The sequence below is a fragment of the Falco biarmicus genome, chromosome 15 (genome assembly GCF_023638135.1).
Source record: "Falco biarmicus isolate bFalBia1 chromosome 15, bFalBia1.pri, whole genome shotgun sequence".
Classification (NCBI taxonomy): domain Eukaryota; kingdom Metazoa; phylum Chordata; class Aves; order Falconiformes; family Falconidae; genus Falco; species Falco biarmicus.
The window spans coordinates 7,142,327-7,214,415 of NC_079302.1; positions in this window are offsets into that span (position 1 = coordinate 7,142,327).

Here is a 72,089-nt window from a genome sequence, read left to right on the forward strand (position 1 = left end):
AGTCGTTACCTCAAAGGCACAGTAAGCAGGAGGACACAGTACAAGCTATGATATAAACTGGCATTGTGTGAGCTTATTCTTTATGTTTTCTTATGTGGTTTTATCAAAACAGATAAAAACGTAAGAATATTTTTTTTATGAAACAGGTATGCCTTTTGAAACTTCCAATAATGTAATCTCAGTTTTCCAGCTCCTGGAAAAGGAAAGCTGGAGTTTTACAGAGTCTTTGCAATCTCAACATAAACATTTTGGGAAAACGTGTTATGTTTGGGAAGTACTTTGATGATAGGTAAGGTTGAGTGGATTCTTCAATATATTGAAAGAAAGCTGCGTCTGCTTTGTAATCTGAGTCCTGGCCAGGCATCAAGCTTCCCATAAGGCATTCTGTCCTAGCAGCAGCCAAGAGACCTGATACCAATAATGCTCCAAGAATTCAAGGTGTTCGTTAATATTCAGCTATAATGAATGCAGCATGTGTTTTTGAATAAACTACATGCTTGAATGAGGACCTCTCATTCAAGAAGGTGAGGTGCATAGTATAGTGATTAGACTTGGCAAAAAGCAGTTGTTTTGTAAGGATGACACCTGCCAGCTAATTGTCATTGCGAACATCACAGCTCCTCCAGCGTCACTCGCAGAAGGAAGAGGCTGAGCTGCTTGGTTGTCCCAAACCGCACCACACTGGTAAATCCCAAGGGAGTGCCGTGACTGAGAAGTCCCTGCAGGTTGGCACAAATCTGCTTTGCTTTAAAGCACGGTTGTTTCAGGCTTGATATATGTTCGGCTGAATGCTCAGCCTTTTTCACTCTGGTTGATTTGTTAAAATTTTACTCGCTTCCAGTAAACTGAAAATGGCTCTGCTTTCTAGAAATCATTTGTTCGAGCTTTGAAGAAGAATGGGTTTCAGTTACATTAGATCAGCCCAGTATCCCACACTAGCAATGCAAAACTTTAAATGTATTATGGAAGGGTGTGTGTCTGTGTGGCAGAATAGAACCTAAGCATTTATCCTTGTGAGACGTAAAATTCCACCAACCTCAAAAGAAGTCTTCAGTCTTCAAAGCAAGCAGGATCCGTCCCCCCGTAATCGCTTGCATCCAGCCTGTGGTGCCTATTTCCAGCGGTGAACATATAAGGCAGGTGTTTTCATCCTGATATGTGCAGGTTTCGGGCCAAAAGATCTTCTCAGTTGCATAATGGGGTACCAGGGTGGAGGCCCTCATTTCCATACTGTTGAAGAGATGATCTTCATACAGGGAAGTGAGATGTTCTAATACCCTTATCTTACCTTACATAACTCCAGGTGTTAATCATCAAATAAAAAAGATCCAGCCCTTTTTAATATTAGGGAATAAAATGATAAGGCTTGGCTTAATTTTTCAGTTTTCTCTTGATAAACCTTAACTTTGAGATGCCGCGGGAGGTGGATTCAGTAGACTTCTCAGTAACCTTCAGATGTAATTACATCAGCCTCGGTGTATGTATTCATCTTTTCTCCTCATAAATCATATTTGCATTAAGCTCAGAGTGGAAATTCTTAAAGAATTAATTGGAAGAAAGTATTCAGTGCTCTTTTTTGGGGGGAAGAAGGTAATATTTTTAAGAAACAGCAATATGGAAGAATAATCAAAATACATCTATAGCATTTAGCAATAGTTTAATGGGTTTTCAGCGTTTCCATTTCAAGTCGACCCACTTCATCAGCCACCAGTTCCCCCAAAAAGTGATCTGAAGTGTGTTCGCTTTGGTACTATTTCTTATTAAGAGTAGAGCAAATGCTTCTGAAGCCAGTGTGGAGGGGGTTTGCAAAGTAAAACTTTTTTTTTTTTTTTTTTTTAAGTATGACTGCATATCTCTATAAAGTTGCTTATGGTTCCACTTTCCACACCCTATAAATAATAATAATGATTGAAAATAACAAAAGCTTCCCACTCAGACCAATTTACTGCAATTTTCATTTCACCATCTTATTTGGTTTATTTAATCTTTATGCTGTTTCTGAATTGCCTCTGGATTTCAGACACATGTATGCAGATAATTAGCATAGAGGCAGATATTGCACAAGATGGTCAGGCTTATCAGATACGAGCATTTCAAACCTGTCAGTCCCTTACAGTTCTTTTTTAGATTCCCACTTTCTAATAACAGTAGAAATTTTTCAGAGGACATACTCCTGGTCTCCTTTCTCCAACTGAAGCAAGAAAATCTCACAAGATGGGGCTTAAATGCAAAATGAGCACTTAAGGAAAGGCTCCAATCTGCGTGCCACACCTCTGCCCTCTCTTGTATACAATGGAAAAGCCCATCAATGTTATTGTAAATCATGATGGCTCAGTCCAGAAAAACCGTATTTTGCACCTCATCTGGTCTAAATATTGAATTTACGAGTGAATGTTGCTTTGCATTATGTGTTATAGATGCTTTATGTTTATTTAAGAACTCAGTTTGCAGGAATGTTTTCCAGACATGCGGTTTACCGCAATAGACAGTTGTTGATATTCTGATCCCAAGAGCATTAGAATATGTTTAGAAATTGCGACACTTTTAAAACCAGATGTTCTACATAAGCTACACAAAAAAAAGGGGGTGGGGGAACAAATAGAACTGTCATTTGGCATGAAAACAGCCTGTGTTAACGCAAAGGCAAACACATACCAAGTGAAATAAACGTGGTGAACTGCCCTCAACCCTTTCCTCCTTTTGTAAGTAACTATTTTAACAAAAGATGGAAAATCCCATTTTCCAGATGGTGTGGGAAGGGAGAAGGAAGGCTTTGGGGTCCAGATTCGCATCGGAAGGAAGCTGCTAGATCTTGTAACTGGGATGGATCAAACCAGAATACAGAACTAGGCAACCTCAGGCAAGGAAAGAATGTAATCTAGATTCAAAGCCCAGCACAGAAATTCATTTTCTGTGTGTTTCTAAAGGTGAATGATTGAAAAGGCGAACAACATTAGGCCCTGCATGGTGAACTGCCACAAAAATGTTCCTCCCACCAGCCAGAGGATGGTGGCACATGCTGCCTTGTCCTTCAGGGTGATTTGATGGAGATGCCTCTGTAAACAGATGGGGCATCACCATGCACTGAGCACAGTCTTGGAGACTGAAGTATCTGGAAATACCTGTGCTGTGGGTCTCTGGTATGGAAGCATGGTTGGCCAGAAGAGCAGTTGGGACTCACAGCCATCTCCAGCTGATGATAAACTGTTTCTTTCCATTCAGTCTGTTCCTGTTTTTTCTTCTGACTTTGAATTCTTTCCCTTGTTTATTATAAAGCAGAAGGCAAAAGAGTTTCACACACACCAACCTCAAACAAGTTGGCTTGAGTCATGCTACTCGCTGAATTACTTTTTCCCTCCTATCACAGTAACACACATTAGGGTAATCAATGATAACACTATAGGTCCCAACCTATAAAAATAAGACCAACTGGCAGCCAAAAGAAAACCAAGGCACCTCTGCTTTCATTTACAGTAGCATCCCACAGTGATGGAAACGTTACCAGCAAGTCTGGAGTAATTTGCACAAAACATGGCGGCTTAAGTAACTAAAACAATGCATGCGTTTGCCCAAAGGTTGAAAATGTTGTATTTGTGATATTAAAGTAATGGAGTGTCTGACAAACAGCCCTGTTCAAAAGCAGTTAAAGGAGCACCGTGAAGAAAAGTGCTGTGCAAACATGGTTTCACCAGCAGGTATCCTGAGCATTGAGAATCAGAGCTGCTTGGACGCTGCTGTATCTCGTCTGAGCTGTAGCAAAGCTACTCTGCATGTTGGTGCTGCATTTTTGCAGTTTGCCTGACAGCCCAGGAACAGGCTCCTTTATAAGTCCGTGGCTTCGTGGGAAGGCAATTTACCTATGTCAGTAAAAGCCCCAAACTGCCCTCCCAGCTTATTCACTCTGCCTTCATTGAGCAGGAGACTCCTGCTAACTTCAGTGGATGTTGGACCAGTTTGTTAGTCCAGCTTCAAAGAATGAATGCAGTAGTAGGATCTGCCCACTGACTCAGTCTGCTCCTCATGAGTACCTGAAAAGCCAGCTCTGAAACTCTTGCTAGGTCTGCCTCACCAGAGACAATTTATGGCGGAAGTTCATGTACATATTTATTTTGTTGCTAAAGAGTTTGCTGGCATACTTCAAAGTGTGGGCTATTACCTGTTCAGGTTTATTGCCTGCTCGAGTGAATTATTGCCTACCTGAACAGGCCTGCTGAGCAATAGTTCAAATTAAAACGTGTCATTTATCATGTTCACACCAATCCAAAATGACCGCAAAACCCAAAGTGTAATTATTGCCAGGCTCTGACTGCAGAGCTATCATAGCAAGCTCTCAACCAGTGGGGAACACCGGTTGCTCTCTCTGAAGGAAATCTGCTTCTTTCTCCATAATCAACAAATATGACCCTACCATTAACAGTAATACTGTTTCAAATGCTGGTATCCACCACAGAAACCAACTTTTAAAAATGGTGGAAGAATGTCACGTGGATCCCATCTGAGATTAGTTTTTCTGCAAACTGCAATTTTAGACCCAAAGTTTCCATTAATATTTCTTCTAAAAAAAAATGTTGCACTCACCAATGTTCAGAAAGTAGGTTGTCACACAGCCTGGAATGATGATGCTATTTCTATAATTATTCTTATTATTGCTACTACTATTAGTATTTTATGCCAATTTCAGAAAACAAATGAAAGTAGGCTCTCAGTACGGCAGGGGCTGTGCGCGCTTCGATGTGCCTACAGCTGTAGTAAACCAGCCCTGTAGATTAGTGTTCTGCTCCATCCTCAATGTCCCTGTTGCTTGCTCTGTCATCTTTTCATGTTCTTTGATATATCCCAGGGTTTGTGTACCATTTTAACCCAAAACTTGTAGGGCTGCAGCTGCCTGCAGTATGTATATGAAAGCAGTGAAGAGCAGCAATGTATGTAGCATACTGTTCCGTCACATCCCTCCCCAAGCCTTCCTGGCTCATCTAGGGCTTTTGAGCTTTTTCTGGATAGTGTAAAAATCTGAAGTAAGAGAGAAATAAGTCTTTTTGTCTGTGTCTTTACTGAAGCATAGTAAATGTGTATTGTAAGGTGCTTCCCTCCCCACCCCCACCCCCCCTTATTGTTGTAAGACCTGAAGGGAATAGTAAAACAAGACCAAAATAGAAAATAAAAATCAGAAGTACCTGCTTTAATGAAATAATGTATTTTGTCTGTGCAAGTAGGTGTAAGTACAGGGAAAGGCGGGAAAAAAAAACCCAAAATGTGGCTCTAGATGGATCAGAAAATTCCTCTGGGATGTGATTGCAATGGGATTGAAGATAGACCAAGACTGCAACTTGCGGTCAGGTTGGCCATAATTCATACGCAAACTTGGTTCCGAGCATCCCGACTCTTGTCTCACTTCTCCATAAACCATACGAGGCCTCTGCAACTAAACACTTCCCAAATTATGGAGTTTGCATCCTGATCTGAATTTTGCAACTCAAGCCTACCTGTGGTTATACAGTCAGACAGAAAAGCCAACAAGCCAAGAGCAACGCCTAGTCACTGACTTTGATCTAGAAATAGTTATTATCCAGCTATCTCCATTACAAAACATCCAGTTTGCTAAACCTGAGTTATCTACTGATTTGGCTGCATTTGATAGACAAGAGCAGGTCTAGCATGGGAGAGCTTCACATCCCGAAACGATGCATCTTTCAAAAAACTGATAAGTGATAAATCTTGCAAAACCTGTGAGTAGGAAATGACTTTTCTGTCCACCTCCCAACTCCGTCTGTACGGTTAATCTGAAATAGTACCACTGGCAGCCTTTGCAGATGAGATGGAAAAGTGAGTGAATTAATGCTTCGCCCTACAGAGCTGAGACTCACTAGTGGGCAGCAAGTGGAAGTACAAACTTCTGATGATCAGTACATCAGTGCAGCTGTGCAGAGGATTTCAGTTTCTCAAGCTGTAAGCTTATGCAGATTTTTCATGAGTGTAAATGACATATTTTCAAACATTTTCTTTGAATTTCTTCTTAGAAGGACAGTGGGAAGTTACTTAGAAAGGAAGTCACATTGAATTTTCTTCTTTTCGCTCCAGCTTAGAAGAAACTCTTCATTCTCCGAAGAGTGAATTTGGGTCACAGTGCAGTAGCGTTCAGTCCTCACGCTGAATTACTTGCTGAACATGTGGTAGTGTTTTGTGACATGGTCTATGAACTGGGAAGTAAGCTGAGCTCACCCAACCCATTTCATTTATGGCTTTACACAAGTAAATAAGTATGTTTTCAGCCACTCAACACAAGAATGGCTTGCAAATTGCAACCGCCATTGCCTGGCAGGTTAAAGGTTAAGCTTTTCAACAGGTCAGACTACAGTGCTAATTCACCTCAGTAGTGAGTCCCAGGCAGCCTGTAATGCATATTTGTGGTGGTTGTGTTTGTATAGCATGCACATAAAATGAAAACCGTATGACAGAGGTTAGTCCTCTTAAATGGTTGTCACATTGGCTTGGGTAACTTTTGTACAGTTATCCATATGCTAGCCAAGATTCTGGTGGTATTTTCATATAAAATTTATTGACATGGTGAACTAAATTGGGTAATTTCATAGCTATTATAATCAGCCATTGGCCAAAGCAATGCACTGCTTTGTTTATCATTAAAATGTTGCTAACTGGTCTGGCCAGGTTCAGCTTCCAGTGGTGGCCCTCTTCCAAATGTGGAAAACCCCTTTTTTCTGACACAGAGGGTTCAGACAGGCAATCCTTGTGTGCTCGATCCGCAAAAGCACCGATGCTGTGGGCTGAGGGCTCAGCCCCTGTCTCCAGATGCCTTTCTTGAATGTTGCACAAACAGGGAGCTCGCAAGAGCTTCTTGAGTTCGGTTCACGGCTGCCAAAGCTTGGAGTAAGGCCTGGTTTAAATGTAATGTCTAATTTAGGAGCCTCAATTAGTCACATAAGCTCCCTAATGTATTCAGTCAGGAGAGACAGGCACTTGCAGAGATACCTCAGGGAGGTGCATCTCTCCTCTGTGGGTGCCTGTCCACCCACTGGCTCTGCAAGGAGCCCAGGTAACAACTATCCCAACGCAGGCGTCGTAGTCGGGCACTTGTAGTGCTACAGACCTGGAGCTAGATAGCTACGTGCCGTGGCAGAAAGAGCGTCTTCAGAGGGCTTATATTCTTACATGACCTCATGTACTACTTGGTGGCCGGCCATTCCATGCAGGCATAATAATCCTGTGGACAGTGCTGCCGATGGTAGTTCAGCAAGCCAAAGATCCTTGTCTCTGAGTGACCGAAAGGAGTCATTTACTGTCTTTTGTTGGCAGAGAAGTATTAAAATTTCCTCCCCCGTCAGGCAGGAAGAGCAGATACAGCCCTGGACTTCCTCTCCCAGATCCTTCCTGACCAAGATGTCCTTCTCCAAGGGAGGAGCCGTGACCTTCAAAGGCCACCAGGATGTACTCGTGTGCACAGCACACAGTCATTGCTCTGCTGCAAAACAGGTGACTTAAAAAGCCTAGTGTAGAGGCCAGTTTTGAGAGATTTCTGCTGAAAGGTGCAATACAGAGCAAATAGAAGAGAAACCTGCGAGTGCACATAGCAGGGGACAACTGAGATGTTTTGGGAAGCTCCCACTTCCAGCTCCCAGAGTTCCCCTAGATCCACTACAGAAAAGATGATGACTGGTCCCCATCTTTGGTGAAATGCTTGATAGAGCTGGCAATATCACTCCGGTTTAACATTGACTGTAAATGATGCTTACATTTCAACAGCATTTTTAAATAATATTTTTCATAAGTATAAGCTAAAGGAGTTACTTTCCACCAGGGTCATGGAGAGTTCACTAAATGCTGATAGACTGTATTCTGTATTAATGGTGCTAAGCTAACTGCCTCACAGAACTGCCAGAGCCCTTTATTTAAAGAAATAGCACTGTATTTCACAAGAAAATATTTTTAAAGCTTTCCCTACCGATAATTTGTCTAGAGAGAGACAGGTCTAATTATTTATACTGAATCTGGAAGGCCTGGTATTGGATGTGTTCAATAAGATACATGCTTTATTTGAATATACATTTAGAACTGTGCAACACAGATCATTTTGTTTTCTTTTTATTTAACTGAATATCAGCAATTAGCTGCTTCAGCTAATTATTGAATTTTATAACTGACTCTTCGAAAACAGTTCTGAGGATTAGGTTGGGGCTTTATAGTGAGCTCTGGGTAATGGGTTCCACACAGCAAGAGGAGAATTGCCCTACGGGTCGCAATTCCTTCTCTTCAGCCAGGGGAAGGGATCTGCAGCTCATCTGTGTCAGTTCATCCATAGCAGCAAGCCGGGTGACAGGGCTGGGACTATCCCTGGACACGGGACGTTTATTCATCAGGCCAGGAGCTGGGGGCTTGTGTCTGGCTGTAGGTAAGATTCTGAGTCCCTCGCATGGGTAATGCAGGTCTGAAACTAGTCCTGGCCTGGTTCCTGTGCAAATCCCATAGCAGTGGTGGTTTGCAAACATGGGGCTAGCTGGAAACCATTTCTTGTTACAGTCACAAACGTGAAGTGACCCCAAAGCAAAATTACTAGGAAAGGGATGTAGATTAAGTAATGAAAGAAGCACTAGGAATAATTTCTCCTTATCAAGGCAGTGCAACCCACTGAAACCCACATGACTGCGCTGAGAGTTAATTCCTTGACTCCTCCTTGGATCTGTGAAGAACAGTCTGCTCACACTTCTCCCCTACCATGTTTCCTTTTAAATCTGTGCAGATGTGGCGCAGCTATTTCAAAGCAAAAGCCCAAAGACAGGACAGAAGAGCTCCTGCTTTCTACAAGTCTTCTGCCTACTTGTGATGGACCAATTTATGGAGCTGACAAAACTTACCATTAAAGTGTGAAGACAATGAAAGTGTAATGTGCAATACCCAGCTAGACAAAATGACTCTTTTAGCTCCGACTATTTGGTTTAACAACTGTAGCAAGAGTCTACACAAATTTTCATAGATACACTTACTTTATGTGCCTCTCTCCATTAAGGGCTGGTAATGCAGCCCATACCCTGGCAGCACTGAGGTGACATCCAGGAACTGTGACATCCTGAGAACTGCAGGTTCAGCTACTCAGGTGATAAACTGTCCATAAATGTGGTGATAGAAATTGAGGGGCATATTTAATGGGAAAACAATTCCTCACCTATTAGCTTCCCAGTCTGTGAAAACTGGTTCCAGTGTGTTGTTTTTGAGAAGCTGTGCTCTTGCATGTGTAGCTGTGTAAGGTGGCATCAAGCGACCCCAAACCTGAGTTAAAGTACACAGGGAAAGAATTGATTAGTCAGGCACTTAAGCATAAGCTTAGTGTTAAGTGTGAAACATAATTTTGTTAAAGTGAATTTAGTAGTATTATTTGTCAGTTTAAAATCAAGCACTGAACTTTTCTGTTCTACTACATCAAGGCCTAATAGCTTGTGCACTTACTTGCAGATTTACAGTTCTTAATGTGTTTGCTCTGGACTCTTGCTGTTGTGGCACAGCAGAAACTGTTGCCCACAACCGAGTGGGGTAACAACAAGTGTACAGCAGCAGTGCAGCCCAGCGCTTCCTAAGCCAGGGGCGGAGGAATGGTGAGGAGCTGAATGTGGACAAGGAACGTGCAGAAAGAAGTCCTTCAGCAGCTCTTGAGCAGCAGATCTGGTTTTCCAGAGCCCTCAGGCAAACATTACTAACTTTGGCATTAGCCCCAAGGGCAGCAGTTAGGCCACTGCTGAAGGCTTTTGGAAGTTTTTGCTCATTGAGTTGGGAATAGTAAGAGGAACATTGTGGTTTCCATGTGGCTGTTGGAGACAGACAAGCTGAGCTCTGGTCCTTGCTCACTCTGGGGTGTACTACTTTGTGCAAGTCCTCTCACCACATCACTAGTCTGGGTACAACTGTATTTTGCTCTCACACCTCATTTCCTCCGTGTGTGCAAAGGTGATGCACCGCAACACCTAGAGACATCAAATCTCTGAGAAAAAGTGGCATGTGAGCTGGGCCACCCCACCCGGCTCCATCGTGGTGCCTATGGAAGGGAGGTCTGGGGAGATCTAGGCAATAAATCAATATTCCCACCCACTAATGACCAAAAAAATAAATGTTCCTGAGTGAGGTACTCGGCACCTTCTATTCTCACTCGAGTAAATAGTTCTTTTGGGACTACTTTCATGTGTCTTTAGGGGATGCAACCAAATTATACCACATGAGAGCTGGTAATTTTAATGTTATGCTGTAAGGGAAAGACTATAAACATAACAGGAAAGACTGGATGTTTTCCATTCATATTTTTAGAAAGGTTGCTTCTCATCTGTACACATTACTTTTTCAACATCTCTGGCAAGATTTAAATGAATTATTTAACTGGAATTGAAAAGCAAGTCTCACTTTTAAATTAAGGTAATAAAAGCTGTTGTGTTTTGTTGGGTTTTTTTTTTGTTTGGTTTTTTTTTTTTTTAATTCTTAGAATATTACCATAGAAGATAAAGATCAAAACCAGATCCAAGAGACCATAAGGCTAACAAAATACCCAGCCTCTAACCTCATGGACAGGCGATAGATCATTTTAGAGATGGTTAGGTATGGTCAGCAGAGTCTGATGAATCCATGAGGTTGCAGTAAGACGTGTGTCAGTCCTTTGTGATGGGCGTGCGGAGCCAGGAGGGGTGCGAGGCCGCATGAACGAGCCCTGCGGCAAGAACTGTGCCAAGTTTTGTGTAAAACATGGGGGAAAGCTGAGAATGGGCCTGGTGTAGAAAGACTGGCTTGAAATTTCCGTTTCTTGCCCTCTGTCAGTGGGAAATCTGTAAAACGTGGTGAGTCTGAACCCAGCAGATTTTGGGTTCAGAAACCGAAAGTGCCTGGGAGCAGCACTGGGACAGTGGGGTGAGCTCTGCTCATGCAGTTGGGGTTTAGCCCGTTTGAAGCCAGGGATGTTTTCACAAGCAAAACTGACCCCTTGAAGGGTAGCGAACGTGTCCTGCTTTGTGTGAGAGGTGGGAGCACCCACCCCTCGCTCCACCCAGCTGAAAATTCCCGATTCCTTGGGTGAGGCATGGGTGGGATCTGTTTGCTGGAAGAGTCAATCATCTGAATTGCAGTGCAGGAGGGTTTCTATGCCCACCCCCACCTCCCCCAAGAAACTCTCTCCAGTATTTCCATGCTTCCCCTTTTGCCACTTAGACAAGATTTTCTCCTGCAGCTGAACAGTAAATGTTTAATAAACAGTTCCTCTGTCTGCAAGCAGACCTTGAAAATTGATTATTTTTTGTTTGTTTCTTTTAGTCTCCAAATGTTTCTGCCATTATAAGGCAGGCAGTTATTTTGCTAGGAAGGAATGTGAAGAATTAGAAAAGTTGAAAGCGATTAGGACTCTGTCTTTTAAGACAGAGTCATTCACAAAGCCTGGCATTCAGCCTGCTCCAGCGAGCATCATAAGACACCCTGAAGCCTTGAAATCCCTCAGTTTTAAACCCCATGGGGTGGCTTTTGCATTATCAGGGAAGAGATGATATTGCGGTGACTATTTTCTTCATATTTAAAATGTCTCTGAGTTAATATTTATTCTAAGTAGATGTTTATTTTTGGATGCTTTTATTGTTTCTAGGAAGGCCACAAAGAGTTCAATGTTATGGAGAAATGGTTACTTTGCATTTATGGTTAAAGAAAAAAGAAGAAAAAAGAAAGTGCCAAACAATCCTGCCCCAGTTCTTTATTTAAGGAGACAATGTACTTTCCACCCATGCGCAGGCAGTGCTTTACAGGCTGTATAATAAAACGCTGTTCCAGATATTGTCTAAATAGAAACAGATTTAACCCTGCTGTTGTGACTCGCATTGCTGGGTAATGAAAGTTTTCAATCTGGTTTTACTTTGTTTTATGCTTGCTGGAGAACTGCACATCCACAAAACCTTAACTTATGCACACAGACCTGTTGTTCCAATGCCATCTGTTTGTATATAAAAGGTGAACACCCACCCCCCCAAAAAAAAACAAACAAAAAAACCCCTAGGATTTGGCCTTTTCTGATAGGTAATGCACTATAACTCGGCCCTCAAAGTGATCTTTCCCGCAAAGACCGCAGGTTGGAACCCAGTGGCTTCAAATGAGACTTGTAGGTGCTCGAGACAATGGGGTGGTGGTGCCTATTGCTTCATTTCGTGACGAGAGGTCTGAAACCCAAGAATTTCTAAGCCTAAAACTCTTTGAGGCTGAGTCAAATCATTTACCTATGCAGTCATCCACTAATGGCATACTCAAAACTGCTGAAAAGACTCTTTCATTTAAGTCGACTTTGAAAATTACCCATTGCTGTCTTACCTAAAGCAACCTCCAAGTGTTTCTCCATAGGGGAAAAGACCTGTGATAAGAGATAGTCCCTGAAGATCTGAGAACAAAAGATGGGCTGCAGCATATGCATATCAGGAAACGGTCCATTACTCATTAATTGCTCCATTTCCGTACACCAACGGGGGTCACCCTGTCGCTGAGGACCAGAAAGATCATAACAATAATATAAATACTGCTTTATTTACAATTTTGCAAGAAAACAGCTTTCCATGGTTATTATGTAGAGACTGTTTTTTTAAAGTTTCCACAAATAAAACATTCTCGGAGGACAGTAGGAAGTTTGTAATTTGAAGCATTTTGCAGTGGGACTAAAGGCATATTTCCATATGTCACAGAGCCGTGTCCAGCTGTTGGGGCATGAACTAAGGACGAGGAGGAACTATATTCTCCTCTTTGCCCCCCTACAGATTTGCTGTGTGACCTTGAACAAGTTTCTGAGCTGCAGTGCCTGTGTGTACAGGCAGTACTCTGTTGTACTTTCTTCTATACTCCATGATACTCCCTTTTATACTTTCAGTATTTTATATCCAGAAAAATCACCCTTATTCTGGTTCCCTTAGCTCCCGTGCCAGCTACCTACTGACTGCAGCATATGCAGTTCTCTGCCCCACAGCAGTCCGGTCCCCGGGCTGGTGCTGGGGGAGGATGGAGGGAGGGTACCAGTGCGAGCTGCTGGCAGCGTGCGCCCTGCCTGGCTGGGGCTGCCTGGGGCTTGCTGGGACTGGGGTCACTGTGGTTTTCCCATCTGCACATCAGAGGTAACAGGATTCACCTACTGCATGAGAAACTGTGTGTGGGTAAATAGAAGTGACACTAAGGGCAGGCATTATTATCATAATGTGTGTCTTACAAGTGCTTGAGGTAGTCACTGTAACAACATCCCCTAAAATTTATGTCCACTTGAACTGCTCTGTCTCTGTAATCGCAGAGCAAGAATGGGCAGGTATGACTCTGATTCTTATCATCTAGGATTAAAACACAGCAATCACCCCAGCCCACCTCTTAGTATTCATTTTACTTATTAAAGCTTCCCAACAAGTCTCTGCAGTGATGTTATCTGCTAAATTGTGTGAGGTTTCTGATCATTAAGTGGATTGGTCTTCAAAGAGCTAAATGAAAATGAGCAATAAATATCAGTGTTACTTAGGTCATATAGTGCAAAATGACAAGGAGACCGAAAGACCTTCTGGCAACTGTAGAACAAACAAATGTGAAACAGATTCACTAAAGCTTCTTGTGGGTTTTTATAAAGTTTCTCAATACTTTTAATTATTTTAAAAAGCAAGTTAAAATGAAGAAGCCGGCTCAATCTTAAGGGGCAGGAACTCCTGAAAATCCCGGGTTTTTTGTTCCATTGCTGTGACCTGAAGTTATGTCCTTTTACTCCTGCATTGCCTTTCTTCTCTGCAGAAGGGACACTCTAATATTTATGTATGCACCGGAGAAAGTGTCATTATTGCGGCAATTTCTACAGTGCTTTGCACATAGACAGATGCATTTAGGAAGGTGAGCCTCCCGCTGGTGGGTGTAAACATCAGCTTGAAGTTTTGCACCTGCAATTGTATTTCCTGTATAAAACTGAGCGCCTGTACCAGTAGCAGCCTGACTGCAGAGGTAAATGAGGCAGCAGCGGTTGCAGTAGCTTCTGCTCATGTCGTTGTTTTCATTCACTTGGAAGAATAACCAGCCACAACAGTTGCCAGGGCAGATTGTATCCTCAACCAGATACGATGAAAATCTTCCACTGCGAGTAATGTTAAACAATTTTATGATTTCTTAGACAGTATTTGAAGGACTTATTTTTACCCAGTGAAAAAAGTAATGAAAAAAAAAAAGTCAAAATACTGCGACTTCTTATGCCTTGATTCCTTTTTTTAGTCCCTTTTCCGTAGTGTAAAATCATGACAGCAGCCAGTGTGAATGGTAACTTTCTCCTTGTGTAAGCAGCCTAACCCTGTGAATATTGCTCTGGTGAAGCCACACAGTCCTCCCTTATAACGTGGCAAGGGAGCGTCTTTCGTAGCAAGAGCTCTGCGAGCCTGAGATGTCCGTGCACACTCCAGCAAACCAGGGACAAACTCCTCACCCCACTACAAACCCACTCACCCTGTTCTCAAAGGCCAGAGTTTTGCTCTAGCCAGGAGAAAGATTTTCCTTGTCCCTTTCACCAGCTTTTCTCCTTCTGGAGAAGCAGTGTTGGAAAGGGGTATGACAGAGAATTTCTCCTGTAATAAAAATATCCAAACTTGACTGTACTCAATCCTTTGGCTCTTTTAAGGTCTTAGCTGTTGGCATCTCTTCCATGGAGACTGAGGCATTCGAGTTAGAAGAGGGAAGAAAAAGAAAGAGAGATTCAATTGAAATAGGGTTGAAAGATGGAGGCAAGCAGAAAGAAATGGAAGGAAGAGTCAGCTTTTTAAACCGGAGAGAAAGAAGGCTGTAACCTAAAAACCCGCAAGCCTGGTAACAGTCATCTCTTATTTCTCTGAAGACTGTTGGGGTTTCTCTAAAGGAAGCTGGGGGATGGGGAGAGGACGGTTCCTGGTATTTTCCTCAGCTTCGAAAGCAGAAAAAAGTCATCAGGCTTTCTACGTGAGTAAAAAGAAGTGTTAGGAAAGTGTGAACTCTACTGTAGCACCATCACGTGCTGTATGGTAAGGGCTAAGGTACCATGATGATGGCTGTCAAGCAGACAAGAAATATTCACTCATATTTGACCCCGCAGTGAAGTTGCCAGTGTATAAGGGAGAAATTCTGGCTGGATGCTAAAATGATTCAGAGGAGGGTTAGGAGTGCCTGGACTCCATTCTTCCTGCTGCTCAGTACTAGCTGAGCCCCTGACACCCCAGGAGTAGGCAGTCCTCGGCAGCAGGACGCTTCCAAACACAGCCAGGCAGGGGGCTACATCTGCCTTGTGTGACTTAGACCTAATACATCCGAAAGCTTTCTCCGCCTCGGTGAAACATCTGTTCACAAAAGGTGCCAGCAACAAAAGGGTCAATATGAGATCACCATGAACTGGTTTCAGCAGCCCTTCAAACAGGACTCAGAAACAAATCAAAGCGGTGTAAGGTAACTGTAAAATTTATGGTTCAAAATTAAATTATGCAGTACTTGTTAAACATAATATTTTAAACTTCTGTGGAAAGCATCATCAGGCTTTTAAATTATAACTGTGATCAAGCATGGTGTGAAATACCATGGCTCCCACTCTGCAGACAGGTAAATCAGGCACGGCGCAGAGTGCAGGCATGAGGGCGCGCATCACCTGGGTTCTCACTCCCACCTGCCTTCCCCTGGTGCGTATAGACATTATCCATCCACACAGCAAAGGTGGTGGTGGGGGGGGGGGGCGGGGGGGCAGCTACAGGGGGGTTTCTTGCTCTTATATAGGATCAGATCTCTAGTGACTTGGGCAAGGACGCAGAACTGAGTAGCGGCATTAGGATGAATGCAGATGGGTTCTGCTCCCGTTTTAATAGGGATTCAGCTGTAGAGGGAAAAATTCATTATATAAATATGCACTGAGGTGAAGCAACCCAGAATGAAGATTAGAAGGAAGGAAATTCTGGTCTCAGGTCTCGGCTCCTAAAGTATGAAATTCTAAAGCCAAAATGGTGTGACTTGTGCTGGAGCCTGGTGCGCAGGGCCCGTGTTTTTAAAGACGTCATTTTGCATTTGTTGCATCGGTTAGGATTTACATAGCCTTCTATGAAATCAGGGCCATAAATGTTGATTTTAAACAAAGACATTTCCATAGGATCTTTATTGTCTGTGTAGTGGTAAAGTGCTATGAATAATTTTTCCCAGGTGCTTAAACAGGTGGTGTCTTCAAGGGAAGCAGGGCTTCTTTCATGTTCCCTATAATTTGTGCTGTCTTAAGCCTTCATTGTCAATGTCTTGGGTGAACGTTTATGGCTGTTTGAAATGTGCCTTCCCCACAAAGATGCTGGATACCCAGCTCCACAATTGGAATATAAGTGTTACAGTTATTTATTTACAGGGAAGGAAATAACACAGTGGCTCTATTTGCTACTCCTAAATTTATTTTCTCTTCTTTTGTGCAGTGTAAAAATGTTAGTCATCTCCAATGGCCCTTGGAAATAAGCTTTCCAAATATATTCTCATACTCTATATAGATGCACTGATGACACTCCAGCAGTTCAGCAAGAGGAAATCTGAAATAGTGGCACTAAATGACAAGGGAAAAAAATCACTGGGGAGAAAACTCCCCATAAAAGTCGGAGAATGATTATGGAGCGTTGGGAAACGTTGCCAGTGCTGGACTGCATACTCGTTGAGCCCTCATTACTCAGACATCATTGATTAAAGGTGGATGGAAAAGTGCCATACAAAAGAGCAGACTCACGAGCTTCAGCTTCTGTTTCCATCTGCTTTTGGGCTGCAAGTTCAAATCCGTGTGACGAAATTGGGATTTTTAATATTTACTTAGGACCCAAGCAAAAATGGCCGGACCGGGAAGGGCTGAATCACCACCATTAACACGTGGTGCCTGTGATGCTGTGCCACCTTCATTAGGAGCTTGCGTTCAGAAATGGGAAGCAAGCTGTGGCAGCCAGGTTTGAAAATGGGGATTGATATGACTGCAAGTTTCTGTTTCCTCATTCAATTTTTTAAAAGGCCTTAATACTTACTTTCCTAAGAAACATGTGTCATGGACTTGGATTTATCAGCATTTTTAAAAGCAATGGATGTGTAGGCTTGCTGCAGTCCATCAATTATGAGGGCATATATAAGCTGTATAAACATTTCCATGTGGTTTTGGGGTCTCCCTCAGTGATGTCCTATGTCCATCCTGTCCACGCTCATTTATTCTGACACACAGAGAATCCTCCATGACTAATGACGGTGTGAAAGTGAGTGATTGACCCTTCCCTGGTGTGTATGTGCAGAGATTATCCATCTGCACCGGCAAAGGGGTGGGAGGTGGCGGGGGAGTGGGGATGACTGCACATAGGTTTCAGGGGGATGCTTGAAGGAGCTAGCATTGTGATAGTTCAAGACATTGATCGTCCAGCCAAAGAGCTCAAAGAAATAAGAAGCAGAAATATGGTAGTATATTAAAATACCACCTCTGCTTCTCTAGCCACATGTAGATCATCCCCAGGATAATACCGTTTTACTTATTTATTTATTTATTTATTTATTCATGTGTGTATATATATGTATATGAATCTTTTTTCCATTAAAGAAAAAAACTGGGATTAGGACACGTAAGCTGAAGCAAACTACTGAGTATCTATTTTGTTCAAAAACTCTGAAATAATCTTTTCTTCTTCCTCATCATCATTTTTCCAGCCATATGGATTTGCCAGTTCACTGCATCATTGCATGTTTATAACACAGCATTTCTTCAGCAGCTGTCACTATCTCATAATGCCATAGTACATCTTGTATGCTGAGTTGCAGGCCACAGTATGCTAGAAAACAGCTTATACTTAAAGCAAAAAAGACCCTCTCTTGACATCGATGTGGGCACTGGTTGTAGCCTTAGGGAAGGCAGAGGGAGCGCTAGCAGCTATCTCAAAGATGTCCACTTTGTATCTGGGCTGCAAATTCAAAACCGGGGCTTGCTATTTAGCCATTTAGCACAATACAGTTTAGGATACATTTACCAGAGACATGGTCCTTTCTTCCCTTTGCTAACCTGTGACGTGCAAGTTGGCTACTGGGATGGAGCTGGGGAGCCTGGCTTGCTGACAGGTGTTTTCAGACTGGAGAAAAGGTAGGCGAAAATAAAATCGGTGTGTGCCCACACAGAATTTGTGTGCAAATTCTGAAGATTTCAGTGAACTGGATCAAAAATTGCCCTCAGGCTGGTCGTAACGATTTATTCACTGCAGGGTTACAGCTGAGATGCCAAGGCACTAATTAATGTGTGATCTTCTTTCCTCTCCAAAAGATAATGAATCTGTAAGAACTGCCCTAAAATGATGTTCTCTGGAAGGGGTAGGTAGAGAAGGATTGAGGCTGCCTTCTGCCGTTGCTGTTACCTTCCTTGCCCGGCAGCCCTAAGAGCTGGGGAGATGGCTCGGTGAGCGCTCTGGTCACACCATCGCTCGCTGCATGCCCACCTAGGGCCAGGAGGCAGGATCTGCTGAGCACGGGGCATGTGTTCGTCTGGTCCTGTGAGAGCGTGTGTGGGCGTCAGGTCACAGGGAAGGGAGTCTCTTGCCCTATTTCTCAGAGTACTTGAGTTTGGTTGTGCTGGGGCTACCCCAGCTGAAAACCTGACCACACAGGCTGTATGTGAGGCAGATGTTCAGGCTGTGGTACTTTTTCAGAAGTTTGGCGGTTGTGACTTTCAGCCCATTGTTATCATTTGACCATCATCAGAACAGGAAGAGAAGTTTGGTTGGGTTTTTTTTCTTCTTCTTCTTCTTTTTATATGAATATTATGATATGATAGCTTGATCTATCAAAATATCTTATAACATGTTGCAGGTGGTGGTTTAATGATGTAACACCCCTTCACAGAAAATAAACCCCATACCTGGTAGTTAGATTGAATGTGATCAGATAGCACTAAATCACAAATTGGCGTTGCTTGCTCCCCTCTTGTGAGCCTGTGTGATGAGATTTTACAGAAACGAAACACAACCAGGAAATATTTCTTCTTGCAACCAGTCATTAGCAGAGAAAGAGCAATTGCTCAGTACTAAGATTATCCAACAGAAGAAAGAACATCCTAATCCCAGACGTGAGAGACAGGATGTCCATTAGGAATGGTAGCCACTGATCAATAGTCTAATTTAGCATAGAGAGGTTTTATTGCTCTGGGAGCTGGAAGGAGGAGAGGGAGGTATTGCAGTGTCTTCAGTTCTAGTCCTGTCCCTGCCGCTGATGCACCCCAAAGAAACACTGGCTGACTCCACTGCTTTTCCACAGCTATAGGATCGAGCAATAATTTTAAACCATCAGACCATTATGTATTTTGAACGTGCATTTGGTTATGTATGGGGCAGCACAAACGAAGAAAATCCATTTCTGACAATGTCAGGAGTAAGCTGACATTTGTCTGCAATTCATTTTGGAACAAATCCAGCAAAGTTCTAGGCTATCAGTAAAGAAAATAATTATGAAAGCCTTTTCTCAGACATTTGGTGTCTTTTTCCTTTTCTTTTTTCTCTTGTAATTAAAAAAATAGAGATAAAATTCCAAAGCAGAACTTCTAAAAAAATTATTTTCTACAAATATGCAAATATTTTCTACAGGGTGTTTTTACTGTTTTCAGAACACCTCTGTCCCCTGTTCCCCTCCCATGCTTCTCAGAAATGAGATTTCAAACTGCGAGCTGGTGAAGTGCATCACCTTCAATAGTGAACTTGGCTGCCAAAGGTTGTTCTAACCAGGTGAAGGGGTAAAAGTTGCTATTATTACATGAACTAGCTAATTAAGAGTAAGCATTACCAGTAAAAACTTTATGTGATGGAATTTATATAAGGGTCAGGTAATCACATGAGTAGGAGGTGGCAGGCGGCATGCTGGCACGCTGCAGCCCTCGCTCCTGCTCTGCCTGCTCTGAGGAATCGCTCCTGGTCTAAAGCCTGGGGAGGGCATGTCTAACTTAATGCAGGAAAAGTGATAAAATGGTGGTAGCGGAGCCTAATAGATTTTCAAGGAGATTGAGCAGGAGCCATGGAAGGTAGCAGTGAGGCATAGAAAGCAAAAGTACACCAGGCCTCATTTAATTATCTTCTTCACACTGCATTAATCATCACAAAAACAGGATTATGCCTATTTTTACATCAGTGTTGGAAGGTAATACAAATGTCATTTTGTGCACTGTCTGTCATTAGCAACAGTTAAATGAAAGGTTTGGAAAGCAAAATAATGAAGGCAGGCTGCTCTCTTGACCTATTTTTCACCAACAACTTCTTTCCCTTTGACCTCTGAATCTGTATTTCCCTTATCAAATCATCGTCTGATTTCCTATGACTGTTCTCGCTTTCCCCAGCCCCCACAGCCACCCTGGTACTTGCTGTTCCCATGACCTCTCTCTTCAGCTGTCTTATTTTATGTCCTGGTTTGACAGTCAGTCTTTTCTTTTTTTTTTTTTTTTTCTCTTCCTACAGCATCCATAACTCCTTGCTCTCCAGTAATCCTCTTCCTTCTCCAGTTGCTCTTCCAGCAGCTCCCCTGGTGCCTCCTAGGACCTCGGGCTCCTTGGCTGTCTGCTCTGGGGCTCAGCTCAAACCCTTGCCCACCAGCTCCCAGTTCCCATGGCCCATGCCTCCATCCCTGCCTCGTGCCTTCTCCCTGTTAAGGTCTCTACAGCTTGTAGGTGTAACAGGTACCTAACGTACCCCTTCCCACCTGTCTCTCCACTACCGTTTGCTTCTCTGTTCCTAGTTTTGTCTCTGCCCTCCTCACTCTCCTCCGCTGTCCCTGTTTCCTCCTTTATGCTTCCACCCTTGCAATAATTTAAACAACTCCAATCTTTTGCTGTGGTCTCCATCCACATGTGGCCATGATCTGATGTTTCAAAAAGAGGCACCCAGTTTGGCTGGCTGTGTGCTTAGAGTATGGTTTAACGATGTGCGATCCTTTCTCACCCCCACAAGGGCAAAAAATGAGTTATGAAGTTAAATATACCTGTTACTGTGCTTCCATAATTATTCTTCCTACACATGGGGAGGTAGAAGTTCTGTATTAAATTTAACCATAGCAATTGTCTCAGCAATGTCTCAGGCTGACTATTGCAGCAAAACATGCAATTTTTAGTGTTCTAAAGTTCTGACCTTGCACTTCACCAGGAAGTCCCTTAGTCAGAATTCATGGGAGGGAGCTGAAAAAAAGAAGCAACGTCTACTTGGGTGGAATTTATCCTAATCTCTTCAACTCCTTATACTCATGTATCAGTATAAATGCTGACATATAGCTCACCTTTTTCCTGCACACACTTGTGATTGCTCTGTATTATCTCTGGCTTGGAGGTGCAGAGGTGTGAGTATTGCAAAGTTAGGCAAAATTCCAGGCTGGTGTATAAGATGCTGTGTTTTTTATGGGGGTGAAATAGTAGGACAGAAGTCTGAAATCCAGACTATGACAATTTCCAGTGATTTAAGGATACAAGATGAATCGGATCAGTCACAGCTCCGATTTCGGAGGAATGTGCAGGAATATATCTTCTCACATTAACATCCCCTGACTGTGATCAGTCTTTATCACCCATACCTCGACCCGAACAATGGACAATCGACTGCATCTGTTTCTACTTTACTAATTTGATCTACCTAAGGAAACTACTCTTGCAGTAACTTTAAAGATGAAAAATAGCACCAATTATATTCTCTAATACAATTGATTTCTAAGTACCCACGTGTACATTTCTGATTCTGTACAATTCTGCTGCCAACCCCATAAGAAGGGATTTTATGATGATCTGAAAACATTCTTTCCTAAGACTGTGCGTAAACATGCTGCAAAGCCATATATATAAGCAGATACTCCAGAACTGTTGGTAAGAATACATAAGATTAACTATAAGCAGTTCCAAAATTTTACCCATTTGTACAACAATGTATCAAATAAATGTAGCAAAACCTCTTTTGGGTTCTTGTCTCTTCCATTCTTGTGTGCCACCGTGTACAACCTTGGTTGCAATTGGCATGGAAGACAAATCTGCTTTTTGGCTGCTGCACCCACGGCAAAGGCGTTGGGAGGTAGCTGAGATATTTTATGGGGGGAAAAAAAGCTGTGTTAGTATGATATCTAATAATACAGTTTAAAAGACAGCACATTTTATAATTAACCAAAGCAGATACCTTTTTGTGCCATTCAAAAGTCACCTCTGGAACTCAGTGACATATTAGCATAGCCTTTGCTGGGTATAGTTATGTGGGTTTGTATTATAAGAATAAAGTTTAGAACTCAAAATTTTAAAAAGGACATAAACCTTGCCGTTTCATTCAGTATCTGGTTAGGCTCTGGAGAAATGCTTGTACAAGTAGGTTATTCCATCAGCTCAGTGCAGCAGGTATTTTTCGCCTTGCTTCATAGAAGGGTGGGAGGATCTAGTAACTGATGAAGACAGGATACCAGACAAGATGGAGCATTGGCTTGATTCCATATGATAATTTCAGCATAATTGTTTTGCCTTTAGGCTGCTGTATCTGATTAGACCAGTCTCTAGCTGATCCAAGGTTAGGAGAATGCAAAACCACTGTAGTGTGGTGCTAGACACAATGCAGTCAGACCAAATAATGTGGGTCAGTTATCCATGCAGATCTGCAGATACAGGCACACAGGCGGTTTTGCATGAGGAACATAAGATGCAGTAGCCCCAAATTTGGGAGGAGAGTTAGTCATTGGCTGAGATGAAAGTTGTGGCCTCTACAGTAGGCTGGGTAATCACATAAATAAATATAAAAATCCATTTTAGAGCAGTGTTCTTTTAATACTAATTGGATGCAAAAATCTTATCACATTAGTAACCTTCATACCTTTATAATAAGTCTTTTATTGTATTAGCCAGCTTGGTTTTCACTAATATGATACGAAAGACTTGCTAATATATTAGGAAAGTCACTAACACTATTAATTTACTAGATAAATTACTTCTCTATCTTGGAACTTTAAATGAAATGGAATTCACTAATCCTAATTGGTTTGCCTTCTACCAGAATTATTTCCCATTAGTTCAGCATGTTTTCTTTTCCATACTTGAACGGAAGAGATTTCTTAAACTCAAAGCCTTGGGGTACAGTATATGGGTTTATTAATTATCAGGTATTCATTCAAGGGGGTTAATTAAGCAATAACTTTCCATTGAGTGGAATATACAAAGGAATAAAAGGCTTGACTTGTCCTGCTGATTAAAGCACTGAGGCCATTGTGTCATCATTTTGCTCCATCTGGTTGTGGGGGAATAAAGATTTTTCCACTATTTAACATAATTGGCCGAGAGCTCAGAGACCCCATTCCTTATGTACAGGAACTTTGTTGTTAGGTTTTGTCCTTTGTTTTCCCTCCCCCGTCTCTGCCTAGCAGCGAGTGCTGTGACCTTTCCTTGTGGCTGTGGACCTTGGTGTTGTTATCCGTGTTTTTATCACCTGAAGACTGCAATGCAGTAAAGGGAGCTAAATCCCCTGGGAAATGAGGAGCCGGTGCTGAAGGCAGGCATCCTGCTGAGTCAGCAGGGTATCTCGCTGTAAGCACATGACACCGATGCTGAGGAATTGGTACTTGGCTGCGTATTGGCTTCCAGGCAGAGTTTATGGTGTTGGCTTTGACGTTTGGGCCTAATTCAAACCTCTTTGGAATCAGTGGAAAGACTTGCCATGTACTTGAATTGATTCTGGATCAGGCCCAGCAGCCTGGGAATAGCTGGTCTGTGCGAGAGACACCCTCTCTGCTCAGGGGACATTGCCTCGTCGTTCGAGAGGAGCAGCGTGTCAGCTAGAACATCTTCCTTCGGGAAGGAGAGTGAGCTGCTCTCAAGTGAGGACTTGAGACTCTCACAAGGGCTACTTTGGTCTAGGGCTCATCCTGCAGCGACTTGAATCTCTTGGCTTTTAGGGTGCACCTTCGAGAAGTGGATCCTTTGAGGGCATGAATTAATATATTAGAATAGGTGGAAGAGAAAGGGGGTTTTCCTAGAGCTTCCCTAGGTCCAACGGAACTCCATTTCATGTAACAGCCTCCCCGAGGCCGCGGCAATCTGTTTTAATTAGAGCAGCCTCTGAGCATCTCTCGATTATGCTGAGGAATGGGGCTTCGCTGAGAATTTAGCTGACCCAAGCTGTGGGAGTGCAAAGGCCATCATTGCGCAGGCCTCCCACGTACCCTCATTTGCACTGTGTGAGTCTTCAGCCCAAGCCAGCTCTCTGCCATCCGGGCTCTGGAATCCATTTATAAAAGAAGCTTGTGGTTGTGTCTGTTTGTTGGTAAATGCATATTCTACGCTAGCCGGAGCTGGCTGGCTGGCTGAAACTGCCGCTCGCAATCAGCCGTGCATCACTGAGTCAGCGCATCCCAAAGCCTGAGCACATCTCTACCCAGGGGAAGCAGGGCTGGGTCCCCACCACGCCTGGCGAGGTGGGGCCTCCGGGTACCAGCGCAGGAGCCCACTCGTCCCAGGCAGAGAAGGAGAAGGAGGTGGAGCTGCAAGCTGGAAAAGTGTGTGATGTTAGAATGACTGCTGAGTTTATTCTCCAACAAGCGTTAGCATGCTTTTCTTGCTTGATTGTTTTGGTGATTGTGGTAAAGTGCAGATGTTATGCAACGGTAGGACTGGTAACACTGGCCACTGCCAACTGTAGTGTCAGGAATCATTTATAAGCTTCTCAGCAATGAGCTTTGTCAGCACATGCTTCACCTTCTGTTACCATCGCGGGCACCACCGTTGAGCCAAGCCGTGCCGGGACTGAGACGCCCCTTCCATCAGTGAGGACTGGACCAGTCCGCTGGGAGAAGGGCTTCTTGCCCCCACGTGCTGTGCCCATGCCATCCCCTGTTAACTTTCGCAAACCAGCTCTGCAGCTCAGCCAGAGAAGCTGAGATTCCAGCATTGCCTTACCAAGAGGGACATTTTGGTAAAATGAAAAGATTTCGAAATCTCGACAAGAAAGGCTGTAAGATTGCCTTAAGTGTTTGAAATAATGTATGTATGCATATATCTAGGTATACCTGTATAACTACATGAGCCAAATGACTTGCTTTGGCTTGCTTATCATTCTAAAACATAAAACAGGTAATCTAGCTTTATTTGACACCTGTGATAATCATCCAAGAAAATGAGAGGCTCTGTAATGGAGGTCTATAAACAGGTCTTGCAGGTCATTCGCACACGCTGGCTCTGCACGCCAGGGCTCTATGGAAACGTGGCTATAAACACTCTGTTGGATCGAGAGCTTCTCTACTGACAGAAAAGACGAACACTAAAGCTGTACAAAACTGAGTAAGTCTCAGAAAATGATTCACGCTCTTAATTAATTTTCCATGTTGCTTGGTGGAATGCCCTTAGGTGGCTGCAGTGGGCTCGAATTTCTTCTTTCTGGGCAGAGTTCACCTTTGCACAAGGACTGGGAAACTCTCCTCTCCCACCCTCCACGCACTGAGAAGCCCAGGCAGGATTCTTTAAGGGAATATTTTCCTCTACCCAAATCATTCTGAATCACACTAATTTCTTAAGGCACAGTCACATGTGGCTCAGAGGCTTATTTAATTGCCAGTGCAGTGGTATGCTGGGAAGCCTGTAGCCTTGCTTTGTTAAGCAATGCCCCATTCCCATCTCATAGAAAGTATCCCCAAGTGCATCACTGCAGTTTTCCATCACGACAGCCCCCAGTAAAAGCAACAGTACGTGTGAGCAGTCCTTCTTGCAAGGGTTGCAACGTTCTCTGGGTTCATTTCCCGGTTGTCTTCATGCTAGGACTCTTCATTCACCGGGTGAATCAAGCACTAATAAAATAAGGCAGAGCCGAGCACGTGTTCCTTAACCGTGCAGGATCCAAATGCCCATGCTTTGCCATCTTCTACCAGCTCAGCTGCAGCAAACCCAGGCTGCAGTGCTGCTTTTATGTCAGGTTTGTGTGGTTGAAGTTCAGTAGAGTTTGCTCGCTTTCTTTTGAGCAATAAGAAATGGCAAGCTCTGCTCCAGCTGCTTCTCCCATGATTTACAACTACATCCTTAGGCACAGTTTTCCCACTGAAATCCTTTACTCTGACCAGGAGACAGGACGAAAGGAGTGGAAAGAGCCCCCATGTCATGCCCCAGGCCATCCTAGGGAGGGTATAGGCAATCCTGTGCCTTATCTCTCCCAGCTCTCCCCCTACAATATGCTTGGAGAAATGACTAAGTGGGGAGAGGAGCTGGAGCAACACCAGGTAGGTGCGTAGGAGGTTGCCAGTGGGTCTGTTCCAGCTTACGCTGGGAGTCACCTTGACCCAACACTACAAAGGAAATGCAAAACTAAATCTCTCTTTTCCATTCCTGCCCCACAAACTGCACAGCGTAAAACGTATCACTTTCTTATTTTCAGATAGAATTTCTATATGCATTATTAATGTAACTAAAACCCAGACCTTCAATTTATCACTCCCTGGACACTCGCACTTAGAAATGTGTGTTATATCATTATCTGTTTAGAGATGGTGTTAAGTTCTAGCTGGAAAAGAAAGGTGTGGTGTTGGGAACTGTGTCTTTCCCAAAAGGAACACCAATGGGGTTTTTTTGGGGTTTTTTTGGGTTTTTTTGGGTTTTTTTTTGCAGGACAGCAGTGTGTAAGGGTCTTCCCTGATCTGGGTGTTGGGGGGCAGCAGGGTGATGAAAGGGCATGGTCCATTTTACTGTACCCACCAGGCAGGAGCTAGTTTGGCTGCTTCTGCCATTGTGCCTGCATTAATCACTGATTTGGCTGCTTTCCCCCTTCCAGTATTTTCCTAGTAAACATCAGTTTAAAACCCAAAATGTAGCCCGCTAATAAATCATGGTTATTTTGTTCTATCAAGCTTTCATCTGGTTAAGCCTTAAATTTCCACTGCCCTGAGGAAGACTTAGATTAGGGTGCTCCATGTGGTGCCAGAGATGGAAGAAGGTTTATATAGCTGGGGGTTTTCAGCAAACCATCACAAGCCTTAGGGTTTCACTTTCCTCCTGACAAAAGTTGCTGGTGAAAGAATAGGTTCTCATAGTCAGATTACCAGAAAAATTACTGACGCCTCTGAGAAGCCAGATGTGGGGTGCAGTTTTGACCCCGTGAGATTTTTAAAATCAAGATTACCATGAAAGCCGAGTGAAGGCAATGGAGGTATTTCCATTGGTTTCAAAAGGCTCTGAGGTATATCCCATAGGGTAAAAATCTCACAGGCTTTTCAAAACCTGAGTTAGGTGGATTTGAGCAGCAGACCTGTGTTAATGGGGAAGGGGAGGTCCGCTCCCTTTCCCTTTGAGGGGAGAAGGTGCAAAATGTGCACCTCCTGGCTCACCCACCAAGTGATACGGCCCCAGCGCAGCCACTGCCCATTGCAGGGAGCTACAAGTAATGTGCTGCCCATCCAGCCGTGGTCCCTTGTCAGGTCTCACCGACATTTTCGCTGGGCAAGCTGTGCTGCAATGGAGCAATCGGGAGTCACTAACGGCCTGGAGTCCATCGTGATCCATGCGATGCAGGGGTGGGAGGCCATGGCTTCTTGGGTCTCCACCTCCCGTCGGCCAGATGGGAAAATAGCTCTGTTGTGGAAGGGTGAAGGACAGGAGCCGAGCAGTGTTAGCATGCACACCTTGTGGAGACCTATGCCTTCAGGCAGGAGTTAGATGAGATAGTTGACTTGAAACTGGAAGAAATCGCTTCTGAAGCAAACTATGGTGGGGTGTAAGGCTTCATTTCCAATGTCTAGAACCTGCGCTCGGCTGCGCTTGGGAGAAGCTGGCTGTTCAGCTCTGGGTACTGTCAGCAGGGCCAGGATTTCGACTTCTGTAATTAGCAGCTAACGTCAGGACTTCATTGTGCCAAGCAGCAAAGGGGTCCCTTCCCCAGCTACCTGCCCCCAGCATCCTGCAAGTAGGAGAAAAATATGAGCACGGGGAATTAAAGTGACAGCCCCCGCAATCTGGCATATGTCACTGCCTCTGAGGCTGATTTAACTGGGCAGCAGGTAGAAAAGACAAATATTCACTAGAGGAGCTGCAGAAAATGGAGGCAAGGCAGAATGAGATAAAACCTATTAGAGAAAGTGTTTTACAGTGCAATTCCTTGGGGGCTGGGAAGGAAGGAAGAAGCTCACCATAAATGGAAAAAGGCTTGAAGTATAATTAATTTACCTTTGTCTGAGCTTTTTACCACATTTCTACCGTATTTCCATGCATGAAAAAAAAAAAAAATGCACCAAAACTCATGTACTGTATTTTTTAAGTACACAACAGATAACTGTCTCACGACAGATTAGCGTGGTAGTGTATTTGCTCAGGGTATGTAAGGGCTTGTGGTGGTCTTGGACTTCAGCTTCAGATGAAATCATCAACCCAGACTGAAAGGATGTTTATCGGAAAGGCAGTATGAGAAAAGATGCTGCTGCTGTCTGAACTGCCTGGCTCCTGCAAATTGACAACCTAAAGGAGAGGTTTTCTTGGAAATCTGTAGGCAAGAGGCTAAGCTCCACTGCTTGCACTTAGCCAAACGGGTATCAGGAGCAGCGAAGGCAGTTCCCCTCCCAAAGCTGCTGGTCACTCAAAGTCAATCTGGGATGTGGCAATCAACCCAGATGCTCTCTGGCTCATACCTTGCCAAAAAGAGGCTGGGAAATCAGGCTGTATTTAATGTTTCTAGCACCAGCTGTGCTAGATTCCAGCTCAGTTACCTGTGTGGGTTCTTCAGGTAAATGTGCACCTCTACCAAAATTATTTTGTGCCTCTCTCAGCGGTGTCAGCAGCAGAAGGGACACTGAAAAGTTTGATCAGCCTGAAGCCAGAACACACATAATCACTTTTGCTGTGTAGAAGTGGATAAAAATGACAAGATTCCAATGAAGGTCTGGACTGTCCCCAGGTTCAAGGATGCTCGGATCAGGGGCTGGAGTCTGCTAGGAAATTGATGCTACGTTTTACACTTTCCCCTTTGTAGTGTTGACTACGCAGAAAAAATAGAAATATATGGAAGGGAGCAAAATGTATATATATACATCTGCAGCCTAAGAGCTGCTTTCAGTACTGCATACTTTTATGTAGAACTCAATAAAATGCATTTGCAAACGTAATTACAGATGCGGCAATGTTCTCTAATAATGGATTATATAAAGCATGTTATGAAATGCATTCATATCAAGCTCTTGGCAAATTATACTACCTACTGTAACCAGGTGTTATAAAACCAGTTATGGGTATATAGGAATTACCAACACAATGTATGTACCCCTTAAATAAAATACAATTGCAGCTGGTTGTAAAACATGCGGTAGAGGGTGGTGGAGTTATTTCAAACCTGCTGGAGCCAGCAGTGGTGGCGGGGAAGCCGTTCTTGGGCAAAGCACGGTGATAGATGGTGCTTCAGCCCCTATCGGCTGACTCTTGGCTCGATGCCTACAGGTTGATCCAGCTGTCCTTATGTGCCACAATGTTTTGTCCTGGTTTGTAGTCCTGTAAATTGCCATCAAAATATGTAGCACCTTGTTCGCCTAAGTAATGAATGAAAAATAATTAAGACCCTAGCCCTGAATTAATACCAAGCATTTATGACATTGCTTCAGTTTTCTGGATTCCCACATGAAGGCTTTATCCGAAGCCTTTTCAGTGGAGTGGAAATTTACTACTGAATTGGGCAATCTCTGGATAAATTCTTGGTTTAATTTTGTCAGATTATTTCTTTAGGGCAGAAGGGATGTTATTCTGAGTTACTAGGTTGTGTATTTTGCTGTGTCATGAGAAAAACAAAAGGATTTCTTATTCTACTTCCTCATCACTAAAAACAACCTCTAATAAAAGATAAGCAGAACCAGTACAGATAAAAAGGAAGCCCCTTGCTTTTTCTCCCTGCACTGAACCTTTACCCAAACTCTCTTTTTTTGTAAGGTTCCTGTTGTTGTTCATATATTTCCTAGTTCTGCCTGGAACAGGGCACAGAGTCACAGCCACATGAGTTCCCATCAGCATCTTGCTTTGCTATCCAGAAAAATCTTCTCCAGCCCCATTTTTGTAACAATGGATTTTTGAGGAGTTTGAGAAGGCAAATAGTGCATGGACCACAGCTACCGCATCAGCAAACTACAGTATCAGCTTAAGCATGCGGCTGTGGAAACATATCCCTGAATATACAGATAAAACTCTTTTGAAAATGAAGCACACCATACAGCGTGCCCAGAGCCCGGCTCTCTGGATCAAGGGACCTGGCTGCAACGGAGTGAGATGCCCTTTCAAGCTGTTTTCCTGCATATCTTTCCTATGAAACCCAAGCAGCTTATGGTGTGTGACCACTCTTGTGCAAAGGATAGGGGTGCAGCTGGGACATATGCTTAAACACAGAAACTTTGATTTGTTGTTATAATAGCAGCTACACTGATCATTTGCAAGTGCATCTTTCCTCCGAGGACCTCGGAGCACTTCACGAATATCACTGGAGGCTCAGAATGTTCTTGCACTGGGATAAACTTGGTCTTTGAGAGGTTAAGTGATTTACTCGAGGTTTCCCAGTAAATCAGAGGTAGAGGTAGGAAGTGAAACAGGATCATGACTGCAAATGACATCCTTTAACCTTTGGAGGTGCTACTCTGTGCAAATAGAGGCCTGACCCTGCTAGCCTCGCTCATGTGAGCAGCGTCTCTGAAATTAACGGCATGACTGGCGTGAAAGAGGGGCTGAGATACTGGCCTGTTTCGGCCTTTCTCTGTGAAGTGTTTAATATTTCCCAAGAGGTACTGCTTGGCTTCACCTGGTACCAAAGTGGCGTATAGCAACAACACCAGCACCAACAGGGATATCAATTTCATTTTTTCTTCCCTCTAGTGCTCTAGTCAAGCCCCAAGGCGAGTGCTCTCTCTGGGTAGGTGCTAGGCCACGGGGGCCCGAGGACACTTGGTGTTTCTTGGAAATGGGCTCTGACTTCTCTGCTTTTCTCCTTCGCAGGGAAAGAAGAGATTTGGGGTCACCATGTGGACCTACACGTTTCTCAGCTAGTAAAAAACGTAGTCCGTATTTCTTCTTACCAAAAGTTTGGCTCTGCCACAGCTTCAGCAATCACAAAGACTCATACAGAAGGAAGACTGTGTAAAAAAATGTAAAAACGTGTCTTTAATAAAAGGAAACGAGAATCCCAAAATTCTTTCTTCTTTCTCTACAGGAAAAGTTTTCTAGCTACAAGCCACTTTTGCCTATTTAGGTCTCAGTGCTTCTTATTTCGCTTCTTTAGCTAGGTTGAAATGAGCAGAGAGGAAGAAGATGAGAGAGTGACATAGGTAGTAAATTATGTAAGTTATATAAATGCATGGGAATAGCAAGCAGATTTCAATGCTAAATGCAGACGGCAGAGATTTCTACCGTTAAGGAAGAAAGGAGGGAACCTGCAGCATCTGAAGAGAAATTGGCTGACTGAACTCCAGCGCCTGCTCCAGCCTGCAGAGATGGGAGACTGCCACAGACAGGGAAAGTGGAAGCGACTCCTGAAACCTGCAGAAGTGACAATTCCCCAAAGCTTGAACTTCAGTGATAAAGAGAAAGAGATCATTAACCACTAGCAAGCAGAGTTTGTGGAGGAGAGAAGAAAAAAAGAAGAAGAAAAAGAAGAAGAAAAAAAAAACCACCTCTTTAACTCTGGAGTTTTTAAAAGTGCCCTTGTTTGTTTTCTTGGCAGAGGAGCAGAGCATTTGGCACCCATCCTTGGAAGGTGGCCCAGCTGTGGAAATGCTGGGGCTGGCCCTTTCCATGCTGTTGCTAAGCGGATGGCCCAATAGCCGCCGGGGCTCTCTGATCCCCACCCCACGCCGGCCGCCCCGGCTCCAGCCCGCCTGTAGGAAAAGCCTCTCTTCTCCCACTTGCTAATAATAATCATTTAAAAAATAAAAGGGCCAAAGAAGTGCCGAGTTTATGCAAGCAAACCCGACCCAGCTGATGCCAGGAGCGCAGCGCAGAGAGCTGGGGAGCACCAGCCCGTGCCCGGCTCCCGCTGCGCAGCCCGTGGGGCTGGATGGGGCTCAGCGCTGGGCTCCTGTCTGACTCGTTCTGCTCCCACAGCCTCAAGGTATAGGGCAGAAACAGAGCTTCCTCCCCCCCCCTTTTTATTTTTTTCTTTTTTAATAACTTTATCAACTCCGGACCCCAGGATGATTTGTGCATTTCATACACTCTCAGTGCTTTTACTCTCGGTTAGAATTTGGATCCTTTCCATTTCTCAGTTAAAACTTCTTTTTTTTTTTTTTTTCTCTCTCTCTCTGGCTCTTTTTCTTTTTTTTTTTTTTTCTTTCCCCCCAGTTGTTTGTGGTTTTGCATGAAAGGGCATTGTTAACTCCTTCGCCGCCCGTTTGGAATGGGCTGTCTTGGCTCAGCTCTTACAGGCGTTTCTGGAAGAGCAGAATAAAGTGCTGCGTTTCAAAAGTGCAGGCTGAAAAAAAGAAGAGTAGTGATGGAAAAGATTTACATTGAAACTGCTACTGTAGGATAACCCGAGGTAGAAAAGCAGAGCGCCTATTATTTATTTACAAGAGCCCTGACCACTTCTGCCAGGCGCTAAAGGAGGCCTTTCCCAGCTGGAAAGCCTCGGTACGGGGGCGAAACAGGGATGGGTTCAGTAAGAGCCAGGCCACCCCGTGGCCCCACTGGCATCCCGCCCCACGCCAGGGTCTGCACAGCACCTGGCCTTCGTGTGCAGCACGGGGAAATCGGGGCTTTGTTACTACCTGACTATAAACCAAGGAAAAGGTGCGCTTTTCCACGGAGGCTGTGTCAAAGGCGGTGTCACGCTTGCCCATGGGTAAACAGGAGGTCCACGACGTCCCAGGGACACACATAAAGCGTGGGAATTGCCGGGCTGGAAGTTGTGAAAAGCGGGGGATTAATTTTCCCTGTTGTCCGTAAAGATGAGAGGCTGGGAAATTGGCATCTGTCATTTAAAAACCTTTTTGCTCTTCATCTCTTCATCACCGGTTGCAGCTGCGGGAAGAGGGTATCGTCTCGCTCCCGTGGGGGGCTGACCCGGGGGCGCGTGCCCACGCGTGCGCTGCTCCAAGAGCTTTCCCAGCTGAAGTCCTTGAGCTTTGAGTGAATGCTAGAAACAGAGATGACTTAAATATTTGGCAGCAGCTAGGCTAAGTTATCTTTTTCCTTTAAAAAAATAACAAGTCATGCAAGTGGGTTTTATTTTATTTATGGGTATTTATTATTTCTTTCTGTAGACGATAAAATAATCTTTTTGGAACCAATAGGAATGTAAATTGAACATTTCATGCTTTAAGTGAATTAAATGACACATTTCTCATTTAAATTCTAAAAGCACATGAAGAAACCCCTTCCTATATTTGCACATCCTGTGGTAATTAGCACATGAATATTTTCCATTTTTAGTCTTTGAAAAAATAGACTTTTATAGTGGTTAAAACAAGTGCATATTTTTCCAGCATCCTGCCCAATATGATTGCTGCTCTTAAATATTTGTATGCACGTTTGTATGTATGTTTGTCGTGCCTGTTAGTTCAGTTTTGTAGAACAAATGGAGAAAATGAAAATATAGATTTTTAACCACAACAAGATTCCCTGCAGACAGGATTTTTTTGTACTGCTGTAGAAATGCAGCAGCTCGGAGGAAGAGCACAGCATGTAATTCTACATACATCACAGCTCTTTTTTATTACTCTTACCACACCAGCTGAATGGAGAATTACAAAAACTATGTCCCTGATTCTGTGAAGATTTTAAAAAGAGGCTTAACTTTCGGCATACAGGTAACTTCAAAGGGAATTAAGTGAAAATAGAAGATGTGAGTGGTTCGTGACAGACGGATGCATTAGAGAGAATGTTCTACACAGAACTCGATCCAGAAGTTCTGGAATTACATTAATTGACCTTGGTGAGCTAAACAAAATCTTACTGGAAATTATGTTCAGAAGTTAAACCCAAGACTTTTACAAAATAAAACCCAGTGTAATGGATATTCCTATCATTGCGTATCCACTGACTTTTCTATAAGCAAAGGGTGAAATGCCGGCACTGTAGAAGGGAGTGGGAGTATTGCCATCAGTTTTACTGATGCCAGAATTTTGCCCATAACACTTACACTTCCTCTGGCTCTGAGGCTTTTTTATTAACTCTGACATCGTTTTCTGCATCTATGCTGTCACATTGCATGGGGTGCAAAAGCATTTTAAAACTGACAATGGACTTGAGCTGTAGAGCACGGCTCGTTGATCAAACCTCAGAATCCATCTCGACAAAGTTTGATGAGATGTTTGATTCGAGGCTACCGTATAGACACATCTCTCTGTGTGTTCAGGATTTTGTTGGCACACCTGTTGTGGCCCGGTTGGGAAATTCTGTGCATGTAGCAAATCCTGGTCTAGTGGGGCAAACTAGGGATTGATTTTGTTTCACCACGTAGGAGCAAGCTGTGTCAACTACTGCACATCACTTTGTGATCATACGAAAGCCACTCTGACAAAAAGCCACCTCAGCAAGCTGTCATTTTAATGTTTTATCCATTTTCTTTTTGTGTACGTTTGCTCCACATTTCAGTGAAGCCTCACCGCCCGCCCCCCCCCCCCCCCCCGCCCACCGCCATAGGCTACGAGTCTGCAGCAAAACTCAGTCTCAAACATGTCACATGTAATGAAGCAGGAAAATTCCACCCAAAACATTCTGATCTCTGGCTTTCATACTGAAATCCCCTCCTAGTCAGGAAGAGAAGGGGACAGGCGAGACAGCGGTAGGTGACACCTGCACAGGGGCAACGCAGCCGAGAGCCTTGTCCCAGTGGCTTGCTGCGGGACGTGGGACACCATCCCCATGTGGTGGCTGCCGCAGGAACTCCTCGGTGCCTCGCTACCGCAGCCACGTGTGGGATGTCCATGTCCATTTATCACTCCAAACTCAACTAAACAGCTATATTGTAATACTGCAAATTAGAGACCTTCTAGATCATAATTTTAAAGCACTTAAGCTTGTGTTATCTTTTAGCTCTTTATTCATCTACCTAGTTAAGATTTTGAAGACCTAATCTAGTTCCCATTAAGACAAAGAGGTGCATTCCTTTCTCTGTCGAGTGTTACGCCTCGGTAAGCCAAAACTTTCTGTGTCTGCCTTAGACATTAATATCTTACAGGCATTAACAGCTCAACCTATAGGTTTTTCTCCATCAGTGGGGAAGTTTTATTCTTATCCCCATTTTACAGGATGAAATCTCTTATTCAGTGAAGTATGTGAGCATGTGCCAGTTTCAACAGAGCTGGTGGAATCTTTCCAGGATAGACAGTTTGCCAAAAGTGCAATTTGAAGTGGAAAACTATTCGCAAATTCAGGTTGAATGTAATGAAGAGTTTTGTCAGAAAGAAAATTGGGGGAATTTCTTTTCTCAGAAAGTTTAAATGTTTCATTTCGGTATTTTCAAAATAAGTTATGTCATCTTGTCCTTTCTTAAATCACTTTTCAAAGTTCACCTTTTTGGTTCATTATTATTTTGGAAGTGATATGATAAATAGAATATTAGACTTCTTAGTAACAGGGTGAATTGTCATTGCTTTGAGTTTCATTTTGATGTTTTGAAATGGAGGGGTTTTTTTTCAGCTAGAACTGTTTGTTTAAATTTTGGGTTAAAAAAAATATGAAAACTTCCATCCTAGATCAATCAAAGCAATCCAAGTTGATCCAAAAGGAAAGTCTTGGGGGGGGTGGCTTTCATGTCTGCTCCACCAACACATTGTGTGTTTCGGGTTCAGACTCACCTGAATCACTTTCCAGTTCGCCGTTCAGCCACCAGACCAAAAGCAACACGTCCGTACAGCTCCGACTCCTCCGACAGCTTAACAGCCCCATTGTTTTCGGTTGACTCCTGTGAAACTACCTGTGCTGGGAGTCAGCCACGTGCCTTTGCGTCTCCCTGAACCCATGCCTAAATAAACCATAGGGAGTCAAACGGGGTGACGGGCAGAGCCCCGGCGTCCTGCCTGGCCCATTTGGTGCTTTTGGAGTTCAAGACCCTTTTCCTCCTCCAGGTTTGCCAAGCTCTCTACAACACATCTGGCTTAAGAAGGAAGGATGGGGGCTGAAAGGGGAATTGTTTTCTTTGCGGCTTTCAATGCTGATGACCCAAATTGGGGAAGTGTGATAGGTGGGCGCCAGAGGAAGGAAACGCCTGGGTGAATTTGAAACTGAAATCTGCTCTAGAGTTATCAGTGGTTCTTATATTAGCCTAAAATGTTCTTCTCCCTCGTGTGAACATAACTTCCTTTAAATAACTATCCATTAGCTTCCACTAGCTACCAAGAGCTTTCCCATTTTCTGTTAATAGCTCCTTCTAATAATGCAACGTGATAAAATAAAAATTAGTTGGAATAATTTTGCAAAGACAACTTTAACCAATTAGTCTGTTAGGGGAACAGTGGGAGCAACAAAGACATAAATTTAAACATACACCTCTAAACAGCATAATTACCTTTTAATTTTCAAACTGTACAAATGAAAAAAAACCCAACAATTCCAACCAGCCAAGGGAGATGGAAACATGATCCAAAGGATGCTTACTACACACCAAAATATTTTCCACCAAACTAAGTTTTATTAACTTCCCAATGCCATGCGATATGTATCTGCAGCTCACTCATACTGCCTTAATTTGATGCTGTGTGTGACAAGTTGTAGTCTGATCTAGCCTGACACGCCATGGTGTGCACAGTATACATATATCATGATAAGACAGTTGAAAACCAAAGACAAACAGCCCTAAAGAGAGAGTTAAATAGCATGATCCAGCAGGGGCCTGCATCCATCAGAGGGAGAGTATTTGAAGTGGCACACCTTCTACTTGCAAGTAAATAAATACTGATTACATGCTATAGCTGGGAGTGAACAAGGTCATTCAATCCCACGGATGACTTTGTTTCTTTTCCACCCTGTTTATTAGTTACCATTCTTCATAGTGACGTCTTTTTTATCAATGTATAGTGAAAAACAGGGTGTCTTGGGTGTGTAAACCCCACTGAAATGGGAAGGGTGGAATTACTTGCTGCCTGCTGGACAAAGAGATGAACACAGCTGCTGGAACATGATGCTCCATGAGTGAAGGTCTTCTGTTCTTTATTATGTTGTTAAAAGCAGAAATAATTCAACTAGCTTCATTTCTGGCTAACTTCAGGTTCCCCATCTAAGCACACAAAATATTTCTGGGCTATAACTAAAGGAGTTTCATTGTCCAGGATTCCTCTGGTGAAGGGGGTGAGCTCTTCAGTGTTTGCACATTCAGGGAGAAGCTATTGCCAGGCTGAAGCAATGTAAGTTACATTCACATTACTAAAAGCTTTGGTATGAAACAGGTGACTTTTGGTCATTTACTAAATGAAGGCATTGGTAATTACGACAATGAGCTCCTGTTGAAGGGATCATTCTACAACACCACAACAAAAATACATCTGTTCTGCTCCTTAGGTTTCAGGTGGCACATCTGAGGTGTTCTGGGGTCCAGGGTTTCAGGGCACTACAGGTGATTTCCACACCTAGAAAACTGACACACACTAAGGTAATGGTTTTTATCACCTATATTTGGGCCACAAAAGAACATAAAAATCCAGGTAAACATGGCAGTAATTTGTAATGAGTTCTTCAGCACCTTGTTTTAGAAAGACTCCGGTGGTTTGACCAAGTGAAAGGGCCCTTTGGGCTCAGCATTATGAGGGTCTAGCTAGTCAGCTGAGAATTTTAGCTGTTTATCTTACATTGTTCTTAAAGCTGTGTCTGTAGTGTTGTACTGCCTTGCTCTGAGTAACTGGGATGATGAACTGGGCATGTGCTGCATCTGGTTAGTGTTTCTACAGGCTGTGCAGGATGATCGTTCATCCGGAAAGGAACACTTTCCACCCTACGTGAGCATCAGTGGAAATGCGCAGAGTGTTCAGCGCTGTTCTCTTTTTATCATAGAAAAGTGACATTCTCTATGGGCCTGCTCCAAAGGCTGATCGTGTCAATGAAAGGACTCCTATTGACTTCAGTGTGACTTGGAGTGGTTCCTAAAAACAGGAACAAAGCAGCAGACTTCATAAATCTTCTGATGTGGTCCTTAAAGCAAGAATTCAGGCCCCATGGGGCAAAGGTTTGTGATTAGAAAGATGATTTGGCCTCTCTTTCTTCCTGAACTGAACCATTCAGGTCTTACTGAAGATTCATTCTTTGACAAAGATCATATGCCAGTCAGCACGGGGGATAGTCAGTCTGCTAAACGCTACATTATGCCTTTTACTTTTCATTATGGTATGAGATTTGATTAAGGCAGTCAATGACCCTGTGCTTAGGAACAGAGGAAAAAAGGCAAGAAAAGCCACTGGAGCCATAGGGCTAAAATATGTTGCTGGGAAGTGAAAAAGTTGAAGGTGCAGAGGAGACAGGAGTTATCGCAGCACTGTTGGCACTGAAGTGGTACTGGGGGGCTTGAAATGGCCGTAAAGTGTAGGCTGGCGTTATTTCCTACACTGTTTCCTGCACCTTTACCATAATGCAGGTGCTGTTTGAGTGGGAGAGCTTCCCGGCATGTGAAACGAGGTGCACACCGATGCCCACATGCCAAAATCACAGACGATGCTCACCAGCAGCTGCTGCTTTCTGAGTCCATTGCCTGGTTACGGCTACTTTCCTAGACCTTTCCTAGGGTGGTTTTTAAAGGTACTTTAAAAATTAACAGGAGCTGAACCTCTATGCCCCTTTGTGCCATTGAGAGAAAACCACTTTTATTCCCTTTCCTAGTGGATATGACCTTTCCTTCTCTCCCTTTAGACCTGCTGCGTGCCCTCTGTAACATAGTGCTGTGCCTGGCTGTGTTAAAGCACGTTGGGAAGGGAAAGCCTGCTCGCTGTACAACTTTCTGTCACGACTCTTTCAGCATTTGACTCACAAGTGTAATTTGGCTTTATCACTCCCTAAGTGCACTGTAGATGCCTGATTTGCAAGGCACATAATGCAAACCATCATGTTACCGTGTGGAACTCCTTTTCCACACTGCTCTATATATGTCATTCAACCTTTTAATTTGATTAGGAGGTTAATTTGCATGGCACTGTGTGTATTCTTTTACTGGAATATATATTCTATGAAATGTATGATGTAAGTTAAATCCAAAGCTAAAGAGGCCAATAAAAGCCAGTTCCTTAAGGAGGAAGAAAAAAAGAGCACAGCTCAATGGAAGAAAAGCTTGGTAGGAGTCCAGAGTCCTGACTCATTGTTAGCCTCAAGAGCGTCCTGACTAGCATCAACGTGTTGTGGAAGCAATGTGATTTTCCTACCGTATTAACGAAAAAATAATAAAATGTAATGCTAAAACAATAGGGCATACCAGAAAATTTCCACTGAGGAATGGGGCTCTGTAATAAGCTCATGTCAGAATGATTTCCCTCCTGTTCTCACAATCTGAGCACACGGCAAAGTGGCACGGCTTTGTGCCCACCGTGGAAAAGTGGGGAGCTCTTTTAGGTGCGTGGACTGTTTCCTCTGTACCAAGTGCTTCAGAAAGCTGGGAAACAGAATATGAATATATTTCTATTTATGGGAGCCACCCAGTCAAGAGGGAGCACGAGGAATGCACTGTGTAGCTGCAAAGAAGCATTAAGCCCTCATGGAAATCTGAAAAATGCCTCAATGGCTTTCTACCCATGTCTCTCCATAACTACAATCTCAAAAAAATATATAATTTGGAAGTGACGGCGTCCTGGAAGCTTGGCTAGTGTGAGCTCACAGTTATCTTTTACTTGATCCTGTGAAATAAATTATATGCAGCAAATCCCAACTGCAGATAAACTCTTCTCCATCTGTTTTCCTGTAAGAGAAAAAAATGTAGAATTACTTTCATGCAACAATTGCACAAGCAAGTCATAAGCTTAAAGACGAAGGAGAAGAAAGTTAGAATGTTTTCTGGTTTAATGCCAAAGATTTTTAAGATAAAAATTCTCTGAAAGTAACTGCCATAAACCAATGACTGTTGAGCTTAAACAAGCCTCAAGTTAAGTTAAATTCAATTTCACTTAAATATTTCTTGGGAGAAAAAGAAAAAAATGCAGGAAAACAGAATCTTTATGTCTTAATTGTCATCTTTTTCCCACAATGTCTCCTAAGCTGAAATGAGGTCATTCGGATTTTAGTAACCAGTCCAAGTACCGTGCAAAATATATTTCAAGGCAGAACTAGAGTTCACATCTCAAAAGCAAAGGAGTTAGCAAAAATATAAAACTGTGTGAGAGAGAAAGGACTCAACGCCTAGGGAAGTATAGTTTTACCTGCCGGGAACAAAAAAGTTGGTCTGCATCCATTGCAACAGACATAAGCTAACCTCAGCAAGGGCTGCACACTAGCAAACAGCTAAAGACTGATCAAACACAATCGAAACTTAGAAAAATTCCCAAATCAGAGTTGGTCTTTCTTTTTAAAGAAAACTTTGCTACATTTAAAAATAAAACAGGTACAATCTTGTAACTGTGTGCATCAATGATGTTTGTAGTAAAAGTGACAGAATGTGCTTATACAGTTATAATTACAGTTTGCAGGTCACTTAAATGCCTTGCGTGGACAGTCCGTAAAGAGAGTATGACCAGGCGCTATGAATAATAGGCTGAATAAATAGGGAAGTTGTAGAAGTCAGGCTAATGAAAAATAAACATTCTCGTTGGGAAATGGAGAGTGACAGTAAGAACTGAAGTAATCCAGTGTTTCGGGTACACAAGTGAGTGAACACGTACTGCAAACATTGCATATGAGTGTCTGAGAAACCTGGAAGAGGTCTAAAAAAAAAAAATGTGTTTGATGGTTACATCTGCCCCTCTTTAATCACAAAACATTTATTTAGGACTTTGTAAGCAGTGAAGATTTCTTCCACTTTCATATTTGTTGTGGGTCTCAGTCTCTGTTAGATGTCCATCAGAAGTGCCTTAACCCCACTCAAAATTCAAAACCCAAAAGTGCATAAAGGGAAATAATCCAAATGTCAAATGTAACCGTGAGCAGTTAGTCAATCCAGCCGAACAAAAGCAATCAAGCCACAACCTTCTCTTTCCTCTTCAGAGACTCATGTACATCCAATAATAACCCACCATCAGCACTTTAAAGAAAGGGAAGAGAGGAGGAGCTGTGAGTTTTTACCCCATTCTAGAAAACAAATTGTCTCCAGGCATTTTGGTGTGAGTGCAGCAGCCAGTGACACCCCAATGTTCACAAGGTTCACGTGAAGAATCTGAATTACACCCTGAGATCAGCTGGAGCATATAGCACTGCTTGCCATGTGTGTGAGGAGCTCTGAGGGCTCCAGCAGCCCCACACTGCAGCCTCTGAAGTTCTCCTGTTGTCCTGCAAGCATATCTTCTGAATGGTTTCACACTCGAATCAGTATTGGAAAAGCCATGTGTCCTGGTTTAAGCTGGGGCAGAGTTAATTTCCATCTTAGCAGCTGGTACAGTGCCGTGTTTGGGATTTGGTGTGAGAACAACGCTGACAGCAGCTGATGGCTTTGGTTGTTGCTGGGTGATGTTTATAGTAAGTGAAGGACTTTTCAGTTTCTTGGGCACGGGACGTTGGGAGGGGACACGGCCAGGAGAGCTGAACTGGCCAAAGGGCTGTTCCATACCATATGACGTCAAGCTGAGTATATACAAGCTGGGGGAAGGAGGAGGCAGGGGGGACGTTCGGCATTGGGGTGTCTGTCTTCCCAAGTCACCGTGACACGTGATGGAGCCCGGCTTTCCTGGGGGTGGCTGAGCACCTGCCTGCCCATGGGAAGCGGTGAATGAATTCCTTGTTTGGCTTCGCTTGCGTGCGTGGCTTTTGCTTTCCCTGTTAAGCTGTCTTCATCTCAACCCACGAGTTTTCTCACTTCTGTTCTCCCCCATCCCACTGTGCGGGGAGTCAGCGAGCGGCTGCCTGGGGCTTGGCTGTCGGCTGGGGTTCAACCACGGCACCGTGAATAAAGCAGATGAGGTTTCCTTCTGAGAAGAGACACAAGACAGCTCCTGCTGTGCCCTGCACTGCCATGCCCATGCCATCCCCCCAGCAGCCAGGGACGGTAGCAGCACCGCTTTCATTTACCTGCCACCCCAATTAGAGTGCGAAATTGTAACTGTGGTTTTGCCAGAAGTATTCACGTGACCGTTTTGGGGAAAGCACTTGGTTTTCTGTTGACAGTCTTGCACCAAAGCCACTGGCAAAAATTTCTCAGAGTTAATGGGTGTGCTGGGCACAGAGTGAGGAGCTGTGCGCAGGCAGGGGACATCATCTGGCAGACTTTGTGGGGGTGAATATTCCCCACGAGCTGACCAGGGCTACTCTTACGTGTGAAGTTAAATAGATGCCTGCTTGCAGGATGAGGGGCTTTATGTGTTTATACATCCTTGAAAATCTAACTTTCATGCATAAGTACTTTATTAACGTGGTTTATTTCGGTGTATGCCTTCCCGTGTGCGAATGTATCACAAATACACCTGAAACTGTCTTTTGCACAAACGTGTTGATTTTGGTCTGTAAGAAAGTTGTTCCTGTATGTTCTGCTGGGCATTTCTTTTGTTCATTTCCTTTTGTCACAGGCTGACAGTACACTAGCTGCAGTTTTCGTGTCATCATTCTTGAAATTGCTTCATGCTTGGAGAAATGTGTAGGTGTTCTCTCTATGTAATTTATTTAAATAGTAAGTGAAAAGAGTACTACAAGGATAAAAAAAAATACACCGCAAGATTCTGTTCTTTTTCTGCCATTTTCATCTTTCATTCATCTAATGAGCTTATTTTTACTCCCTGTCTGTCATCCCCCACTCTATATTAACAACTTCTACCTTGATTTCATTGATTCTCCTTGCCCACGATGGCCTTTTTTAATAATTTATTCAATATGTTTATTCTTCTGAAAGTACAGGCTGCCAAGAGAGGTTGTGGAATTGTCATCATTGGCTCGCCTAGACACCCATCTATTAGGGATTATTTAAGGATAAGGAAATCAATCCTTCTGTGATTCAAGGGGAGGAGGGGATGGATTAAATGACCTGATAGAATAGTCCCTTCTAATTCAAATTATTCTGGTTTAGGTTTGTGGGTGGGTTTTGGGGGGTTCTTTTTTTTTTTTTTTTTTTTGTTCTAAATTCTTTTTGATCTCAATTTCCTAATTTTTTTAGATAATGTTCTCTTGTGTTCGTGTTCTTTGAAAGTATAGAGAATTTGCATGAACCAATTTTTATTAGTTCCCTTGAGAATGTTAAAAACTTCAATTAGGTCACAGTGAAGTCTCTTTTCCAGAGTGAAATTCCTTAATCTTCCTTAATAACTTAAATCTTTGAGAAGTGATGTTGTTCCACAATGTATTTTCCTCAAAAGTAATTATATACTGACTAAGTTGCTACATAATAGCCAGTGCTGTGTTGTGCTGGAAGTTAATCAGTCCTTGGGTTTTCTCGAGCCTATTAGCCCTGATGGGCTGGGAACACATGACTGTCAGTACCGAGTCGCAGGCTGGGAGATAGGAATTTCCAGCTTCCAAGAAGCCGGCATTTTCTATTTGCACAGGAACCTCTCGCAGTGTCAACTGATATTCTGGCTGTAATTTTTAGTAGATCTGCTCAATTGTGATTTTAGGATTATTTTAACAACAGCAGGCAAGGAAACCCATGAAGCAGGTATGAGTTAACAGGCTGAGGAATGATGCAAGCTCTGCCTTTTCCTTTGTGCGTGTATTATCATCTCTGCCCGGTGTCTGCTGTATTTTCCAGTAGAATGCATCAAGCTGTTTAATACTGTAAGTAATCAAAAGCTCAAATCCTAGTATTGATCCTGGTGTAGTAGGAAGCCAGCCTCTCTCAGGCCTGGCGGAGATTCCCCTTTGTGGCTGCCCTTCTGCTGTTTCTTCCTTCACTGATGTCAGCTTTGGGGTCATTACACAACCACTCCGCAACACTTCTGCTTTCTGGAATTAAGGGAAAAGAGCTATCCAAATCCTTTTAAGAAGCTTTGGAAGTGCTGCTTGTTTTGCTGCGTGCAGCAGCGAACGCACCACTAGCGCATCGCTGGGAGCAGGGGCTGCTCCGCTTGATTTCATTTGCCTCTGTTTCCTGACCGTGAACTCGGCGTGCTCCTATGTCAGCCTCCAAAGGGGTAAAGAGAGACACGTTAGGCTAAAATGCAAAAATAAATTTAATGCCAAAACCGCTTGTTCCTTGAAGAGCTTTGATGTAACGTCAAGGACAGTTTTATCTCACCTGACAGTTATGGAGGGCTCCATGGTCCATATAGATGAAAAGTTTCCTACCAACTCTGTTGTAAAGATTAGGATAATCTGTTTGGAAATCCACAGCAAAGTGAGGGTTGAACGTGTTGGGCAGAGAGGTGAGGTGAGACCAGTAAGTGATCCAGTTTTCCCTTGCTTCTCTCATGCACACTATATCCCTCTCTCTGCTCTACGTGATCTTAAAAAGTACGGGACTGAAGCAAAAGCTCACAGCCCAGACCTGAAAGACTGCCATTAAATAGTTTCTCCTGGTTTTTAATCCTGGTTTATGAGTTCCTTTCCTTCCCGGGTGTCCTCGGAATGTGTACCCATTTTACGGACAATGAGATGCAGATGTTTTGCCATTAACAGCGTAGACATCCCACGCGGGCAGTAAGGGTTTGTAGTATCTTTCCATCTCAGCTTGATTGACGCTCTCCATGGGCACAAGGTGATTCGTACTGAACTTGCCATGTTGATCAGCCATGTGCTCATTCCACATACGGTAGGCAAGGGTGGAGTTCTTTGGAAGAAAATCAGAAGTTTGGTTACTTAACCGATTCCATTTGAAGAGAAAATCAAGTGGGTTTCACAAAGCAGCAACAGCCTGCTTCCTGCGCCTTCTCCTGCTCTGCTTTCTCCTGATGATTTTTGCTACTTCTGGAGCATTGTCTCTGCTAATAGAGGCACTTTAATAACTCAGTTTTCTGTGAAGTTATGATGAGAAGCCCTGCTATTCAGTCTTGCTTTTTTTCCTAGCGATTCTTTAATCTCTCTGTAATAATTACAGTAATGTTTTCCCTCGGCGCTATAGGCGTTGAGAGCAGGCACTGGTGTGGTGCTGACATTGGGGATGTGTGTGATTTTGGCAGGGAAAAAAAAAATCAAATATTTCTCCTCTCCATTTTCTTTATTTCCTGCAAATCTCCATGTGCCTCGTATCTGCTGTGTCATCTGAGGTGATGTTTCTTCACATGCCTTCAGTTACAGCAGCCTGGATATGGCCAAGCCGGAACTCTTCCTGCACCCTGCACAGAGCAGCCCTGCCTCCCTGCTCCATCACAGGCACACAAGGGACACCCCTTAGCTTTCTGCCCCTCTCGGTGCCTAAAGGAGGAAAAGGCGTAGGGGAAGAGGATGGGACCAGAAGTGTCTCAAATGCACCATTTCTATCACATAGTAACCTCTGGTAACACTGGGCTGGGACTCTTCTGGGGGATGAAGCCATCTCCTGCACCAGCAGCTGCTGGTCCCAGCATGGCTGGGGTCACTCTCCAATGAAACACATGCTTGTCAAGTATTGGGGATCAAATTCAGAGCTGATGCAAGGAATGGCTCGAGGACAGCGTCTTCAGACTTTGTTTTGTATCGTATCAGGCTTCAAGTATTATATAGTGTTGCCATGCCAAGATATTTTTAGTGTCCTAGAGACTAGGAACAAAAAAAAATATTTTGTCTCTTGGCTGGAGGATTTGCCCATATTTGTTCCAGTCTGATTTAACTCTAGTTGAATTCAGTGCATCCAATTTCTAGGCTTAGCTTAACTTTGGGACATACACATATTCTGCTGTACTTATTTATTTCAAATATTGTGCTCTAGCAAAGCCATCTCTGCTTGTAATAACTGAATAGCTGCTTTCTTACAACACCACTGAAAGGCACTGCAAGAAAAAGGAGGTCGGATTCGCAGGGAATTTTTTTCTGTTTTTTTTTAACCTGACAAAAATGTGAGTTTTAAAAGTTTACATTACAATCCTTGTTAATGTCAACAATAACAAAGTTCGAAGCAGGAATTGAAGTCCAGTGGCACTCAAATTAATATTATAAGGAAATGCAAGCCTCTTAAGAGGCCTGTTGTACAGCGACGTATTGACATCCTTAGCTGGAGTCTTAAGGGTCAAGTTTCTGGCACTATTAGTCATCTTATTTATATATATATGGACAGATATTTATGTGTTTATGTCGCGTGTGTGCACACACACGCATGCACCCTGGCCATTATTCAGCCCTAACGATGCACAGAGCCCTGCTGCAGGGAAGGCAATGGGACCTCGTGCCAGAATGGATGGTGAGTTCCGTGTTTGAAGGCAAAAGGGAACGAGCATGCTGGCGAAGGCGGTGTAACCGCTCAGGAGGCTGGTGCTAGTTACAAGATGTTTCTGTTTCTGTCTTGACATTGAATGGGAAACAAACTGGGAGGAGGAGGAGGCAGTGAGTGGAGAAAAGATCTTTTCCGTAGATGTATTGCGGCTGCTGGATTTTGAGTGTCATGGTTATGATCCTTGCGTGGAGCTCCTTCAGCTGAGAAGATAGAGACTCACAAAATGAATAGCATTTTCATACAGTTAAGGCAATCCTCCTTTGGCAGGAATAGATGTCCACCACTGTGGACACAAAGAAGCGTCAGCATATAAATCTGTTTTCTTCCAGCTAGCCAAAATGCCATCGCTGGGGAGCGCCTGCCCTCACTCTCCTGTTGAGGATGAAAATGACACTTTTTCATAATTCCCCCTGATATCTGTGGCACACAGAATAAAGGTGCTAAACTAGAACTCACAGGTTTCACAGGAGGTAGCTTTGATGCACCAACATCAGTACAAGCTTTGATTTGGAGGAGCAGGAGACCTGCACTTCAGCTGGCAGGGGTGTCAGCTGGCAACTAATGAAGACCTTCCGTCTTGACATCAGTGATGGGTTTGTGTGCGACTCTTGGTGTGCCTGTACGCAGAAAGGACTGCTCTGTAGTTGTCCTCTACGCAAACCTGCTATCAGTGGGTTTTGGTACCCCCAATCTGATACTAAGTGATCGTGGCCAGAGTGTGGAGCAATGTGGTACAGCTTGTTTATAATAAACTTGGAAGAAAAAAAAAAAAAAAAAAAAAGGTTCTTCATTGTATCACAGTGTTCCTGATGATGTGTTACATACTGGAGCTATTTAATCAAAACCATTAACAACCTACATCTTACAATGCTTTATAAAGCCAGTCAGTATCATGATTCTTATTTTGCAATATGTATGATTCAAATCTGATGGGATGCAAGTTGATATCCCAAACCAAGTTGGTTGAATGGCTGTTTGTGGTGGACAATCATATCAGCATGTGTGCTCACGCTGAGCACGAGCATTTCAGTGCCTCCCCGAAAACAATGCACACGCTGAACTCCAAGTGACCCTGTTGTCTTTGCTAATCTCTTGCTGATTACTAGCTAATCAGTGCCTTGTTTAGAGCAACTAAGCCAAAACCACTCTCTGCTATGCTGCACTTGGAAAGTGGGCTGCATTTTTTGGTCATCGTCATCACTGTGCTGCAATTGCAGCGGAGGTGGATGGTGAAACGCAGGCTTGTGCCATGTGGAGCCCCGCACCCGTGGGTAGCTCAGGAGTGTTATCTGTGGGCAGACTTTGCCGGTCCTTTGCTCAGTAGCCCCATTCGGTGAAGAAAGCAGCTTGTAAGTATTTGTAAATGAGTGTGAGCATCCCCCCACGCTGCATAGGAAGTGAGGCTGGAGACTGGGGCAGAGAAGTGCCCTCTGGGGCCGGTATGATGCATTTTATCCTCTAACTGCCATCCGTGCAGGGGACCCCCACTGAAGGTTTTGGTGTTGGGTCATCCTTATGCTGGAGTTGAATTCAGCATGGGGCCGAGGCGGAAGGAGAGGAGAGGAGGAAGGAATACACACCTGTATTTCTGCAAATAAGTCACTTAGTAGCTGTTTGAAAGAAAGAGCACTGTTTGAATGTGAACTTATCTTTTGTTACCGGGTTTTCATGCCAGCAAGAGGTGGGAGTCATAAACCTTCCTGTGATAGCTGCTGCAAGAAGAGGATCCCTTTTGGCAGCATGATGCACGCTTCAGCAAACAAAGTGTGCCTTTTAAAAGCTAACGTTATCCTTGTCCTTGGCCAGAAGAGTGTAGACAATGGTTTGGCCTCTTTACCAGCATGTTTATTAAACAGTTAATCGGCTGTATAAGGTTAAATTTCACCCTGGGGATTTTTAGGATGGACTTTCTGGTCAAACTTATCTTGCTGTCAAACAAGTAGCTATAGTTTTGAAACAGGAAATAGAGACTTTTTTGTGTGTTTTATGACTTTTCTTATGATGAGGGACACATTTGTGACATGAGCTATCCCGCAGAGCCTTGCCGATCTAAAAAGCACCGCAGTGACAGCAAGAACCAATGAATTACTGCAAATGTACTAGTTTCCACACCTGAAATATTATAACTAATTTTCACTGTTGGTACATTATGATTGAATGGGTACTTTTTAATGAGCGTGAAGTGTGTTTTTCATGTTTTGGGTTTGTTTTTATTTTTCATTTTCCCTTCATTTGTTAATTTGCTAATACAGTCACAAGAATAATCTGCACTGAAAAGCAGAATGTTTTGTTCTAGCCAATCTGTACCATACACACAGTAACTTTTAACTTCTTTAAATCTGCATGGAAAGGCTTCTGATTACAGGTGAAAATTAGTTTAATGTATCTTTTTATTAAAAATACTGTACCTTCTGATGTTACTGGCAGTTTCTGTTCATTTGAGGTGCCAGACAGGAATAGCAAGACAAGAAATGAGGCTTATTAGCAGAGCTATTGTGTAGGAATAAAGCTATCAGCCTTCAGTTTATTCTCCCTCATCAGTAAGCATGAAAGTGAGATGGTTTTTATGGGTATGTACCAGAGTAAAAAGTATATGCCTGATGGTTTGAAATACAATTAGCTCTGGGTGAAAACACCATGGCCCCTCTATTATCTTAAGTTCTATAAACTATGGATTTCCGTGGACCACAAGGAGGGGAAAATGGGGCTGACCCCAAAAATCTGCTGACTTCCAGACTGGCTGACATTCTAATGGGTCTGTCAGCTGTAAATTTGGATACCCGTCCATTCACACATATCATAAACAGAGAGTATAAGCTAGCAGGGCTGAGCTTTGTTTAAGAAACTTGCCATTAGAAATATGCCAGGACTTCACAATAAAAGGCAAAATGTATTGAAATTTATGGGGTTTAAAATTTCCTCACAAAGTTAAAATTAGGCTTGTGTTTGCTTTTTTGCATGACCCTCCTCACCTTTGCCAGTGAGAAGGAGCCAATTTACGAAGGAAGTTGGCTTTTCCTAAAGGCAGATTTGAAATTTCATGCATGATGTTAGAATTTCCTAGCATTTCTGCATGCCAGGAAGAACTCTTTCCACTAATTTTCCCAGAAAAGCGCAACATTCAAGGTACATAGTCTTCAAAATGTTGAGAGAATTCAGCTACAAATATTTGCAACATTCAGCCCTAGTTGTTAAAGTAAACAGTGCTCACAGTATAGATGGCTTTGCCTGGGACTAGCCAGACCAGGATATCCAAGTCCCTCACTTTTCTCTCTGACCTCCCTCGGGCATCCCAAAGAAATCACTGCGCCTCTATTTCCACACAGCCCTCCTTAAAGCGGAAGGTCAGAGACTGCTTTTTGCTTTTTATTTTTATGATGTCTTGCATGCAACAGGCCCAAACACCAGTATATTTTGTATTTATTTTCATGCTATTCGAGAAATATCCGGCGATGATACAGAACAGGAAAACTGGACTGGAAAGGCAATGTATAATGCTTTTCTCCTAAACTTTCATCATTTTTTGGTTTTGCTCCTTGTCCTTTCCAGAAGCCTTAGTGGACTGCTTGCTGTCCATTTTTAATCCTTTTATTGCTAGATGGACCTCCTTCCTCCTTTGGTGTTAGAAACACTTTTTCTCCTTGGTCCTGGGAATTCTCCATTTCATCTTAAATCTCTTGCAACGTGGAGCAGATTGTTTGATAGTGCAGGGTGACACATGTGCTTTTTTAAACAACTTTTGTCTTTATTCTTCTGGCAGCAAATGCCGCTGCTGTCAAATAAAGTAAAATTGACTCCCACAGGAAAGCTTAAAGAGTCAGATATGCCATTGCAAATTCTAGCATCGACTGTTTGGAAACCTTTTTCTTCTTGTTTGGCAGGACATGTGCTCGGTCCCTGAGCGCACTACTCAGAAGCTGTTACAAAATATAGAAGACAATAAACACTAAGCAAGTTAAAATTTTATCTGCACTGAGAGAAAGGAGTCTGAATGTCTAAGACACTAGAATTCATTTGACAAGAACAAGAGATCTCATACCAGTCTTGTAAATGAAAAGCTGTTAGGCAGGCAGTACCTTCCCCAATGTCATGTTTTTCTTAGAACTGGGGCATACATTACACACAAATTTGAGATTATCTCCAACAATTATCTAAAATTAACTGTGGTTTTCTAATGAAAAACATTAAGAGGAGGATCTGATAAGAAGTGGGCCTATTTATAATACTTGCTACGAGAAAGAAAGGTTTGCTACTCTGAGTGAAACCACAATGCACCATGTGTCAGAGTATAAAAGAACATTGGCTTCCTTTCCTTTACTTATTAGCAGCAGCACTGGGATTTTATCACATCTATCGGTGGTTAACTGAAAAGAGCCAACTCGAAGAAGTGTTCCCATTTCTGTGTTTCTTTTGGTACTGTATCAGTTGCTCTCTGAACACCTCTGCTCTTACAGAGCATGTACACACCATGCAATGTCACACATTGCAACTCTGAGCTCTCCTAGCAGCTTTCTCAACACACTGCATGTCAGAAAGGGGCGCCGGCTCGGACCACCAAAGCAGGTTCACTCGTGCTGCAAGGTAACAAACCCCATGTGCATCTCGAGTCGGATGAGCATGGGGCTGCTCTGGCTGTGCCACATGGGCATCTCATGGGAGTATCCTCATACAGCCACCGTTATCTCTGTTCATGCAGCAAGCCTGAGACAACAGAGCTTAGAAGCTAAAAACACGAGCTCCTGAAGAGCCACAGGGCCAAGTTCTTCTGCAACACCGTACTTATTTGGGTGTGACTTGGCCAGGGGAGCCCTGCTCGTGATTGATTCAAAGGACTCCAAAATAAGCATGGTGTCCACCTGGATATGATGTCTATCTATTCCCAGTTATGGAATGGGAATGGTCCAGAGCAACCCCTGTGTATGCAAGCTGGGAGTGAGATGCCCGCAACACAGGTTACGTACTCTTCAGATCAACCCCTCTGAATCCTTGCAGCTCAGAATGACAGAGGAGAAGCAAACACTGGTGGCACATGAAGCGTGTTTCCCTTCATCCAGGCAGCAGGTGGGAACCAAGTCACTGTGTCTAGGGACTCCTGCATGCTATGCAGAACGTGAGTTATGGGGAGGGTTGTGTCAGCGGAGGGTGTCGGTGCGGAGGCTCCTTTTTCCCAGTCACACTGTATTACAGGCCAGAGAACGAGTCTCCAAAGAGGTGCTGTTGTTTCTCTTTTGGCTTTTCGCACAACAGAGTTGGGTTCAGGGACCTGATTCACAAACAAGGGGGTTACAGTAAGGACCTGTAAGCTCTGATTTCTAACACCATCTGAAATTTGGCAGTTTCACGCTGTGGGTATCAACATGCACACTGACACATCTAAGTCCTTGACTTCCTTTAACGTGGGTTTGAAAGAACCCAAAGAGAGTGAGTAAGACTCACAAAAATCATGTGTCACCTAAAATTCACACGTTGAACAAATTCATCATGCCGATTGAACAAAACAGACAAGTCATTCCACTTAGCCGAAAGGTCAATGGCTCTTAACAAACCTTTCAATGAACCTACAAGGGCTTCTCATTTGTAGGAGCCAGAGAAACCAGGTGGATTTTGTTGTGAGCCATTTTCCATAGTTCTGCTTATCAGTCATGTGAGCACAGGTAATTATTTTCACCTCATGTTTGCTAGTGCTGATTTACTTTGCATTTGACTGGTTTTAAAAAAAGAAAATCTTTAATCTAAACCAAACAACCCTTAATGCAACCAAATGTTTGGATGAAGAAAGGGCAAATGTCTGTGTGTTTGTGAAAGCAGCACCAATAAAAATAACACAAATATCATCTAGTAACATAATGCCACTAGGCAATGCAGAAAAACTAAAAGAGGCAGGGTAACTTTGCATGGTTGAAAGGGGCTCCACTGTCTCCTCAAGATACTGGCTTTAACTGGTGAAGAAGTTTACAAAACTTAGATACAAGTTCTCCAAAAGGTTTGCAAATCTGACTGCTTCTTTTGTTTGTTTTCCTTTTTTACAGAACAACTTTTAACTTTTAGAAATTTCCACATGAGAAATGTTTTCTCAGCTGCTATAGCTAATTAGGAGATGCGAGGATTGGTTTTGTTATATTTTCCTCCAAATAGGAGTGAAGTTATTTCATGCAATATTTTATACAACTCTGCCGTGTGATGGGCTGCATACAGAGTAGTTTATTTATACCACTTTGTCTCACACCTGTTTGGATACTGGCTGTTTTATGGTATTTAAACATACTATTTCTTGCCAATTGCTTTATCTCCACAGTTCCTGCTTTTGCTGCAAATGTTTCTTATTAACTCTAAAAGAAACATCAATTGCTCCCTGAGTATTATTAGCGAGGACAAAAATAACATAATTGTTAGTTACTTCCAACATGTTATCACTGCAGACCTATAAAACAGACATTCTTTCAAAATACTGTAGGGGCTCTTTTATTCTGTTGAAAATAAATAATACATGTTTTAAGGACTTATTATTTCACCAGAGTTTTGTTTTTCAATGGAAAAAAACCCAGATCAAAAAAAAAAAAAAAATCACAAAGTTTTGCTGCTGTGAAGTGTGCTTTTCCAAACCGTTCTGTTGTGCCACCTCTGAGCACACCTACCTCCCCAGCTGCCAGAGCCCAAACGCAGAAGACAATGTCGGGATAGGACCCACACTGGGGTGCACCAGGTTATTCATGCAGAAAATGCGTAATCCCCCAAGGATCCCTTCCTCTGGTGTGAATATCCTCCCTGCAGCCTCGCCGTCGTAGATCTGATGGTGGGGATTTTTCCACCCTGCAAGTAGGAAGGAGGTGGGGGCTGCCCCTCTGCACGTGCTGTTGCGGGCTCCTACACTGTTCAGAGCCCTCAGGATTACTAAAGGACTTTGGCTCCTCAAAACCTCTCTGAGAGGAAGATGCCCAATCTGCATCGGTAGCATGACTCAGATGAAGTGACTTCCCTGCAGTTAGGTAGATAGATGTTTTTATTGGGAAGGGGGCCACGTGCGTGCTTGTACTTCTCCTCCCATCACCCTGTCACATCAGCACCAGCGACATGAGCTGAGCAAGCCAGGGCGATGGTCCTGTGTTCATCCACACCTGTCCTTCAGGCAGCCGCCCTGGCACCGCCATTCCTGGGGCAGATACTGACTCCTAACAACAGCCTGGGCTGGGCTTGGACACTCAGCCTCTGCTGACTGCCCACAACCCACTATTGCATGGCTGTAGTGATGGCCAGGTAGATGCCAGGCAAGGGAAAAAGAAGGGCAGCGGTATGTGTCCGTGGCTGCAGAGCTGTGGGGATTTACCTCAGCTCCTGCCTGCCTAGTGCCAGGCCTGGTTTCCTTGCAGTCATCAGGGAAATAGGGCTCAATCGCAGATGGGGAACGACAGGACTGCCTGGAGAGAGGAGTCAATGTTCAAAGCAAACTGCTTCAGTCGGGATGCCTCACTTCATGCCTGGTTTCTGAAGTAGGTTCTTTTATCCGCAGCCAGAGAACACACCGCCCTCCATCCTTCTTCCTCGGGTGGTGTTTTTACTGGAGGCATTGCTGGAGCTGAGCTTCATATTGTCCTGCCTTGCTGCCACTGTTTAAAACCTGTCTGACTTGAAGACATGTGTCAATGCTATGTTTAGAGCCCCAGCTTATCATCTCTTGTTTCTTTACAACCAAAATAGCACCATTTTGAACAAGCAAAGTACCTGGCTGTGAAGGTAGCCCTGTGTAAGCTCTCCAGAGTGAACCTTGCCTCACCAATTTCGGAATTTTTACTACAAAAAAACAAAATTTCCAAAGGGCGGAATTTCTAACCTGAACTTGCCTTTGGTGATCCTCAAGGGCTGGAGTTTAGCTCCGAAACCACAACCTAAACAGGGTTGTTGGTTGGCCAGGTGTTTCTGCCATTTCCTTTAGGCTTTGCTGTATCAACATGAAACTCAAAAAGCTCAATTTGCATTTACACTCAGGTGCATTTGCACTCCCCTTTGTTAAAACAAACAAACAAACAAGCAAACCAGTTTTTCAAAGCTCATTCCCACCGAGCCTAATGAGAGGTTTCTTCCACTGAAACATCTGGTTTTAGTCACTGCTGGTTGGAGGATGCTGACAATTCCTTTCTTCTCAAAAAGCAGGGAAAGCGGTGTTAATCCGGGGCCTGGGGAACTACCATGAGCCCAGCCAAAATAGCTCTTGTGACTATAATCATTCATTGCTCTTAGATATTTTATGGTGCATCAGAAAATGGATTCTATTTATATGAGGATTTCTTAAACTAACAGTGAGACTTTTGTGTAAGCGAGCAGTAGGCTCCAAACCTGTGCACATTAAACAGAGATGTGTGACTGATGAATCACACGTGAACCAACAGTGCCTGATTTCATTAGCTTTTTTAATTTCTGTAATCCACACCATATAACAGAGGCTACATCTTCAAGGAAAAGTTTTTAAAGATTTGCAGAGGTGAAAATAAAACTTCATTTGGATGAAAAATGTACTGAGCTACCTGCAAAAGCACAGTGCAGCATGGCGTCGCTGCTCAAAAATGCTGTAAAAAGGTTCTCTCGTGCGCCGTGTGCTGCTGTTTGTAAGACTAGACCTGTAAATCACACTTCAGTCATGAACGTTTTCCAAGTACTTTCCAACAATATATCACATTGCTCAACAATTTAAGACTGCCTGACAGAAGACCGTGTATACTAGTAGCAAGTTAAATAGGCATGGGCCAGTGATACAGACCCATCATCTTTCCATAGTTCAGGCTTAGATCTCCTTTCTCACCCTTTCATAATGTTTTAATATATTTTTCTTCCTTGAATTTGTTACCATTAGGGAAGAATGAGCTAAGCTAGATTTTGAAATCCGAATCTCTTTGCGTTTTTTTTTACTTCTAAGTCACTTCCAAGCCCAGAGGACCATTTGCATATGCTATACATATAAACTCATGAAAACAGTGATTCTTAGAAGGTTTTGTCCCAGAGAATTTGAAAATTCTTGATGTTTCTCTGCAGCTGAACAGAACCCTTGTCTGAATTAAGTCTCTCAACCGAACCTCAAAACCCAAACATACTGTAACTTGAATCCATCTCCAGGCATGAGCGTGTTTCTCGCCACTCCATATTTTAATGCTTTATTTATTTTTTACATTGGCTGAAAGCAGTCCTGCTTCTTTAGTATGGACAGACTTGTCCAATTCTCAGATGTGCACAGGTTGTTCACCTCTGGTTTACAGATGTTGCTCAACACAGCAAACAATATGTACACTCGGGGAAAGAATTTTCAGTGAAAGGGTTTGTATATTCTTTACTATCACACTGAAGATATAAATCCTTCCTTAGTATTTTCATCATCCTACACAGTTGCTGCAATTACTTATCTATAGCCAGAGCTATAGCTCTTGTTTTACTGTTTAATGCTTAAATATCCCTAACAAATGTCAAAGCAGCAACAAATTATGTTTTATCTATTTCGGTGCTTGTAATTAAATTGTTTTTTTCTATGGTGAGACAAAGCCAGAAAAAACCCAAGCACCTATCACAGATGCTCACTGACTGCATATTTCCATCAGCATGCTGCAGAAAGCAAAAGCAGTTAATACAAACCTGGGTATAATTATTTACCAAGCAGTTTGCAGAGTATTCATGCCCACTCTGTTTGTAAACTGGCCAACATTTTGACTCACATTGGAGCCGCATGTAAAATGCTGGATTATCTGTCATACAAAAGCTTCAGTGTAAATAAATAAAATTATGTAGGATGTCTCCCACAGTTTATACCACATCACAACTCCTCTTACACAAGACATCTGTAGGCACAGCAAAGATACCAGCATACCATCCACACCTTCATCATCCCCTTATCGCACAAGGCTGGATAGAGCTCTCCTCCTTGCAGACGTGTAGCAAAGCCAATAAAAAGTTGTCCATGCAGCTCAAGCACCGAGCAGACACACAGCGTGTATAAATCACCCTCCCCTTCAGCAGGGCAGACGAAAGCTCATCTCATAACTGCTCTCCTGCCAGCCACGGCAGGTTTACAGCCCCGTAACTCAAGCAGCCCTGTGCTCTGTGCCTCGCTGTGCCCTGCACGGGGAACGGTGCATTCCTGCAGCACCGCCTTCAGAAAATCATCTCTTTGGAGAGCAGATGGAAAGAGGAGGCCCCTGGCTTGCGAGGGAGATGCTGTCTCTGTGTGTACCTCCAGGAGCAATGAAAACCACCTGCTAAGCCCTGCTGACACGGGGACCCCTGGAGCCCACTGCCCTGTAGGAACCCACCCTGTTCCTAGTGATGAACCGGCACAGTCCTTGCCCATGGATACCGTACCGCCCAAGTAGGCAGCTCCTGTACAGCAATGCCTTCGCTGCTCAGAGCTGAGTCTTTCAATGCAACGTCCAAAATTCATTTTGGAAAGAGTATAAGGACCTGATTCAAAAGTTGTTAAAGTCAGTGGTGTGAATTGCTGCTGGCCGTGGCCGTGCAGGGATGGCTCACGCTGGTGAGAAATCACTCCCTCCTTTCCAAAACGCTTTGGCTCATATTTTGCAATGTGTTGTAATGTTTCAAAAGCTTCACATAGTTTTAGAGTGTGTTCTCAAGCTTGGGAGGTGAATTGCTGGGAATTTGTTTCTAATGTAGGTAATTTAAACCAACTATTCAAAGATGTGACCTTTCAAAATACTGGAGAATTTTGACATATTTCAGATCTCTGATAAGACTATACTTAAAAAAAAAAAAAAAAAAAAAAAGCTAAGAAAATATCTCCTTCTGTTTCTGTTTATAAACTGAGATTATGAGGAGGGAAAAACAAACTTGTCTGCTTGCTTCCTTTGTTGACATACCAGTTTTGGTCAGAGAAAGAAAATGGACTTGAAATAAATTCATGACCCTTGTTGGTTTCGAAGGGGGAGTTCCCTTGGGAATAATATTTTTCTAGAAGCCTGCTGCAGATAATATATGTGCTTTATCTCTTTAACGATGACTGTTGTGATGCTCATAGAAGAGCAATTGCAAGCTACGCTGCAGCTTCAAAAAGTTGTACTTTAACACACCAATGACTATTAATGAAACACTTGGAAAAAGATTTACAAAACCAGGCCAGCTCTTTAATTATTAGCTCGGCATTTTTCATTCAGTAGTTTTCTCCCTGACCTCACTGATATTTGGGTAAATCAGTTAATTCTGTTGAAATCTGTGGAGGTACATCGGTTTACATAAACTAGGAGGTTTTTTCTTCAGAAAAAAAAAAAAACAACATTAAAATATATCTTAAAAGCATACTTACTAGAAGAGCTTAATCTCCATTAAAGTCTACTTTTTGGTTCTTTATGGTTTTCAAGTCCTTACTAAGAACCAGATTCTGAAGTAAGATTAGAGCAGTGCATCAGTTTCCGATTGATTGCCTTACAGATGTTTAAAAGGAAGTATGTTATCAATAGAGATTATTATCGCAATCAAAATATTCAGTGAATGCTAATGTTATTCTTTTCTCATTTGAATATAAAGATCAAGCCAAGACCCCGCTTGCTTGAAGTCAGAAAACCCCGCTATCAGTTGAACAACCTACTCCATGAGTATTTTTAATAGAATTTTTTTTTTTGCTTATTTTTCTTGTGGAAATCAGAGGGGATTTCATGTCTTCTAAGATCAGTACTTGGAATGAGATCATCGCTGTCTCACATACAACTGGGCCTGAAAAACTAAAATGTCCAGAAAAGGAACTGAGTTTAAATTATCTTTCTTGACCTCTTTTAATAAAAAAAAAAAACACCAACCTTTTTTTATAAAGAAAAGATTTCTGACCCAGAAATCTACTATCTTACAGCAGCTGGGAGAGAGGGTGGTAAATAACAACGTATTTAAAATTTGCATAAATAAAATACTTCTAAAATCAAAATATTATTGTTTGGTTACCAGCATTTTGATTTACAGCGCCAGCTATGCCTGGTGGCAGCCACGAGCTTCAGTCAGAAAGCAGCTACTGAAGAGGTTTTCTGTCTTTTATTATTTTTGCCATAATTTCAGTGAGCACGTTTTGTGCCAGTGGTCAATAGACCAGATCTGATTAACACTACTTTAGAAGGTAAAAGTCTAAATAGCAAAACATAGCTGAATCCATCACATAGCTCGCTTGGCTTTGGAGCAAGTCAGCAGGGGCTTATTCCTCTCTTACATGTGACTTGTCCAGACCGTTTTTCCAACTGCTTCAAAACTGAGCTGTCTATTTTTGAAGGGGAAAATAGAGATATTTAGAAATCTTCAGAAAGGAAAACAGATTTAGTGCATTCTTGATGGACTGAGCCATAAACATCCCCTTAAACCCTCAAATTTTGTCGCTGCAACTTTGCACTGAGGGCAACATCCCGGGAAAATACAGCCCTAAAGCGCACATGGGAGAGCCAAGACCAGTATGAAGCGAGCAGTCAGAATGCCATAATGCCAAATATAAGCACAACCTTGACCTGATATGTCCTCCACGATCTACTTAGCATTTGAGTCAAAGAGAGGAGAGGAGCTATCGGATAATGGCATGTGGGCCTTACAGACCCAGGAGTGGGCAAAAGGCATCGCTCATTATTCCGTCAAGGACTCCACATGCCAGTCTATGCAATCTGATTTGCAATCAATTGCAAGTGATTACACATTGTTTATCATCGATTGGCACAAGGAATCCTTGAGAGAATAATGAGCTGCAGCTGATGACAATCAGAGACTACTGTCTCGTTGCAAGTTTGATTGCAGATCCTTCCATTGGTGCTATCGAGCACCCACCACCACCACAAAGCACCACGGTAAATAAATAAATAAAGGGTGGCATCAGAAAGCAAAACACTGAAAGCTCTTTGGAAAAATAAAGGCTGAATGGAAGTTCTTCAGTGTAATATTAGCAAGGTTAACATTATTAGAATGCTTTGGATTAGAAATATGATCAAAAGGTTTCGGTAGGTCTTCCAGCTTATCTTTTGACAAAATAAAATCTGGATGGGAGGCAATCATTTATTTAAATAAACAGGCCAAAATTTGGGCAAAGGCATCTGAAGGAAATCTATTATTTTTAAGTAAAGCCTGCAGCCAAGTTAGAAGCTTAGAAAGACAGAGGGACATTTTAAGACAATCTGCTAATACCTCCTGGTTAGAAATTCACTTGTTCTTTGCAGCATGATCTGCCCTCCTATCAACAAACGGACAGAGAGCAAAGTAAGTAATTACATCATGCTGAAACTGTGAGCATGATTAATTCAGTGTACAGCTCTTTCCAAATGAGATACCTGGTCCTAAACGTTCTAGAAAACCACAGTTAAAATCAAGAGTAAGCAGCAGATTATGGCCGAGACTCTCAGAAAGGAGAGTCCATCACTGACCTTACACAGTGGTTAAAGGATGGGGTGTTAAGGATGGGGTATTCACTGTGTGCCTGACATGGTGTATGTAACAATCGATGCCTGAGATAGATTCTGGAGTTACAGATTTGCTTTAAAAAGTAGCAGCAAATTCAATTTTGTGTTGTACCTGGCTCAGTACCAATGGAAATATGATGGAAAATATACAGATTTCTTTACTAGGGATTTAATTTTTTGAAGTTTATATTCAATTAAGTCTTGAAAACTTTTTTGCTGTCCCAGCATTGCCAGCAGGAACTTTGCCTTTGCTGGAACTGAAATGTTTGCCTTCTGATCTGGAAATCAGCTCCATGCACATGAAGCAAAATCATGTTTTGGAGCTCTTGTGTTTCATGTAGCTGTCACCTTGTTCTCACCGCCTCCTTGGTGGTCAGCTGTCCGCCACTGACATGGTGGGTTTATTCCTTCTGTGCCAGCTTATATGTTCCCCAGGATTTGTGAGTCCTGTTTTAGCATTTCAGACAACATGGATTCCAGCTGGGCTAGCCCACTTTAGGTGATTATTCAAAAAAGGTCAACATACTCTAGCATGCAAAATTTTTTGGAGTAACTATCAGCCTGTGGCTGAATCTGATGCCTGGAGAACTCCATAAAGCTGTAAAAAGGAAGAGATTAAAATTTTTTATTCTTATGCCAGAGAAGCATCCAAGTTTCATTTCGGCTTTGTTTTTCATGGGTCTCCCGGTACCGAGCTCCTTCAGAAACCCTGCCTGCAGCCCTGTGGGCTTTAAATAAAAACCTCACGCTCTTATTTAACCTTTGCCCAGTTGCCCAGGCAGAACAGACCTCTCTACAGGTTCCCCAGTTCATAGCCTAATGTTAAAATACACCCAGAAAACCCAGTGCTTTCTAACAAATGCCACTAAGCATGACTTAGCCCTCACCTTCACAGAGAAACATCGAGTAGAGTTGTACTGGCTTGTTAGCACAGAACACAACGCACTGGGTCTCAAACTGTAAATCAATATCTGTATCTGAAGAGTGACATTTCAACAGCTGTGGAATGCTGGAGCTTATTAGGTTTTTGTTTTGTTGTTTGGTTTGTTGGGGTTTTTTAAGTGTCAGATTATAAACTTCATAAATAAATGATGAGCACACCTCTTACAACACCACGTGTGTTTGTGTGTGCCTGTGTCAGCTCCTCTTTGGATGTAAGCACAGTGACCCTGGAAAAATAGTCTCTGCAGGTTTACACACTTGCCCTGTGCTGTGAAGTTTTAATTAAGCATTGACATACCCTGAGCCATTTAAATAACCTCAGACCCTGGAGAGGTGAAAGGAATCACAGGAACATAAGGCTGGAAGAGATCTGAAGGGGTCATCTGGTCCATCCTCTTGCCCCAAGGCAAGACCAGCCAGACTTAGGAAATCCCCAGCACATCTTTGTTGAATTCATTCCTTAAAACCACCCTGTGATGGAACCTCCACCACCTCCTCGGGCGATCTGTTTCAGTGCTTCTACTGTCTGAACCATCAAAGAGGATTTTCCTAATATTTAACCTGAGTTTGCCTTCCTCCAGTTTAAACCATACAGAAAAATAACCAAACTGGCAAGAAAAAAAATAAAATAGAAGGAGAGGGAAGGGTTTTATTTTAAAATGGGGAGCAGGATAAAGAGAAGAAAGATGTTTAACTGGAAAATTGATTTCAAAGGAGGTGAATGTAAAGGGGAAAGGCTGTGCTGAGGAGGACGGGTAGTTCCCTGCATGGAGAAGAGGCTGTAAGAAACATTTTCTGGGATGAAGGAAAAGAGTCTCTGAGAGTAAGAATTTTCCTTTCAACGAATTTCCCTTTCCTCTTTTATCTTCTTTATGACTTCTTTCTCTTGCACCTCTCCATACTGCTTAGCATTCCCCCTTCTAACTGTGCTATAGGTTTTTCCCTATAGTTATAGGTGTTTTTTTTTCTTCTATAGGTTTTATTGACCAAACAATGTACTAAATTGTCAGGATGCAGCATGCCTGGGGAACTTCTGAGCATCGGTGACTTTAGCTGAATGCGTGCTCCAGTACAGAAAATTTTCAGATGTCTCGCTATGTTTGTGTATATTATTACTTACACATTGTGAGGAAGCTCAAGAAGGAAAATGTTTAACCAATCTTACATATTTTACATAAAAACTGGCTTTTGAAAGGCTTTTAAGCATCGGTTTATTATCCCTCCCAACACCTCCCTGGAGCATTGGCAACCCTACTTTACATGAAATGATAAGAGCAACCCAAGCGGATGTAAAATGAAAAAATAAGAAATCAAATCAAAGAGGAAACACTGCTAAGAAAGTATGTGTTAGTTTATTATTAGTAGGCTTCTGGTGAAAGACAAAAATAAAGTTTGTTTATGACTTTGACCTCTTAGATGTTGCAGCGACATTGTAATTTAATCATAAGCTAATAATTTACCAATTCCCCACTTCTGAGGAACAGAAAGCCATTGTGAGAACAGCAATCAATTTTCAGCTCTACTTGTGTCTTCATCATGGCTGAAAACCCTCATGTTTCAAAAGACCACAAGAAATCTGGCGAGGTGATCACACACAATAGGAGGGCTGAATTTATCAATAGAGTAATTTTCAGTAATTGTATTTGCAAATTGAACATCATTACAATAACAATAATATAAAATCCCAAAAAGATACTTGATGCTCTCGAGTAATTACATGCAATTAATTTGTATCTAATTCCAGACTCTGGCACGCTCTGTTCTAGCCTTTCTCAGAAATACTTGCTGGCAATGAAAAAATAAGATGCTGCCCAGGCCACCTCTGCTGGGAAAGCTTTATGTTGTGCAAGAAGGGTTCAGATTTGGCAAAGAGAAATGGTGAGTCTGCAGGGAAATGTCTGAAGGATCACAGTTTGTCCCACGTACTGTTATTCCAGTTCAGGTCTTTGGCTGTACCTTCTCACGTTGCCTTTGTTGGCTCTTGCTGTGCCCCTATAGACCGTATGGACATAACTATTTTGCACTGGCCAAACGAAGACAGGGGGAGAAGACCTTCAACTCTTGTAGCGAATGTTTTCCTTTCCCATGCTGATGAGTGAGGAGCCGGAGGATTTGAGCCCCATCTTCCCAAATGGCTGAATGTTTGTCACCAAATAGTTCAGATTCCCACAACTTAATTGACGAAAGGAACTAAGGATCCTGCGTTATTTCTGAACCATACCTTTTCTTCTGTAGTTGCAGGAAAGTTTATGCAGATCTTCAGAGAAAAAAAAAAAAGGGGAGGAAGGAAGAGTATGGGGACTTTAGAGAATGCAAAGGTTTTAGAGTCCAAAAGTAAAAATACCTCAGAATGCAAGGGCTTCGTTTCACAAGCATATATTTTAGACAAATCAATATTATTCGGTGTGTGTTGGCACTAAGTTCCATGTTATAGCTCACTATTGGTATTGATTTTCATCTACTCTTCTCTTTAAAGGTTCAGTTTCAACTTTGAAAGGAAAAAAGGGGTTGAGGCGGAGAATAGGGAAATTAGAGAGAGGGTAACAGAGCCTTGTACTGCTTTACTTCTTGATACACTGACCTAGTCATGGCTAAGATGACTGAAGTCATTGATTAGTGTACATCGATTTATTTATTTTTTAATTCAACCACTATCAGACGTAAGGAAGAGGTATGTGTCTTTATGAACAGATAGACATTCCAGGCGTACAAGCAGACTGGTTTGGTTGGTTTGGGGAATGCAGGGGTACTGTACACGAGTACCTGCAGCGGTACGCTGGGTGTGTAGAAAACCTTCACAGCTTGCTCTTAGCCTACCAGAAGTGATGTCTGGCAGATAAGAATTTACCAAAAAGCTTCTGGCAAGCATCTTGACTTATCTAACACAGCGTTGTTGCCTTGGGAGATGCTCGCGATCAGCGTAGAGCCATCCACCACCTCAAGCAGGTGCAATAAAAATCTGTACTGACCTACAGAGATGTTGGAAGAGGTGAACTTCTGCCTTAAACTGCTGCTAAGCTGGGTAGGGGAGAATGGGATCACCCTGGGGCAGAAGCCACGGCATCCCTGCAGGCAGCAGCGGCGGGGCGAGGCGGTGTGCAGGCAGCTGCCTGCCTGTGCTCCGCGCCTGGATTTCAATATGAAAGGCACCCAGACCAGTGCGTGCTGCAAGATCCAAAATCTCAAGCATCAGTTCTTGTTTGCTATTATTATAAGCAGCCCTAAGTTGCTTTTTCTCTTGAGCAAGAGTGCGTGTGCGTATCTCTGTGTGTGCATATATATATACACACATACATACATGTGTAGGTATGCATATCATAGAAATGAAACCAGTACAATCTACGAGCTCAGCTTTGATGTTAACGCAGTAAAACAACACGGTTTTTTGAAACAGCTTTTGAATAAATATTGTTGCAGGCGTCACATAACAAGCGAACTTGAAACTGCTACGCACTGTAGCGTTGAGGCTCTGTGTAATTAGGTCAGTGTTATAGCTAAAGGGAGGAGGAGCCAGTTCCTAACGATGCAGAATACTGAACCTTTAAATTATAAAGCTTTCTCTGCAGGGTAACTGAGAGTTACCTCCAGCTGATGTTAAGGGTGATCTGTTCAATGCATAAGTTGCATTGAACATAAGACATAGAGGGGTCTGTAGACGACAAAACAGTGATCTGCCACCATCTGCTTGCTTGGAGTAAGCTGTCTAAAAGTAACCCAGAAGTAGAAACCCCTGCCCAAGTGGAAGAAGGAGCACAGAGGGTAAACCTCCCCGAAACAGAGAGAGCAGTTAGCTGCAGCGAAGCCTCAGCTTTCAAGTTTTTACATTTTTGCATATGCATCAGATGCTCCCGGGAAGGGTGACACTCAGAAATGGAGTTGTAATTATTTGTTTTGGAAATTAAGTTATGTGTTAAAGAACACACGCGCCTCGGGACTTCTAGCTCTAACAGCTACTTAGGTTTCAGTAAACCAAGTGAAAAAATGAACCAAGTGAAACTGAGAAGAAAGCTTCTGACTCACATCCCCTCTCTCCTGACTGTAGTAAGAAATGTCTTGAAAGCAAAATGTACCATTTTGTGTTCTCAATAAACCCCCATAGAGTTTATGATAGAGCTATTTACCTCTGTCTGAATGCTAAGGAGGGGTCGGGGACAGGAAAACACACTATTTTTTGAGGCGTTTCAAAAATTTGGTTACAGTGCAGCTCAGAATGAAACTGCAGTAAAATAAACCAAAGTATAACCTGAGAGAGCATAATTGATACCTGGGTGACTAGGAAACTAATTTCGCAGGCTGGAGACCCAGAGAAAAATCCCCAAACTACCTGCAACACCTTTGTCTCGAAATTCCTACCTTTGGGGCAAAAGTTGTGATTTTGACAGGGCAGGTTTTTTCAGCAAAGAGATTTTAACCAGCTCGCCAGCATGCTAAATCCACCTCTTCTCCTTCTCCACTTGACTTCCTCCAGTGTTTTGGGTTGCAATGCCAGAACAGCAGTAATCAATAGCCCAGAAAATTGTAGTATTACATGTCACTGTAATGACTCGAAGGCTAGTATCTGTGTTAGCTTCTTATCCGGCTGCGATGATGCCTACTGATTGGTAAAGAGGGGCACTTGCAACAAAGCTCCTCTGAAATTATCCTCCCAACGTGTTAGCGAGGCAGCTGGGAACCTTGTGATAACAAGCAAGTCAATCTTCACTTTCTCATTGTCTTCATTCAATTGACGAGCAGGTCTGTCACCTGCCCAGAGGACTTGGCAGAGGAGCTTTTCTGCATTTGGCTCTAGGAAAGGGGGTAAGAGAGGCTGGATTCTCCTGCTGTGTTGGGAAACTCTGCATCATCTGAGGGATTTTAAGTCCCATCTATTTATTCAGTGAGATGGAAAATATTGAAGCATGATTGCATGGAAGTGACACTGAAATGTGAGTACATGTGATACGCACAAGTATTGTGTTGACTGTAGCTTCCATTATTTTCCTGGCAGGTGTTGTAGATGCAGTAGGGTCTGTGCTGGAGTTTCATCTCTGAATAAGATTTCCCCGTGTCTTTTTACCTTCTGAACGACTGTATTCCCTGGTTTCCAGTTCTGTAATATCCAAGAAGTGCTTTAAAGACTATTCCTAAGCTCCCAGAGCTTAGATAGCATATGCCTCTTGTGCACATGCTGCACGGCGTATGGCCGTGTGAAGCGAGCTGGAGCTATGTGAATGCATCTTGGCATTTTCTCTGGTGCCTGTAAGTGGGATGCTTGTCTTGGAAGAGTAGCTGGCTCCCGGTGGGCTGAAACAACGCACAATGCTGGGGATCAGCCCAGGGGCCCAGCTCCCACCCGAGACAGGCTGCAACAGGGCTCCAGCTCAGAGGGAGCAAAGAGGATGGGGTTCAGGGAGGCTGTTTTTCAAAAGAAGTGGTTTCTCTATGAGTGAAAGAGGGAACTTTATGGGACAACGAAAGCAGCTGGGGTTTGGCTGTATTGCCAAACCTATGTGAGCGTACAAAGAGCAACCAATATGCAGAGAAGGCTATTTAGGGGATTCTTGGTGGAGTAATGGTGTTTATTACTGTGGGCTCGTAGGGGGCAAAACCAGCCTGCTAGTGAAATGAGCGTGTCCCTTTCAAGGAATTCTTTGTTCTTCCTCTGTTCTTGTTTCCCTCTGGTTTAACGGGTGATGAGGAGGCTTTTCTAATCAATTACTTAATGGGAAGACAGCTAGAAACCAGATTCCTTTGTTTTCTATACTGCTTTGAGAAGCTGGTTTTGGTGGTTGAACTGATTAAATGGTAGAAGACCTGACAGTTTCTCTCCTCTGTCAAGTGCTTTCCAAAGGTTTGGGAAAGGAGCTTGGTGCGAATGAGGGGCTCTGTTGGCCCCTGATGATTTTCTGGAGGAGGTAGAGACAATCAGTGCAAACCCAGGCTGAGGCTCTGGTCTTCTTTTAGTAGCAGAGATGGGAGATGCGTTTGTTCTCCCTCTTCAGTCCTCCAAAGCGTGTGCGTTTTCCCATCCCCAACTCATGCCAAGTCTCTTCTGAAGCTTACAATGGATGCCTGTGGGCTGAGGACATGATGCAAAGTGTGATGTCACCAGGGCAACCTTCCTAGGGCTAGAATGAAATCCTGGTGAGATCAGATTAAATCATATGTCTTACTTTCAATAAAGCACGTTTTCTTTCCCCCAAGTTTGTCTCTGGAGATGACAATGAATTCCTTTGATACAAACAAATGGAGACGGAGCAACTCCTGCTAAACGCTTTCATAGGAGCTCTTTTTTCTTGTTTGTTTTGGTTTCAGTTGGGTATTTCTCTATGTGCAAGATTCCTTCCCATGTATGCTGCTCTCATGGTACACAGAGCTCTGCACTGAGCATGGTCACAGCATTTTAAAGCCTGGAACTGGTGTTTCTTCTCTTCAAGAGGGTGTTAACAGAAGGTTACAATTATACATACATTTTAATATGTAACTCTATTTTAAACAATTCACTCTTAATATGCCTGGCTTTTGTTTGTTGTAAAGTTATACGTTATATTTGGATTAATGATTCACTCAGCTGTATAGTAATTTTTCTGTATAGGTACAATGTCACTCCAGTCATCCTAGATTATTTTTTAACATAATCTAATTTAAAAAAGAAAACGTCCTCCCTGTTTATAAAAATATTATTTGTTCCTGCCTTTCATACATATATTTGGAGGAGAGAAATGAGTGATACTGAATAATGACTAGCACTCAGTCTCTCTCACCACAAATTATGCACCTCTATTTGCAATTTATTCTAAAATGTTCACTGTTGTTGGGGTTTTTTAAAAGCTTTCTCTTTATGTATTCTTTCATCTTGCTGTGCAGATTCATGTTCATAACTCCCCTTGAATCCATACACAGAAACACAAGTACCAGGGCTGGATTGTGGAATTTGGGCTCCTGTAAAGGCACGAGGGGCAGCCAGACACTTCTGTGGCTGCTGTGAGATTGGGTTTGGACTCATAAACTAGTGGGTGGAGAAAGACAAAGACCAGCTGTCTTTGTCACACTGTCCCAGTTTGACCTAGTCCATATAGGAACAGGTTGGTATTGAAACAAAACAGAAATAGGGAGGAATTGTCCCTGTGCTGTCCTGGGATGGACAGCTGCCTGGCTCCTCTCTCCTGGGGTGCGTCCTTGAGGCACCATCTAGCTCAGCGAGGGCAAACGCATCATCTCGTCTATATATAACAAATATTTCTGTAGCATAAATGCAGTCACCTATCTGAGCAAGATACCTCTTATGATAAGTTTATTATGCAGCAATGTAGGAGAGGAATCTCTAGATGGAAACACTGGAAAATACTGCTCTTCCCATTGGAGAAAAACTTGTTCAGAATGCTATGGATGCTGGCCTAGGGTAATGGCAGCAAGGACTGTGGGAGGTTATCCCACTTAACACATGCTATAATTGTTTCCTCGATGTTTAAGGAACACTATAAAGACAGTACTCCGTGTCACCACAGAGGCAGCAAAGAAACGGGGATAAACCATCTCTGGTCGTAGTACCCCACCACTTTTGCTACTAGTGACAGTGATGTGGGAGAATGGCATTAAAATAGCTGAAGTATCCTGCTGAGGATGCAGAGGCAGGAGTCTGGGCCACAGAAGTAGCTTTTTGTTTGCCTAGTTAGGGAAGTGTATGCTGGTAATCCCCTAAGTTTTTCTTTCATGGGCTGTGGAAATACATGTTCCTTAATACACCGGCTCACTGGACATCCCTGTGTCAGATCATGGACAGATGAACCTGAATAGCTTCACATTGAAGTGTCTGCATTCATGGCTTCTCAATTCATGGTGTAACTGCTCCAGAGAAGCTATGAGCTAGGTGCCAGGCAGGGGAGCAGCACCAGGTGAAATCCCGTCTCCGCTGAAATTGAGGGCAGCATTCCTCAGATAACGTCTCCCGCCAGCCCAGCCTCCTGCCTGCCCTCTCCTCCCAGAAGTAATGTTGTGAACTGTGAAATAAATCAGTTCTGCTTAATGGCATTCTCTGGTCAGCCGTAGATCTAATACCTGGAGAGCCAGGAACCCTGAATACAAATGTTTAATCTGTTAGGAAGAGCAAAATGCAGCGCTCTCTTTCCAGACAGTATAAAAGACTTTTTTTCCCAATGTCTTATGTTAATTCCCTATGTAAAATTTTTGCATAAGTATTGACTAACATTAATACACACTTCATATATGGCTACTAATCAATTTTCTGTTCTAAGCAAGATAAATAATGCTTCCCAACTCTAGCCTTTCACAAGTTTGCAGGTCCAGCCTAATACTATGAAATGAGAAGGACAGTCTCTATTTTTACCCAGAAGTAATGTATAATATCCTGAAGTCCAAAGGCAAGTTAGCTGACGGCGTGGAAATGGTAGGGAATGCATTTCATTAATGATCACCACCAGCTCCAGAGTTAAGCAATTCCAGCGTGGAAAGACTCCAGGCAGCTCTGAAAACCAAAGGAGGAGTCTGTTAGCTAGGGAAATACACACATGAGAGTTTGTGTGACTGAAATGACCTTTCATGTGAGCACAGTGAGGTTAAGAGATGAGTGTGCAGGTTCTGAGTTGACTTAATCTTACATCTGCCCTTCTCTGCTGGGGAACACCAAGCCCTGTACGTAACATAACTTATGTACGTAACATAAGCCCTGGCCTGATACTCCCACGGCTCAAGCTAAAAAGTCAAGGTTTCACCCAATTTGTGACTCTCATATGAGGATGAGAGGCATGGTAAGACACTATTTAGAGTCCAAAAGCCAGGGAAAATGAGCCCATATGGCTAAAGACCTGCAGTTTACAGACAGTAGAGCTGAATGCATGCAGGTGTGCTCAAGCAGAAGATATGTATTATGGGGAAATATATCACAGAATTAATGGCTTCAAAGAGACCCAGGGCAGAGAGGTGGCTTCCACACAGCCACAGCAACATGGAGAGAAATGGTGAAGGATGTAGCTTCCTTGCGTGCTAAACTGGGACAGTTTCCTTCCATCCTGAGAATGTACAAAATATAGTTAGTTTCCTTTATCCAAAAGTAAAGAAAAAAAAAAATGGAAAGCAAACTAAGAGCTTTGTTCTTTTAGCATGTTAATATGTTCACTACATTGAGAATAAACCTTTCAGGATTGATTTTCACTGGGAAAATGGGTGCACCAGATATGGCTGTGATGGAGTGGGAAGCCAGCAGCTCTAACCCAGCTCCTTCCCCTGTCAGGCTGGTTTGGTGACAGCAAAGTGGCACTTTGCATTTCTGAAAGCGAAGCCACTTATTTGAGGGAGTTGAATAAACAAGTTTACCTGCATCTGTGCCTTGAGTTCCTCCTCTAAGGCCCATGCATGTTCTTACGCTACTTTTCGTAGCCCCAGCAGACAAAATGAACGGCAATTACACCTCAAAGGGGTTTCTTTCCTCTAGTGGATGCTCTGTTAGACGGCAGGCCCTAACAGCCTGACTCCTCGCCGTGTTACTCCAGTATTACACTTTAATATAATCACTTGGACCAGTGGTCTCAGGAGTTAGAGTAGTGTAACAGAAATATTTCATCACTGAATATGAAATTCCTTTGAACTCCCTTATGCTGCAGTCAGCTAAGTTGTTACCTTCAAACAAGCGTATTTTCCAGTCCAGCTGGTTCCATTTTTTGAAAATCCCCTGAATTTTTTTGCTTTTAGAGATGTTTATTGAAATCGAGAATGTGTCAAAATTATCTTCTGAGGTGGGAACCCTGAAGTATTCATTTCCTGAAAAGTTCAGCTTTGCTAATCACAATCAGATGCTAGCCAAGGTAACAGGTCCTCCCTGGGTTCCTAACAGCCTTCTCAGAAATCTAACTTCCCATCTCCTATGATAATATTATCTTGATAATGACTTTGAGTCATTTTCGTGGATATTTACATGGTGTCTACTCGCTTTCCTCCTGCCTTTAAGGGTCTTGTCCAAAGTCAAGTAAGAGATTTTCTACCGCCTTCAAAAAAAGGAAGATAAGGCACTTGAAAAGATCATTCATTTGGGGAAAATATGTTCTCTCTGCAAGTACTTACATGCTGCTGGGCTTGCATCTTTGCTAAAGGGATTACAGGCTCTATAGTGCATATGTGAGTCATGCTGGTGAATCAGAGTTTTCCCTGGTTTTCAAACTGTGGTTTTCTTTGTAATAAAGCATACATTGTATTTTCACTGCCAAAGCTCTACCATCACATCCCTTTCACAGATGTACATACTGGAGGGAGAAGCTATCCATGGGTTTAAGTATCTCATGCAAATAAAAGGGACAGAAAAGGGGCAATGCTGGAATGATACACTTGGGGTGTTTTTTTGTTTTCGGATTAGATCTTTTTAAAGGTGCAACGTGAGTTTCTTGCAGTAGTTTCAAAATACAGGAACAGTTAAGCTGCTTGTTATTTTGGGCAGGAGTGAGGCATCTCTATTAACTAAGTTACCTTCTGTAAATCTAACCTTTATGGGGAAAAAAATGCACTCATTTTTCCAGGGAGTAACTCACTGCTAGTCTGTGATGGATGTTGAGTTAAACAAAACGCCTATGATATACTGCATGGTGCTAATTATCTGGTATTTTGCTGTTCTGCCTTCATCCTTCTCTCTACAATATTAATCCTCTAGGCATTTCTGTTGTGGAAATAGTCTTGAAACCATAAAAAACAAATGCCATTTAGGATGTTGGGCTCAGGTCCCTGGTTAGTGTAAATCAGCCCTGACAGGAATGTGTTTATATTACTATCTATCACCTGGAAATCTAGCCTGTTACCATCTTCTTTGTCCTTTCACAAGATTATTTGGGACTTGCTCCCAGAGGAAGTGTGAAGCTCCCCACCACACATTTCCTATGATAGTCATGTGTCCATCCATGTTTTCACCCCTGCCCCAACAACAACTCATGAGTTGATGGGAGATGAACTAGATATACCTCTGGGCCCGTTCATTGATAGACATGGTGATACATCAAGTTGTTTGCAACACAAAATGAGTTCATACCAGATTTAAAATATATATATATATCCAATTGCCTTAATCATTAGCAAGAAAAAAGAGAACAGAAATAGAGGAGAGAAAGATCTGAAAAGATTTTGGAACAACAGTTTTTAGGGTGTTTGATTTACTATTCAAGTGTGCACAGCTGCTGCTCGGGGGTGGGGGGAAAGGCACCATGCCAAGAAGAAGAGACAAGGGTAGAACAGCAACAAGAGCAGAGAAGATTGTTTGCAGACTGGCCTGTTAAACGGGCTTGGAAAAAGGTCCCCTTATTGCTCCCTCCATAAAAAAGTTGCCTGCTTCAGCGTCCCACCAGCTCACAGATATGCCACTTAAGCAACACTGATGCCATGAACTGCTGGCAGCACCGGAATCCACCCTTCATTCCTCCAGCCCAGTTTTCCT